At 38.3% G+C, this 72,089-nt stretch overlaps 2 protein-coding genes across 4 annotated transcripts in view; both read right to left on the bottom strand.

Annotated features, from left to right (window-relative positions):
• The window catches only part of LOC127526140 (secretory phospholipase A2 receptor-like), a 13,334-nt gene extending 11,794 nt beyond the window's left edge, over positions 1 to 1,540 (bottom strand). Inside the window, exon 1 of the mRNA XM_051920758.1 lies at positions 1,513 to 1,540. Coding sequence (XP_051776718.1) covers positions 1,513 to 1,540 — 28 coding nt within the window. The remainder of the gene's footprint in view (positions 1 to 1,512) is intronic.
• Positions 1,541 to 43,572: 42,032 nt separating this feature from the next.
• Positions 43,573 to 53,571, bottom strand: LOC114642771 (securin-like). Of its 3 annotated transcripts, none has more exons than XM_028791598.2 (6): positions 53,458 to 53,571; positions 52,642 to 52,772; positions 52,278 to 52,441; positions 51,356 to 51,431; positions 46,047 to 46,193; positions 43,573 to 43,748 (listed from the first exon to the last, which is right to left on the bottom strand). In XM_028791598.2, the coding sequence occupies exons 2-6, from the start codon at positions 52,730 to 52,732 to the stop codon at positions 43,663 to 43,665; spliced, it is 564 nt and encodes a 187-aa protein (XP_028647431.1). In that variant the 5' UTR covers positions 52,733 to 52,772; positions 53,458 to 53,571; the 3' UTR covers positions 43,573 to 43,662. The 3 variants fall into 3 exon arrangements, with proteins under 3 accessions (XP_028647431.1, XP_028647430.1, XP_028647432.1); XM_028791597.1 differs by having other exon boundaries at positions 53,463 to 53,571; XM_028791599.2 differs by having other exon boundaries at positions 53,470 to 53,529.
• Positions 53,572 to 72,089: the final 18,518 nt, after the last annotated feature.

Here is a 72,089-nt window from a genome sequence, read left to right as displayed (position 1 = left end):
TTTTAGGTACCAGGGGATCCTAAAACGTCGAGATCTGTCGAAAACCAGAGATAGAAATTTTTGACAATTCTAAAGCTTTCGCTCCTCCCCCATAGAACATTAATTATGATTGGGAAGTGCGCAAAGCAAAAAAGGGATCACATTCTCAGATAGCAGGATAAGCATGGAGTTTGGAAAGGGGTGCCATGTTCTCATCAAAAACAGGCCTTTTGAATTTGCAACCTGCCTGACTTCATTCACTATAAAACACAAGTTAAATGGTTGACTGCTTCCACGTTCATCTTATCTAAAGCAGACAAAATGAACATGAAAAAGGAGACAGCTTTCATATGAACAGGCCAGCTATGCAGGGAAATTGCAATTGGAAACTGACTGGGTGCAGATAGTAGCACAGATAAGACAAAAACAATAGCCTCTTCTCCCAACACTGACTGACTGGTTTATATTGCCTCCTTAGCATTAGACTGTAGCTTTACTCGGGCTGTGAAAACTGTGCTAAAAGTGTTATTCCTGAATGTCACTTGGGCAACTGTACAGATGCGTCTTGAGTAAGCATTCGAACCGAGAATCACTTGGGCTGTAAAAGTGCTATCAGCCAAAGTCCTGAGCATTACGTGGGCAACATTATAGGCGCATCTTGCATGAGCATTACATCCAATTATCACACGGGAAAGGTGTTGGTGCGTCTTCTTCTCTTAAATGTAAGTGTGATCAGTAACCTCCTTTATAATAATGGCACATTGTAAGAAACGTGTTTCAGAAACCCAGGTCTTACATGCTCTTGCTAGTTGTTTTGTCTTGGTAGAGAAATATATTACTCTACTTTCCCCTATTGTATTATTAATATGTAGAATTTGTCAGAATGCCTCAAATCTCATAGACTTACCACTGTTACTAAGGTATTATACTATATAACTTCTCCCCACCTTCCCTTCTACATCTATAACCTCAGGCAATTAGGTGTAGTAAAAGACAAGCAGGAGTTAAGTTACAATTTAAACAATGTATTATAATATTCATAAATAATAACAATATACAAAGTACATTTGAATATTGGCAACCATACAACCTGATAAATGGTGATGTGTAGTGTCAGGCTGCACACAGACTTGTTAGTTACTTAAAAATGTCTCTAGTTAAGGCATCATTTGTGGCCAGCTGTCTTCAGAACAGGCTGCATGCCTGTCTCAATGTGGCTTCCGAGCTGTGCTCTTCATTGTGTTGTCCTTTTCAGTTCATGGTGTGTGATGATCTTCATCAGTTTGGTGAGAGAGAGAGTGAGATAAAGCAAGCAAATTTATAGGTTTTCTGTCTAACCCCTAGAGCCAATAGGGCGTTGTGGTACTTTTGATACAACCCAGTTCCAAACAGCCATACTTCAGACCAATGGGGGAACAGAACACCTTCACACCTGCCATCCCCCAAAACCATATGTTAAAGTAAAGCTTGGCAGTTACGCAGCCTGGCTTTGTGTGGGGGTTGAGAGAGAGACTTTAGCAGAGAAACACTTACCAAACTTGTTTGAGATACTCAACCCCATACCCCCCAACCCTGTTGTAAAATTCAAAGACACTCATTCCTAAAGGGGGGGGGGGGGGGGGGGTAAACATGAATGCTTCTCACTAATGTAACACTAATATTACATTGCTTTGCCTAAGTTACAAACAAACACATACAAAATTTTTATGAAATGGTATGCTAAATTTCACATCACAACACTAGTAATATGAACAGTGATGTTGAGGAACCTCTCATCAGCACTGATGAGGAACTGAATCTGTCAGGTGGTGAAATTGAAATGGGCAGTGAGCCCAAAAGTGATTCTGATGAATCCGAAAATGACCCTAACATTTTGGTATCTGTTGACCCTGCTTCAAGTAAACCAGCATCACCTCATTTTGATTTTGTGTGGCAGCCAGGAATAACAGTGAACGAAGACAACGAAGATGAACTCATTTACTTGAAGTTATTCCTGGATGATGATGTGACCGACAGAATTGTTGTTGAGATGAACTGTTATGCTGAATGGTATTGGGCAAATAACCGTACACCTAAGCAATTTTCCCATTCAAAAAAAATGGGAACCAGTAACTGCTGATGATATCTGGGCCTTTTTAGGCTTATTGATATTGCAAGGACTTGTAGTAAAACCTGAGTGATGATGGTAACAGTCCAAGAACAAAATTTTAGGAACACCATTCTTTGGAGAAATTATGTCTGAGGGTAGGTTTTCACTGATTATGAAATACAGTATATGCACTTTACCAACAATGAAGACTTTGATGAGAATATCCATCCAGCACCCAAACTGAAGAAACTTTGGGAGATATACCAGAGTATTGTAGCAAAATTTCAGAATATTTACATTTCAGACCGTGACGTCAGCATCGATGAAAGTCTCATGAGTTATAAGGGCTGGCTGTCATGGATACAGTGCATTGCGTCAAAAAGAACAAGATTTGGCATAAAGTTTTACGTGTTTTGTAATTCTATAATGGGATACATTTGGAATTTTGTTCTGTACACAGGAAAAGAGACAAAGTTTGAGCAGAACTACAATCAGTACAGTGTTGCTATGTCGTCTGTGCTGACTTTGATAGATGCTCTGCTGGATCAAAGTTAATGTGTAACCATAGACAATTTTTATACTTCGCCAGAGCTATTTGACATCTTGCTGCAAAGAAAGACTGATGCATGCAGAACAGTGCATCCCAACTGTCATGGCATGCCTGAAGAGCTAAATTACAGCGAGATGTGCTAATAACTTGGCAAAAGGGTAAAGTGCTTGCACTGAAATGGAAAGACAAGAAATATGTTTGTTTTCTTAGCACTGTACATAATGCAGTTACAGTCACTATACATGCAAAAGGCAACAAGCAGGTTACTAAGCCCTGTGCTGTTGTCAACTACAATAGCACAACGGATGGCTTAGATTGTGCGGATCGAGAGTTGACTTGAGGCAACAAAAGCAATACTACAAAAAGATATTTTGTCATCTGGTGGAACAGTGCATTTAGAGTGCATTTGTGCAGGGTGAGCCAAAAAGAAGTACCACATTTCAAACGTTTATTCTACAAAAACACTACATGATAAAATAAATTTCATTATGACACAAGAAAAGGTATACAAAAGAGATTTTTTTTCACTGTGTTTTAAAAATGATGTCTTCGAGTTGTTGACCATTATTAGCGATACACTCTTCAAGTCAATTTCTGAACGCTCACATGACTCGTTTGGTCATTTCAAGGCAATAACGGCGATTTCAAGGCAAATAGCGTTCTTGAGGTCTTCATGGTTTTGAGATTGGTGTGTGTATACCTTCGACTTGAGATAGCCTCACAAGAAGAAATCGCACGGAGCGAGATCAGGTGACTTGAAGGCCACCCGAAATTACTGCACAGGGAGATCAGCTTCCCTGGAAACATCTCCTGCAAAACTTGCATGGATCTCCACACCATATAAACTGTTGCTCCATCCTGTTGAAACCAGGATGGAGCAACACCACATCCATTTTTTCCAGTTGGGGCTGCAAAAAGTTCTCTAGCATTTCAGTGTAACATTCTAAAGTGACGGTGACCGTTGCTCCCAAATTCTGCAATGGCACACAAAACTGCAACACACTCACTGTGGAGTGGTCTCTGATGAAGTTCACAAGGGTTTCAGCCCAATAACGAAAGTTTTGTTTATTTACGTAACCATTCACATGGAAATGGATGATGGCATCTTGATGAACGGTTTGCAGAATGTTCGCACACAACTCTCTACAGCTCTCCCAGTCTCTCTCAGTGACCTACTACACTACCATCATTTTGTATGCATGGAAATTAAGGTCCTCTTACAAAATCCTCCTCAATGAAGTGTTGGAAATGCCTAAGGCAGAAGTATGTTTGCACGCTTAACGTCTTAAAGACTGCAAAATTGATGCCCTTACAGCTTGGATGTTTTCAGGCATTCGTACAGTCCAAGGACGTTCTGGAGATCTCTGTTCAATGTTGTACCCTTCTGTCTAAATTTAGCCACCCACTGAAGAAGTGTTTTCCGATTTTTGACGTCACTGTTAGGAGGAATGTTGAAGTGTGTTTGGAAGGCATGTTGCATAGCAATGATGGATTTGTTATTTTTGAAGAATGCTACGAAAACGAAAGCATGGTGCGCACCAGACCAAGGCATGTTGCTGACTGGAAACTACAAGGGATCGCCTATCAAAGGTCCCCCACCCCAACCCACTTAGCTGCTTCTACCTCGCGCAATGACCTTGAGAATTGTGGTACTTCATTTTGGCTCACCCTGTACAAAAAAAAAAGCTGACAAAACTATATCTCATGCAAAGTTTAGATGCCAGCTTGTACAACAAATCATTGCTGCACATCCACCTCCACACTATGGCTGAAGAGATGTGGTTGACTCAGTACATTGCGGATCAATCCAGAGCGTCTTATTGGTAGACATTTTATTGAATATATACCACCAACAGAGAAGAAGCAGAATCCAACATGTACCTGTGCAGTGTGTTTTTCAAAAACTAGTCAGTCTGGAAAGAAAATCCACAAAAAAACATGCTATCATTGTCCTTACTGTGAAGTTGGATTGTATCTTTCCCCGTACTTTAAGATTTACCACACAAAAGACAAATTTTTAGATTATATACTGTTTTGGCATCATTAGTATCTATATATATAATTCACTAAGCCGCCAGCGAGAAAGACACCCATGGAGCATGCAGGACAGAGCCATGCCCACCAACTCTAAGACCATTGGATACGATGACAACTCGCAGAGTCATGCCCATCAACTCGGACGCAGCAACTCACAAAACACGGTGTCATTGGATACGATGACAACTCTCAGAGCCACGCCCACCAACTCGGACACAGCAACTCACAAAACAGGGCAACATTCGCGTTCGTCTCTGCTACACTCCACATGCACCTCTGAGCCACGTTGACTTTTCATTATTCTTTTCAGTTACGACGCACGACCGCATCCACCATCGCAAACTGTTTTACACGCCATGGTCTTAGAGTTGGCGGGCGTGTCTCCGTGAGTTGCTCTTGCGAGCGGGCACATGACCAGGCGGTGTGTATGCTTCGAGAACGAGGGTGGACACGGCAGGACCATCTAAGAAGAAGCATGTTTGTCACGGATGTGAATCGCTGTATGCAGCGTGTAAAACAGTTTGTCGCGGATGTGAATCACTGTATTCAGCGTGTAAAACAGTTTGCAAGGGGTATCCCATGGTCTAAGAGTTGGTGGGCGGGTCTCCGTGAGTTGCTCTTGCGACCGGGCACATGACCAGGCAATGTGTATGCTTTGATGTGAATCGCTGTATGCAGCGTGTAAAACAGTTTGCGAGGGGTATCCCATGGTCTTACAGTTGGTGGGTGGGTCTCTGTGAGTTGCTCTTACGAGCGGGCACATGACCAGGCAGTGTGTATGCTTCGAGTGCGAGGGTGGACGCGACAGGACCATCTAAGAAAAATCATGTTTGTCGCGGATGTGAATCGCTGAATGAGCGTGCGATGGCGGCCCTCCAATTGTCAGTCACAGACAATTGTATTTTGCCCTCTCCAGAGTTCCATCTTTTCATTCAACTACAGTCGTATCCTCAAACCCACCATTTGGACAACTGTGTCTTTCAGGAAGTGTTCACCTATGAATACATAATTATGCGGCATATGCTACGCCGTGGGTTGGCTAGTTATTATTATTACTGTTATTATTCTTTTGGTTATTATTGTTCATTTCATGAACAATTATAAGTCCGCATGCTGACACAAACTGCCCCACCTCTTCTGAACACCAGTGAGTGGAAGCACAGAGCAGCGGCCTCTCCCACATGCATGTAGCTCTTCACAAAATACCAGACTAAGTTCAACTGGCATAAAGGCGACATCCGACGAGGAGAAGTAACTGGTAGTGAGAAGTCAAAGTCAATCGCCTAGTGGGTGGTGGAAGCTTAAAGCTGATGGTCTCCTAGTCATTCAGCTGAATGCACAAAGCACCAAACCTGCTGTAGAAACAGAGAAAATGAACTCAGCGCTAAATGTAAGTTCCATCTGTTCTCTGCCCGTCAAGGACACGTTTATATGTTGTACGTCCTGCAGCATGTACAGTACAGGTTTTCCATCCAACAATGTAGACAGCTTCACCTTCCAAAAGTGTTTAGTCAATTTAGAGATGGTCAGGAAAATACACAAATTGGAGGACCGCATTAGGAACCTGATAGCAATTAGGCAAACTGAAAATTGGATAGACTCTTTGTTTAGAGAATTCGACTATTTCTTCAGTCTCTCCAGGTCCCACTGTAGTCAGTGCGCAGCAAAAATTAGCATCACCAATTCAGTCACAGGGTAAGTAGGTAAAAAAGGGGTCTAAAAAGCCAAAATTCTTAGTCCCTCAGCACTCAGGTCACCAATTCGGATCCAGAACAGATTCTCAGCACTCTGCAGTGTGCCTGTGGATCCTGAGAAAATCAAAGTACTCGTAATTGGAAATTCTATAGTGCTTTATATTAGAATTCCAAACTATGTTAAACCAGTGGTTAATGTTAAATGCCTCCCAGGGCCGAAGATTCCTGATATAGAGGCCCAATTGGATCGTATTGCTGAAGTATCTACCTTACTGCTACATGTCAGCACTAACAATATTTATTTACAACAATTTGAGGTATTAAAGGGGAACATCTCTCTATGCACCAAAGCTAAAAGAAAATGTCAGAATTTAATAGTATCTAGCTCCTTACCAAGATTATATAGATGGGATATGATTTATAGCAGATTGCGTTCACTTCACTGGCTAGAAAAATGGTGTTGAAATAAAAGCATAGCTTTTGTTGATAATTGGGGGGGATTTTTGGGAAAGGCTTGGAGTTTTCAAGAGAGATGGTCTTCATCCTGACTGGAGGTGATCTTTTGTATTATCCCAAAATATGGCAGCAAAACTGCCTGGCTGACTAATTAGAGCACCATCCAGGCCACAGTCATGTGATCTTAAATCACTGTTTATCCCACCTCTTACTATCCTTACGTACCCATACCACCTGTTGTGGGGCATCCAATAAATTTAGTCATGATGCAGACCTTAAATTAATAAGGTGGATAATTAGACAAAGAGATAAAACTGGACCCTCCACCAGGAGCACCTGTAATAGAAGTTTAGTTCAAATTAAAACAAAAAATATATCTCCTGTTGAGAAAGAAGTATGCAGTTTTAAATGCTGCATATTAAACATTCGCTCTGTTGGAAGTAAAGCTATTTTGGTAAATTATATTACATTAAGTACAAAATCTGATCTGTGTCTTCTCACTGAAACCTGGCTTAGTAAATCTGAAACTGTTCTCCTAGCTGAAGTGTCACCCGATGGATACTCATTCCTTCATAAATCTAAAGATACTGGTCGAGGAGGAGGCCTTGGAATAATTCATTGTGACAAAATGCAAATCGCTTCTAAACATTTAGGGAACTTCACATCCTTTGAGGGATTTATTTTAAATATTAAAACAGATTCCAACACAATTGTATTGCCAGTCTACAAACCACAAGGGCCATATTCATTGTTCATGACTGAATTTGGCAACCTTTTATCTGAGTTGGCTATAAATTATAATCACATAGTGTTGATGGGGGGATTTTGATGTAGACATTGATGTGGAAACTGACACATTTAGCAAAGGTTTTACTTATTTGTTAAATTCAGTAGAATGTTGTCAGATTGTCAAAGGTCCAACTTATTATCATAACCACACATTAATTATAATTTACAAAACTGAAATTCAAAATTTAAATATTACTCCATTAAATGAAGTTATTTCCGATCACTACTTAATTATGTTTGATTTGGTTCTGCCCTTACCAATACCCTCACAGATTAAAACAAAGACAGTTTGACATCTATATTTTACAAATGTATAGATCAACCTGCAATCTAGGAGTTATCTTTGAATCTAGCATGTCATTTAAAATGCACATTACAAAATTGTCCAAATCATGTTTCTTCCATCTTAAAAATGTTGGGAAATTAAGGTGTTTTCTAAATAAGTGGGATACTGAGAAATTAATTCATGCATTTATTTCTAGTAGGATTGACTATTGCAATGTGGTGTTCACTGGATGTTCAAAATGCTCTTTATACAGCTTCCAGTTAATTCAAAATGCTGCTGCAAGAAATATTACAAGAACAAGAACATATGAACACATAACTCCAGTTCTTAAATCCTTACACTGGCTCCCAGTTAAGTTTAGGGCAGATTTCAAAATCCTCCTTTTAACAAATAAAGCCTTAAATGACCAGGGTGCGGCTTACCCATCTGAACTTATCATGACTTACAAACCAGAACATACATTAAGATCTCAATATTACCGGTCTGCTTATGATACCAAGGATTAATAAAATAACAGTGGGAGGTTGAGCTTTTAGTTAAAGGACCCCTAAACTGTGGAATGGTCTGCCTGCTACTAAAAGAGATGCCCCTTCATTCTCAGCTTTCAAATCCTGGCTGAAGACTCACTAATTCAGTTTACCATACCCAGACGAGAGCTACTGATTAACTGTACACACTGCATCTCTGTCGTTAGTCATTAGAACTAAAATATAAGTAATAATTTATACTTATAATTTGTTACTAACTCTCACCTATTTTGTTTCTCTTTTCGATATTCAAATATGGCACTTGGTGCCATGGCCCTACTGCCAAGTTGTTTTGCCTGCCTAAGGAAAACGTTATCTCTGACGGAGGATCGCAGGAATCGCTGGGTAGAGGGGTCTGTTCATCGGATTGGCTGGCCTAGCGCTGTCTCAGCTGTGGAAAGGCAAATAGGGGGAGGCAACTTGATGACCAAGGTCTCCCGCACTCTAAACAAAGCCATAATCATCTACTGTTGAATTTTGCTTTGCACTTGTAATTTTACTGCTGTACTATTGTATTGTATTAAGGATTACTTGTGTTCTGTTTGTTCTGCGCATTGCATTGTATTTAACTCCCTTTTTGACACCCACTACATGACCAGTCTGCCTGGAAAGGGCTCTGTCTTTGAACTGCCTTTCCCAAGGTTTCTTCCATTTTTTTTCCCCTACAAATGTTTTTTGGGAGTTTTTCCTTGTCTTGCATGAGTCAAGACTGGGGGGGCTGTCAAAAGGCAGGCCCTGTTAAGCCCATTTCAGCACTCTTTGTGTGATTTTGGGTATATAAAAATAAATTGTATTGTATTCATAATATTATTTGTATTCATCATTAATATTATTATTTGTATCACTGTTATATTTTTGAGATTTAATAAAAATGTCATTTTTCATGCCAAAGAAAATCCAATGCTTTTTACATGTTTTTTGGGATAACATGCAACACTAAGGATACAAAGTTAAAGTCTAAAGGTAAAATTGTTGGCTCCCTTTTTTGATGGTGAGCAGGGGCCTCATTTATAATGTGGGGCTTAGAATTAACACTAAAACAGGTGTACGGACAAGAGTGGAAATGTACATATGCACAAAAAAATTCAGATGCACAAAACCATGTGTAAGCCAACTTCAATGCACTTCCACTCCATAAATCCTGGTCAGCGTGAAATGTAATGCACATGCCACCCCATCCCGACTCATCCCAGAATTTTGCATTTTTGAATAAGCAAATCAATATAAAAAGCCATTTCAGATGAGTCTTTTGTTAAAAGACAATGGCAAAAGCACATATAAAAAAAAAAGAATTTCACAAAATGCGAAGAGGTGGTCCAACTCAGTGATGTAGAGACAAAGAAAAACATACTTTTTGGTGGCTTAGGCAGTGGTATGAGCAATAGAAGGAACTTGATGGAATGACACTCAAAAGTTCAAGTTCATTAAGTCACACAGTGCCTAAAAAAAAAGAAGTGGTCAGATGTTAAAGCGGACATGAAAATGCGAGTCATGGCCCACCATCTAAGTGTCATACGGAAGTGTGTTAGGGCACAGAGAAAAGAAAAAAAAATAGGGGCACAGTGAAGAAAAAAAAGGTTAAAATGTCGACTTTAATCTCAAAATTTCCACTTTAATCTCATAGTTTATTTTGTCATTAAAGTAGTAGTAAACTTCATCTTAAAATTGATGTTTAATTTACAAGAGTTTCTCAAATCCCACCGCCACTAAAGTAGCATGGTAAATGCTTTGTGTTCTATGTATGTGAATCACTACGTGCTACAGGCTTTCTTTTTCACATCTTGCTGTAAGCTTAGAACGCTGATTCTTCAAAACTTTTATGGAACATTGAAAAATCTTCATTATACATGTTTAATTATTCCATCTATCCAGGGTCACGCCAGCTCCAGCAAGCATCAAGCGCAAGGCAAAAACAATCCCTGGAAGGGTCACCAACTCATCACTGCCACTGCGCCACCGCACCTTCACCTGTTTAATTATTAACAGTATACATTATTTAAATGAAGTTAATGATTTATCTGTAAAATGTAATATGCATACTTTAATGGACTTCATCATAAAAATGATATCAAGTATACAGTATATCCTAGTATTCTAACAGCACAGAGCTCAAAGTGGATAGCTCTTGGATAAATCTAAATTGCCTTAGAAGCCAGTCACCATCATCTGTAAATATGTGCTCTCTTCTATTGAATTGAAGTGAATTCCTTTATTATCATTGTATCGTACAATGAGATTCAATATGCAAATCCTCCATAAACTTATTTTCCTATAAAATGACAAAATAATAATAATATGATAAAAAATAATGAAAAATATATAATATTAAAGCAAAAGTACAACAAACATGTACATGCAGTGCAGATAGTGCAAATGGTTCATAAAGTGGCTCAGGTTGTACAATGTTACAGTTGCAGTGCAACTTTACAGTGAGGTAATCGTAATTCTAAGTACAAACAATTCTACCGAGAGCACTTGATGGACTGATTGAGTGCATTTATAGTTCTTGGGATGAAACTGTTTCTGAGCCTCGAGGTCCACGCAGGAAAGGCACTGAAGCATTTGCTGGATTGGAGAACTTCAAATAGACTGTAGCATGGCTGAGTGGAATCCATGCAGATGTTGGTGGCTTTCCTGAAGCAGTGAGTGCTATAAATGTCATCCAGGGCAGGAAGCTGTAGCCCGATAATCCTCTGCGCTCTCCACACAACCCACTGTAGAGCTTTCCGATCAGCTGCTGTTGCAGCTATGATACCACACACACATACAATGGATTAGAATACTCTGAGTGGTGCACTGAGAGTAACAACGCTAAAGCAGCTATGGTATTTGGAATAGTTTGTTCATTCCATGCACCATTATATTGTTACATAATGATTACAATCTAATTAATTAAATTTATAAATGATATGCAATTAATTTTGGTGAATTTGATAAATTCCATATCAATGATGCGAATCTGAGAAAGGGAGACCACACAGAAACAGTTTGCAAAACCAAGCAGAAAAGTGTGTAGGTAGGAGGCTTCCATGAGAATGTGTGTGACTTTATGTACTAAAAACTAAGTTTAGTTTTTATACATCGTGATAAGCAGGCATACACAACATTTTTGTGCATACACACCGTTTATACATGTGGCCCCAGGTCTGGAGATCTGCTGATAAGTTATAGTGTCATAGAAATAATGAATCATTAAGGTGCACATAATGCAGTCATGGGGTTGTTCTAAGTATAACGTAAAATGCTAAGGTGGTATGTATTTACTCTAAGCTTACATAATTCCTTTTCTCAAAATGCAGTTGAAGTTAGTTCGCTCAAATAAAAATTGAAACAGTAAATTAATCCATAAATGAATTTGCACAGATTGTTTCTATGTTTTAAGATAGGCAAGTTTGCATATTTGCCAGTCATTTTCAATAAGAGATTTTGAAATTTCAAATCTGTGTACAGTGCACTGTATCTGAGAAATTTTCTATGAAACCTGCAGAATTTTGACAAATTTCCTTGAAGAATAAATTTGACAAATTTACAGATAAAATCCAAATTGTTTCAGAGACAGACAGACATGACAATCACAGTGTGTGCTTTTCACATTATATGTGAGTGCACTTAAGACAATACAGTATTAGAAAATGTAATTTTGTTTTACTGGTGGAATTAAATGTTAATATAATATTTGATCTATTTGTTGTTTTGAAAGCTATTAAAATACCTGAATAAGGGTTTCTTAAAAAATAAAGCACTTTAAATAGTACAAAAATCTTTATACTGTATTTACACATTTATAAAATTGTAATATTTAATACCATTATCAGTTTTACAAATTAAAAATTTACTTATCTTGTACCTTTGTAGCACATGAAAGGCTTCAAAACATCACAGTATGAATCCATCCAGGAGCCGTCCATCTTGGCATAAGCACAAAACAAGTTCCTTTTCCAGTTGTAATAATTTGAGTTTTCTGCATTGGACCACCGCCAGATGTCTACATCATGATAACTCCCAACCCAGAAAGAATAATAATTATTATTAGGATTGTTTTTTGAAATGGTTGACAGCTGCCGATTTATCTCTTGACTTGTAACAGTTACCAGATCCGAGTCGTTACTTCTACAGAAGCTCTGAGCCGCAATCCATGACATGGGGGTTGATACAAAATAAAAATCTGTTTCACTGCAGGAAATAAGCAATATGAAGTCTGGAATAGAAAAAGTTAAACAATTGACAAAAAGCAAATAAATGTGGTGTTCAACAATAATGTGATTCATTCAGCTGTAATAATACAAAAATAAATCCATAAATTGGATAAAACCCTTATGAAAACTTTTTCCCAAAAAAGACATCAATCGTTTGCAACTAGTGCAGAATGCAGCTGCTAGAATCCTTACCAGGAAAAGAAAATCCGAACACATTTCTCCAGTTTTGATGTCACTACACTGGTTACCTGTGTCATTCAGAATTGACTTTAAAATTCTGCTTAAGGTTTATAAAGCTTTAAATAATCTCGCCAAGGCTTATATATCGGAATGTCTGACACCTTATATTCCAAATCGTAACCTCAGATCCTCAACTGAGTGTCTCCTTAGAATTCCAAGAGCAAAACTTAAAAGAAGTGGTGAGGCGGCCTTCTGCTGTTATGCACCTAAAATCTGGAATAGCCTGCCAGTAGGAATTCGCCAGGCTAATACAGTGGAGCACTTTAAAAAACTACTGAAAACACATTATTTTAACATGGCCTTCTCATAACTTCACTTTAATTTAATCCTGATACTCTGTATATCCAATTCATTATAATAACTATTCATTCAAAATCTGTACTAACCCCTACTCTCTCTTCTGTTTCCTTTTCCGGTGTCCTGTTGGTGGTGGCCACCACCATTTACCCAAAGCACCATGATGTTCCAACAATGATGGATGGATTAAAAGCCAGAAGTCTGTATGACCATCAGCATCAAGTGACTCCGTGAAAAACCCGAACTACAAAGAGGACTATTTCATTTATGTTAAGTAGAATGCCCAAAGGGGACTGGGCGGTCTCGTGGCCTGGAACCCCTACAGATTTTATTTTTTTCTCCAGCTGTCTGGATTTTTTTTTTTGTTTTTTCTGTCCACCCAGGCCATCGGACCTTACTCTTATTCTATGTTAATTAATGTTGCCTTATTTTAATTTCATACTTTGTCTTTTATTTTTCTTTTCTTCATTATGTAAAGCACTTTGAGCTACATTTTTTGTATGAAAACTTGCTATATAAATAAATGATGTTGTTGTTGTTGTTGAGCGAGCTTTAAAGAGAGCTTTTATATATTTTTTAACACTCTCTGTCCATGCAATTTGAAAGACATTTAGCTTTGTTGTTCTCCATCTGCGCTCCAGTTTTCGACACTCTAATTTAAGAGCTCGAGTTTTTTCATTAAACCAGGGAAAGTTTCTATGTGTTTTGATCACTTTTGTTTTAAGGGGAGCCACTGCATCCAGGCCATCTCTCAAAATCACTTTATAATGTGATGTTAGCTGATCTAAATTGTTTTCTCTGTCCACCCTGGCCATCGGACCTTACTCCTTTCTATGTTAATTAATGTTGTCTTATTTTAATTTCTTATTTTGTCTTTTATTTTTCTTCTCTTCATTATGTAAAGCACTTTGAGCTACTTTTTGTATGAAAATGTGCTATATAAATAAATGTTGTTGTTGTTGGACCACTTGTTCAGATCTACAACATATAGAAATGCAGAAATTAATAAAGAACTTCATTTTTACAGATCTTTTCATGTGTTATCCTGTTGCTTGAATACACTATTGGCTAGTTTTATTTAATTTACCTGTTTCCTATTTTAGTCATTATATAAATCCATCCATCCATCCATTTTCCAACCCGCTGAATCCGAACACAGGGTCACGGGGGTCTGCTGGAGCCAATCCCATCCAACACAGGGCACAAGGCAGAAACCAATCCCGGGCAGGGTGCCAACCCACCGCAGGACACACACAAACACACCAAGCACACACTAGGGCCAATTTAGAATCGCCAATCCACCTAACCTGCATGTCTTTGGACTGTGGGAGGAAACCGGAGCGCCCGGAGGAAACCCACACAAACACGGGGAGAACATGTAAACTCCACGCAGGGAGGACCCGGGAAGCGAACCCAGGTCCCCAGATCTCCCAACTGCGAGGCAGCAGCGCTACCCACTGTGCCACCGTGCCGCCCCATTATATAAATCACTTTTCTTATTCTATAAGTCTAGAAGTTACTATAGTAGATTTAAAAGTCAGACTTGAGAAAAGGCACAGATAGGAAAAAGAAACCAAAAAGGTAAATTAGTGAGGAACTGGGAGATCTTTGTAATTTTGAATGACTTCAATAGACATTTACTGAGAAAACATGCAAAGTGAATGTTGTGCCTCAATTATATAAAGCAAAGAAACTTGGGAAACACGAGGCCCAAAACCAGCATTGGCCCTTATAGTTTCTCCTGGATTGGCCAACTTTACTCCCCGGGTGGCTAGTATGTCCAATCAACTGCTAACAGCAGACAACAAAGAAAATTCATAATAGTTCAAATAGGAAAAATATCAGAAAGCAGCATGCAAATGAAAAACATTACAAATAAAGTGGTGATGTCAAAAAAGTCCTAATAAGTTTGACTTTTCTGAACAAAATCAGAAGACCTGGCAGTCTTACTTTCAACCCCAAGCTTCCTTTTATGCACTGCATAAAATGCCCCTTCAAATTTAAGATACAATATCCCTGTTGTGCAATAAAATGGAATTAAAGTAACACAATTATCTGACAGTGCGTGAAAAAATGGAATTGGTAAGATTTTCTAAAATATGATACATTTCCTTTAATCTAAAGAAAAATGATAAAGCTTAAAATAAGAATAAATTAACATAAATAGTTAAAAAGAAGAAAAGAATCTGAGCTAAAATATTGTCAAAAGGCAGAAACACCTGACAAACAGGTTAATAGATATTGCAAAGTAGTGATAAATTGAATCTCAACATCGGCAACTACAATCAAACTAAGCCAGACCAGTGTGCGAAGTGCTTGGGACTGCCATCTTTTCAGTTGCTAAAACTGCTTTTTCTGTCACGGTTGCCACAGATGGCAGCATTGAACACAAATTAGGCATGACGACTGGATAGTACTTTGTCGTTTGCCAGTATATCAATATTTTTTATTCAAGATTCTGTAAATGTAAATGCTTTGAATTACATAATTACAAGGGATGTTCAAAAAGTTTCCTCACTGTTATATTTTCATTGGAAACGGTGAAGGCGGGAGTAGTAATTGGGCATTAAAAAGTAGGTACATTGATGGGAAAATTGCATCGCAAATGAAGGTGACTATGTAGAAAGGGGTGTCATTTGTTTTTTAATTTCTTAATAAGTAGATTTAAAACAAAGCGCGGAAACTTTTTGAACGTCTCTCGTTTATTTACATGGTTACATAACTAGATATACAAAGTATAAAAACATCCAAAGTACTGGCAAAAAACCTTAAAGAACAATAATATAACAAAGATATGTCTTTGAAACAAACAGGCTAGTAATCTATGATTTTGTTTAAGGCTCATTTCAGAACACCCTACTTGAAGACCCTACGAAGGTGTTTTTGAAGTTTGTCATTTTTAACTTGACAAACTCATCTTGATTACATAGCACAGGCTATTACATATCTTTATTTTTCATTGGTTTTGCAAGCTCAGAATTAGAAAGGCAAATCAAACAGTATTTCATGTTTTAGATTTCTACCCCTAGTATAGCTCCATTAGCATCTTTCAGTCTTACATCCGTATACAGACATGCAAAGGCACTGGATCTGTGATGAATTTTAAACTTTCACTCTTGCGTCAGAATTAATGGAATGTTTATTTAAATTACAGTATTAGTTTACTTTGACTCAGCCTCAAAGAGATCCTAGATTTGTCATTACATTCTAAAGCCTGATTTTGGAGCTGGCTAAAAACACATTTTTAATTTACAAGGCTGTGAGGGTTATATTTTACAGAAAACTGCCAGTTTACCTGTAATAAGAAGTCAAGCTGTTTTTCGTTCTTTCAGCTTTATGGTTGAAACTCTGAAGTTACTACTTGAGGGCAAGCATCTGAATTGCCTCTCTTTGTTCACCTCAAGAAAGTCATCACAGCCAAGGCAATGGCCGATTTTTATGATTAATTTGTGTGTTTCATGGAGGTTTCTATTAGTGCTTGTTACTGAATGAGGCCCCAGTACATCTATTGGATTACCAAGTCAATAAAGTTAACATCTCCTCTGCCTGTTACCCTATCATTGTAAGATTACAGCATTTACCAATGCCATCAATGTTTTATGTCTGAAAGTCCATTTAATTGTTACATTTACCAAATATACATAAGTCTAGCTTTATTGGTTTTCCTAGTTTGAGTGTTAACTCTCCTGTTTTATTTGTGCTAATTAAGCAAAAGCTGAACCAAAGGAGATGCATTCAGTATATGATTTGGAATATATTTGGGCAACAATATAATATCAAATTAGATTTTCTAAATGATAGGCTGAGCAGCATTATCACAAATTACCCAGGATACAGAGCAGGCCAGTGAATGTGGCTGTCCATCTAGGACTGGTGGCTGCAGGTTGGCACGTCCCTGTATTTTATGGAGTCTTTCTTTCCATGTCTTTAAACTTAACACGTACATTTACACTCAGGACTTCAAAAAAGATGTTTCAGCATTTTTCATGTTTCACATTCACTTAGTTTTATATAACAATAAATAAAATAATTCTTTTTGACTTACCTCTTAAAATAAGAATGATCCATATCAATTTCCCCATGTCAGGAAGCTGCAAATTGGAAAAGAATGATATTCACCATACAGCATACAGTAGATAGATAGATAGATAGATAGATAGATAGATAGATAGATAGATAGATAGATAGATAGATAGATAGATAGATAGATAGATAGATAGATAGTATAAAGAAGTAGAGCAATTGAGAAAGAATAGGTGGTTTAAACTCATTTCCTAGAATTTTCCAGGGGTTTATATGAACCATCTGTAGTATTTACTATTTACTGTTTCTCAAGGGGGCGGCACGGTGGCGCAGTGGTAGCGCTGCTGCCTTGCAGTTAGGAGACCTGGGTTTGCTTCCCAGGTCCTCCCTTCATGGAGTTTCTCCCCGTGTCTGCATGGGTTTCCTCCAGGTGCTCCAGCTTCCTCCCACCGTCCAAAGACATGCAGGTTAGGTGCATTGCTGATCCTAAATTGTCCCTAGTGTGTGCTTGGGTGCACACGTGTGGGTGTGGGTGTATGTGTGCCCTGTGGTGGGCTGGCGCCCTGCTCAGGGATTTGTTCCTGCCTTGTGTCCTGTACTGGCTAGGATTGGCTCCAGCAGACCCCCGTGACCCTGTGTTAGGATACAGCGTGTTGGACAATGGATGGCTGGATGTTTCTCAAGAAAACTGGTTTACAGATCCAGGTATTCTCCCCAAGCAATAACAATTCATTCTTTAAAATAGAGTGATTACTAAAATAGCTAACAGTTACAGTACGTGTTTTCATTTTGGAACCGCTTTATAAAGGATGCATTTGTTCAGCAATCAAGCACATATTAAAATTAATATTTAAGTTTAAAGTCAAATACTTAGATTTTAAACTTTTAGTAAAATTAAACCACAACATTATTATATGTCTGCTGTTCACAACTACACACTAAATTGTGCTAGATCTAGAAGTTTTTTTTATTGATTTTAATTAGAAACAGATAACATTCCATAGAGTCAAGAAAAATTTAACAAATCAAAGCAAAATTCGACCCCCACACAAGAGAAAGAGAGAGGAGCCAGCAATTGCAGCTACTCTATAAAAGGAGCAAGAAAAGAAGGGTATCCCTTTCCCTGAGATGGAAGCTTATTTTAAAATTTCATTGATTCAATCCTGCCATATTTTAAAAATGTTTTGAAAGGTTCCTCTAAGTGAGAATTTTTTTTCAATTTCAAGTAGTGTAGGACATCGGTTACCCACTGACTTAAGAGTGGTGGGGTGGGATTCTTCCAGTTGAGTAAGATAAGTCTATGTGCTAGTAGAACAGTAGAGCAGAAATTACAGTCTGTTCTTCTCCACTATAAGACCATCTGGGAGTCCACCAAACACATCTGTTAATGGGTTCGGAGGGATTGTGACACCAAGGCTGCCTGATAGGCATGCAAAGATTTTTGTCCAAAATGTTGTTAATATGGTGCATGCCCAGAACATGTGGCCCACTGAGGCTGGAGCTAGATTGCAAAACTCTCAAGTTGAATCTTGCCCTGGAAACATTTTGGATAATTTTAAACAAGATAGATCCACTCGATAAGAGATTTTAAGTTGAATAACTGAATGCTTTGCACATATAGAGCTCGAGTGTGGCTGCCTTCCACTCCTGTTCTGAAATATTGAGTGACAAATCATTTCCCCAATGTACACTGGGATCATTGAAAGGAAGGGACTTTAAAATGTCACTCAGTCAGTCATTTTCCAACCCGCTATATCCTAGCACAGGGTCACGGGGGTCTGCTGGAGCCAATCCCAAAATGTTTTTTATAAATTACGAGCTGTATATACCCGGCGTTGCCCGGGGCAGAAGTAACCTAATCGGTCAAACACTTACATATATACCAAAGTAAACCTAATCGGTCAAACAGTTACATATATAAAAAAACCGAACCTAATCGGACAAACAGCTTCATATATACAGAAGCGAACCTAATCGGACAAACAGCTAATCTATATACATAAGCAAACCTAATTGGTCAAACAGTTACATAAATACAAAAGCAAACCTAATCGATGAAACATCTTCATATATACAGAAGCGAACCTAATTGGTCAAACAGTTATGCATGTGCAGAATAATTTTACAAAGATTATGCGTGTTAACAATCATTAAAAAGAAAAGATTGAGGAACTCTTCTTCTATATGTGATGAAGCTGGATGAAGCTGACTTGACGAAGACGTAGGTGGCATAGATTGGTTTTTCTAAAACAGAAGAAAAAAATGAGTATCTATTATTATTTTAAATTAGAATGAAAATGAGAACCTTGATTAGAGATACATTATCCATATTAAAATATGTGCATGAATAAACTTTTGCTAACTCTCTAGCAAAAGTTTATTCATACAAATTGGCATGGGATGGCTTTGTGAAAAAGTAAAAATTATATAAAAATAAATTGAGAATGCGTACTTCCATTTGACTGAGATTATGTGTAATAATGAAAAAAAAGTTTATTATGTTTTTTTTTCCATACGGGAAGGATGTAAAACCTTACATAGGCACCCTTCAGCCCGTACTGAAGGGTAGTGTCAGATTCTTACTGACTAAAAAACACCCTTTTTATTCCACAGCTACCCCAAAAACCACTATTAGGCATTACTTTGGGGTGGCAGTAGTTTAGTTATGAAACAGCTGGGTCCTGAAAAAAATCTGTCTGATTAGTGGCTTCATCACATATAGAAGAACAGTTCCTCAATCTTTTCTTTTTAATGATTGTTAACACGCATAATGTTTGTAAAATCATTCTGCACATTCATAACTGTTTGACCAATTAGGTTCGCTTCTGTATATATGAAGCTGTTTGATCGATTAGGTTTGCTTTTGTATTTATGTAACTGTTTGACCAATTAGGTTTGCTTATGTATATAGATTAGCTGTTTGTCCGATTAGGTTCGGTTTTTTTATATATGTAACTGTTTGACCGATTAGGTTTACTTTGGTATATATGTAAGTGTTTGACCGATTAGGTTACTTCTGCCCCGGGCAACGCCGGGTATATACAGCTCGTATATATATATATATATAGATATATATATATATATATATATATTATATATATAATATACACACACACATAAACATTTATATACATATACATATATATACATATCTACATATACACATGTACATATATATACACACACATACATAAACACACACATAAGACTTACTGAGTGAAACGGGCTTTCATTGACAATGATGTTACGTTATTTTTAAAATGTTTCCTTTTTTTTTCATAACCTCTTTAACACACTACTTCTCCGCTGCGAAGCGCGGGTATTTTGCTAGTATATATATATATATATATATATATATATATATATATATATATATATATACATATACACACATACATGCAGTTTTAATAACACAGAAATCAATATAAACATTAACATCATTATCATATGAGAATATGAAGTAATATATAAGAAGCACATTTCATATAAATATAAATTATTAAACAGTAAAATCTTCTTCTGTAATTTGCTACCGTGGCAATTTGTGTGTCTGTCCAGGATTTTAAATGACCTGTAGCTCGCAAACCGTTGCACCTATACACTTGAAATGTGGTACACATATAGTACGTCACGTCTACTATCCGCTTTATGGGTGATGATTGTTTTAGTCTTTTTATCTTTATTTTATTTTATTGTACAATCAAGTCCTATCTGCGCACAGCAGGGCAGCCGTGGGCGGATGTGTATGGTGTATTCAGTCGATGTTATCGTGCATTGCGCTGTCACTGGTATTTTGATAAAAGAATTTGAACAACATATAAGAAGCGTATAAATTATTAAACAGTAAAACATTAACATTTAAGAAGTAAAGTTACATTAAGTACTACTGCTGTGCCTTCGGGTATACCTCATTTTTTGTTTGCCCATTACATGCTTAAATGTATACATTTTTTGGTGCACCTACCCGAGAACACGCGACATATAACCGAGCGTGGGAGAACCATGGATTTTAAACACGCGTTGAGTTGATGTGCTGGTCTCCCTCGTGAAATAACTGGTAATGTTTGACTAAAATCTACAGCGAGTAAAACGACATTAGCTCGTATTTTTTTTTTTACGATCTCTGAGATGTTGCTTTTTTCGGTTCAAGGCTTCATAAGCTCTTTTATGTTGTATGGTGTACTTATCCCAAACCATCATCTTTGAATGTTGCAACACTTTCGCCTTGTATGTAGATCGGGGTAATTACATTCATTGCATTCCTAGTCTGAATCACAATGTGATTGTATGGGTGGTTACCTGGCACTGTAGGGTTGCCACCCGTCCTTTAAAATACGGAATCGTGCCGCGTTTGAGAATGAAATTGCGCGTCCCGTTTTGAATCAATACTGGACGGGATTTATCCCGTATTTTTTTTATCATTTTTTTTTTAAAGCAGCGTCTCATGCAAATCATCCCACACGCATTTTATGAAGATGCCTCCTTTCCTACTTTTGATTGGGTAATACTTGATGTCATCGTTAGTTTGATTGGTGTTTTTAACTGTCCAGTGAGTAGGGCGTGTCTTTCAACGGAATGAAAAAAAGGCCCACCCGACGACCCACCCATTCCATTTTTATATATATAGATTGTCAGTTCGGCCCTCCGCTTGTAATATGACCAAGCTGTGCGCTGAACTTACTCTTGAGCATGCAATGTACAGTTGGCCATGTGAAAAGCAATCTTGCCTCAAATCAATTCCAACCTTTTGTACGGTTTGTCCCTGAGACTTATTGTCATTGCGAAGCAGAGCCTTACTGGAAATTGGAGACGTTTGAATTGAAATGGGAGATCAGAGGGTATAACGGGGATGCGAGAAATAAAAACTCTCTCCCCTGAGCCACCGCCAGTAAAAATAGTTGCCTCAATTAGGTTGTTTTGCAGACACGTGACCTGAAGTCTGGTGCCGTTATCAAAGTTTCGGTGGCTGTACGCAAATCCACAATCGGCTTTTTTGAGCTAAACCTGTTGTTTCCGCTTTTTATTATTGGAATCGTACCTAGAAACAGAAGCTCAATTAACTTGTGGATATGCCTGCGAGTATTTAGCGACAGCGCCTCTATTAACTTGTGGATTTTTCTGCAAGTATTTGGCGGCAGCGTCACGAAGTTGTTTCCGTCTAGCTGCATCAGAAAATGTACCACGACGTCTGACACACCTCCTTTTTACTGTTTTCTCACAGCTTGGGTTGCTGCTGTCATAATCGGTTTGAGTTTCATAGTTTGTTTCAATTACGATAGTATTTGCAGGACTTGTTGTGTTGAAGTGACATTCGGCATCTGTCAAGCGTTGTAAGCATACAACCGGTTTCATTGATAACTTCGCATCCAGCTTTTGAGAGTTGAAACATTCATAAACATCAAAGTGTCCACTACTCAAATCATCATCTGTGAATCTAAGATGTTTAAGAGGCGTTGGCGGTTCTCCAAACGTGTAAAATAGGCTGGCAGCCAACTATATGGGAGGCGTGGGGATGGGGGACGCAATATAGGCAGGCAGCCAACTACGTGGGAGGCCGGGGGACGCAGGACGCAACACCGCCTCACATGTCGACCGAGCTGCAGGCTATGGACATATATGTGTACGTAAGTAGGATTCAGTTATGAGCGTTACCCATAGAATTTCGAAATGAAACCTGCTTAACTTTTGCAAGTAAGCTGTAAGGAATGAGCCTGCCAAATTTCAGTCTTCTACCTACACGGGAAGTTGGAGAATTAGCGATGAGTGAGGGCTTTGCCTTTTATTAGTATAGATTTAGAGACAGAGGTTAGGTGAGTTTTTATGATGAGTGACTTTGTTAGTAGTATCCATTAATGAATTTACTGAGTCTGCATATTCTAATGAAAGCCAAAACCTATCCTAGTGACACAGGGCACCAAGACAGGGTGAATTGTCAATCATATTACTTTTTAAAGTGGGGAAAAAAAAACTATAATCTTAGCTACTCTGTGTAACTTATATATAGGTCCAAGGTGAAACTTGTTCTACCACAATTGAAAATTAATTTGGTTATCTCTATTATCAAAAATATAATTGTTTAAGAAACAGATAAACATATATACAGGTTAAAACCTTATTTATATACAATATATTTGGACAATTTCGGTCATACATTTAATCTAGTTATTCTATTACAGTTCCTGATACTTGAGGCATTAAAGCAAACAATTTTAATGTATTTCTAATCTTACTTTGGTTCTTTTAACTTTTGGCAGGAAGTATTAAAGCTACCTAGTGAATTTATTTTTACACTATTATATTGAAACAGTCTGGATGAGAACAGGCCATTCAGCCCAACAAAGCTCACCAGTCCTACCCACTTAATTCTTCCAAAATAACATTGTCTATTTTTGAACTTCCCTAACGTCCTACTGTTTACCACACTATTTGGCAATTTATTTCATGTGTTTTATGGTTCGGTTTGTGAAGAAAAACATTCTAATGTTTGAGTGAAATTTACTCTTACGTTACCAACTGTGTCCCCATGTTCGTGTTGAATTCATTTTAAAGTAACAGTCTCAATCCACTGTATTAAAAACCTGCATAATATTAAACACTTCCATCATGTTTCCTCTTAATCTCCTTTTTCTTAAACTGAAATGGCTAAACCTTGCAGTCCTGGAATCAGTCAAGGAATCTTCATAAAGGACTTTTCTTGTAGCCTGGAGACCAAAATTGTAACCAGTGCATTATAAAACTTGAGGATAACCTCCTTGGACTTATACTCTACACATCTTGTTATATAATCTAACATTCCGTAATACACTGCCTGGCCAAAAAAAAAGTCGCCACCAAAAAGACAAGGTCACACACTCTAATATTTTGTTGGACTGCCTTTAGCTTTGATTACGGCACGCATTCGCTGTGGCATTGTTTCGATAAGCTTCTGCAATGTCACAAGATTTAGTTCCGTCCAGTGTTGCATTAATTTTTCACCAAGATCTTGCATGATGGGTGCATCACTTCATCTGCCTCTCTTCTTACCCTGATGCGCCCATCACTCTGGAACAGGGTAAATCTGGACTCCTCACACCACATGACCTTCTTCCATTGCTCCAGAGTCCAATCTTTTTGCTCCCTAGCAAATTGAAGCCTTTTTTCCCCGTTTGCCTCACTGATTAGTGGTTTTCTTACTACTACACAGCTGTTCAGTCCCAATCCCTTGAGTTCCCTTTGCATTGTACGTGTGGAAATGCGCTTACTTTCACTATTAAACATAGACCTGAGTTCTACTGTTGTTTTTCTTCGATTTGATTTCACCAAACGTTTAAGTGATCGTCGATCATGATCATTCAGGATTTTTTTCCGGCCACATTTCTTCCTCGAAGACGATGGCTTCCCACTATCCTTCCAGTTTTTAATAATGCGTTGGACAGTTCTTAACCCAATTTTAGTAGTTTCTGCAATCTCCTTAGATGTTTTCTCTGCTTGAGGCATGCCAATGATTTGACCCTTCTCAAACAGACTAACATCTTTTCCACGACCACGAGATGTGTCTTTCGACATGGTTGTTTAAGAAATGAGAAGCAACTCATTGCACCAGTTGGGGTTAAATAACTTGTTGCCAGCTGAAAGATAATCGCCCATGCAGTAATTATCCAATAGGAGGCTCGTACCTCTTTGCTTAGTTAAATCCAGGTGGCGACTTTTTTTTTGGCCAGGCAGTGTACTTCTTAATGACTTCTGAGCAGTGTCTGAAAGTTGATAGTGTAAAGTCCACTGTGACTCCTAAATCCTTCTCATAAGGTGTTCTTTCAATTTTCATACCTCCCATTGTGTATTCATACCTAACATTTTTACTTTCTGCATGCAATACATTACATTTAATCAGATTAAATTTCATCTGCCACAGATCTACTCAAGCCTTTATGCTGTATAAGTCCACCTGTAATGATTCAACAGATTCTAGATTTTCTGCCAATCTTCCTAGCTTGGTATCCTCTGCAGACTTTACCGGCTTGTTATTTATAGTCCTCTCCAAATCATTTATATATATATATATATACACAAAAAACTGTAGTGGTCATAGCACTGACCACTGAGGGACACTTCTCAAATTCACCAGATTATGAAGTTCCTCACACTATAAACATTTGCTTCCTGTGTCTGAGCTAATTCTGCACTCATCAACACACTGTACCCTGAACTCTCACTTGTTTTAGTTTGATGCCTAACCTCTCAAGTGGCACCTTATCAAATACTTTCTGAAAGTCAGGATAAATAATGTTGTATGCACCACTCGGATTGTATTCTTTTGTTGCTTCCTCATGGAATTCCAGCATGTTAATTAAAACACGACCTCCCTTGACTGAAACCATGCTGACTGTTTAGTAAAACTCATTTTTTTACCATGTGTTGCTCAATCTTACCCTCTTTAATAAAATCCCTGTGTGCATCCATGTGTCCGTGTGTGTGTGTCTTCTGGTGAAGTGCGCATGCGCGGGGCACGGTGCGATGCTTCAAAGGCCGCCTGACGCGTCACATAAGACAGAGAGGGCGGGACCTATAAAATATCACGCGGCCGATCCAATCGGATTTCGGTAAATGAGGTAAGACCTAAAACATAACGCATGAAAAATCCAGTCGGGTACTGAGACGCGGAGACCAGCTTCCCCAAAGAGGTGGGATTAGTGTTTGTTGTTGTGAAAGTGTTCAGTCTGAGGATGTCAGATTTGCGATTAACAAACTTGGCCCGGTAAAGTGTAAAGTGTTTTCCTAAATATACGAATTTTCATGATATTACAATAGGATGACTTTTAAAAGTAGATTTATTTTCGCACACATAAAATCCATTGCTGGGGAGACGCCATACATACAATAATCAGCTGCACGCCAGCACAGATTAAAATACTTGCTGGAGAGACGTATTACTGTGAGAGAAAATTAAAGGCACACAATACAGTGACACATATTACAGCCACATACAAGCCAGTATTACTGTAACAGAAAATAGACGGTCCTTTGCCATTTAATATAGACTGTTCCTACTAATGTTTATGCACTACTATTCTAGCGCCAGTTATTGTAACGGGCTTTATGTCTAGTCTTTAATAATTACTTTCATTAATTTACCTGTGATGCATGTTAAGTTACTGGCCTATAGTTGCATGGATCTGCCCAGTCACTCTTTTTATAATATTACTAGGGGGTTCGCCCCCCTGCTCGTTTCGCTCACCAACCCCCCCAGGCGTCTCTGCCGCTTGTGTTATGAAGAGGGGGGGCTGAACACGCCCTAAGGAGACGCAGTCACATCTCTGAAACCCCCTTTTAAACGGTGATACAATGGGAAACAAATACAGTTTTTTTTTTTTTTTTTTACCTCCTCTTTGCTCGATCAGCTGCTGGCTTGCTGCTGCTACCATGCCACGTGATCTGCATCTCACACAGTGCTTTGAACATTTAAAAGCAGCTGTTCTACTCTTTGTCTTTTATTTCCGGCCCTGGCTGTGGTTAAATCTCTTGGCAGATAATTTAAAAATGGAATAAGAATCTGAAAATCTAACAAAATCATATTAAAGTTCAATAAATTCTGAAAAGAATGAAACCAAACATATATATGTAGGTTTTAAAATAAGCCCGATTTAAAGAGTGACAAAAAATAAATCTTTGCACTTTTAGGCTTAGGATTTTATTTATATAGAGTAAATAATGGAATAATATTTTCAAGTTCTTCAGAATTTCCTCAGTGCTCAGTGACTTCCTAAAAAATATTAGTAAAGGGTTTATATATGTACTCGTTAACCTGCTTAAGTACTCAAGGATAAACATTATTTGTTGCTAATGATTTGTTTGAGTTCAGCCTATCTAATCTGAGCAGTACTTCTCCTTCTAAAATTTCCAAAACACTCACTACCTCCTAAGTAGTCCTTGCTGCTGCTGGGAGGTTAATCACATCCTCACACGTGAAGACTTCAGAAAAACACAAGTTTAGAGCATTTACTATTTCACTGTCAATAGTTTTTAATTCCCCTTTACTTTTCCTCATGCTATACACTTCACCTCCTCCTTAACTCTTCTTTTACTACTAAAATACTGAAGGAATGTCTTTGGGTTGTATTTTGCCTTATGTAAAATATTTAATTTATATTTATTTGCCTTTTAGCCTCCATAATATCCTTCTTAATGGTTGCCCCATATTCTCATACATTTTACGATTCACATTTGATTTATTCGTTTTACATGCCTTATAAAGCTGTTTTTCCTTTGCAACTTCTTTTTTGACTCCTTATTTACCAAAGGCAGAGTTTTTTTCTAAAGATCCTACTAATTCCAATTTTTCAGATGTTATCATTGCTGTAAAATATTTTTAATGCTATTTTACTTCTCCTTGACTATCTCTTTGGCCTACCAAAGTTAAACTTAAAGGTTTTGGTCTTCATTTACACTCTTCCAAAACAATGAGAATTGTATTAAATTTTGGTCACCATAGTGTTATAATCACTTCTACACCCTGAATTTTATTGTGATTATTACAAAGTACTAAATCTAGACAGGCATCCCCCCACGTTGGCATCCAGCATGCTGTGTTGCAAAAGAGTCACTGATTATGTCCAAAAACCTCTGCTTCTATACTCCTTTATTTGCAAAGATAGCCCAGGTAATATTCTGGTAGTTAAAATTCCCAATGACTATAATATCCCCCTGCAAACTTAGCATTTTACTATTACTAAAAAGATGCACATTAAAATTACTATCTGCATTAGGGAGTCTACAGTGCACACCTAAAATAAGGCCTCTTTCCCTGATGCTTTCCAGACAATTCAAATGTTCTTTCTAACATGTTGCTCATCATCCAATTGAAGAGGGCATGCATTTAAGTTCTGCTTGACATAATTTGCAACCTCTTCTCCCTTAACTGTTCTGTCTATCCTTCCTAAAAAATGTGTAAACATCTACTATATACTGTACTAATCGCCATCTTTGTTATTTAGCCAGGTTTCCATTATTGCTATAATATCATAATTATGCTCAGCTACATACAACTCCAACTCTCTTTTTTATTTTTGATACTTCTAGCATCAAGGCAAGCTATTTTTAATGTGTTACTTATTTTACTTTTACACTTAAATTTGATATTAGAATTTACATTACTATGTATATTTATTTTTATACTATTGTTCATTCCTTCATGTACAGTTCTAAACCTGGCCTGTCCTAAACTCCCTGCCCCTCATTCCCTAGTTTAAACTATGCTCAGCTAACCTACACAGATAGATAGATAGATAGATAGATAGATAGATAGATAGATAGATAGATAGATAGATAGATAGATAGATAGATAGATAGATAGATAGATAGATAGATAGATAGATAACTTCCTTCTATGGAAACTAGATAGATAGATAGATAGATAGATAGATAGATAGATAGATAGATAGATAGATAGATAGATAGATAGATAGATAGATAGATACTTCATTAATCCCAAGGGAAAATTCACATACTCCAGCAGGTATAACAGACAGACAATAACTTTGTATAATTTTAACGTTTAACCCCCCGGGTGGAATTGAAGAGTCGCATAGTCAGTCTGTCAGTGGAGCAGGACATTGACAGCAGTCTGTTGCTGAAGTTGCTCCTCTGTCTTGAGATGACACTGTTCAGTGGATATGCCTCCCCAACACAATGGTGCTTCTCCAATTCAAATGTAACCTGTCATGGTGGAACAGGTTCCATTTGTTCCAAAAAAATGTCCAATGTCCTATAAACCTATACCCTTCTTTTCTGCACCGGGACTGGAGCAACACATTAAGCCTTCTGTGTGTAGCACATGTAGGACTTAAGTGAAGACAACCTGGTCAGTTCTGGTCTTCAGCCTATCAGCTAACCCTTTAAAGTTGGTTTACAGAAATGACATCCTGCCCTTATGTATGCCATTTGTTCCTACATAGACAATGACAGCTGGAACCTCCCCCGTTTTGGCCAAGAGCCAATCAATCCTTCCAGGAAGGACTCCCACCTGTGCACCTAGAAGGCAACACACCGTGCGAGACTCTCTGTCTCTGAAGTAAACCTGCCTTTCAAATCCTTTAATGACTGAGTCACGCCCACCTTTATCACGACTTCTCTCTTTCTCGAGACTGGTTTTGAGGTGACCGTTTAAGGACCAGAAAATGGTTTGACACTTCCAATTCTGGGGTTGATGCTCCCTGAGAGTGTGCACCCTTTGCCTTGTGCCTTATAATCGTAATCCACCTATCTATATTTTTCTGGTCTGGAATCTCCTCCTGCGGTATCTTAGGGGTCCACCAATTTTCTACTACAATGCATATCAGCCAAATCCTCCTCAAGTTCAGCAACCTTCAGCTCAAGGTGCTGAATCAGCTGGCATCTCCTTCAGATATAGAAGACTGGATCCTTCAAGCCATTCTCTAAAAATTACAACATCCAACAAGACATGCATTGCACTGGCCTCATTATTAAAATTTAGCTTTGGATAACTAAAACTGCTGAACCTGTTTTATTCAACCTAAATAATTTATCTTAATAAACTATAAAAATTAACAGATTAAAGAAATAAACAGTTATTTTACACTGTTGTAATACTCTCACTCTTGAATACCTGCTGTTTGTCTTTCTTTAAAATTAATTTTACCTTTTCCTGCATGCTTTCCGAACTTCTGCTCTTCTTATAACTTCCTTACTTTGGAGTAAGTTTCTTATAAATGAACCCTTACACTGTTGCCCTCTTATTTTCTTTACTTTCCTGAATGCTAAGAACTATTCTATCCAGTAAAACATACTATTTCTTACTAAGAAAACTCTTTCTCTGTTACAAGTTAGCGGTTGCATTTCTAAGTTTAACACTGTTGTGTAGGCACTTGTCTCCTTTAAGTGTCTCGTAAAATTAGCATTGATGTACAAATACAGGTGCTGGTCATAAAATTAGAATATCATGACAAAGTTGATTTATTTGAGTAATTCCATTCAAAAAGTGAAACTTGTATATTAGATTCATTCATTACACACAGACTGATGTATTTCAAATGTTTATTTCTTTTAATGTTGATGATTATAACTGACAACTAATGAAAGTCCCAAATTCAGTATCTCGGAAAATCAGAATATTGTGAAAAGGTTCAATATTGAAGACACCTGGTGCCACACTCTAATCAGCTAATTAACTCAAAACACCTGCAAAAGCCTTTAAATGGTCTCTCAGTCTAGTTCTGTAGGCTACACAATCATGGGGAAGATTGCTGACTTGACAGTTGTCCAAAAGACGACCATTGACACCTTGCACAAGGAGGGCAAGACATAAAAGGTCATTGCTAAAGAGGCTGGCTGTTCACAGAGCTCTGTGTCCAAGTACATTAATAGAGAGGCGAAGGGAAGGACAAGATGTGGTAGAAAAAAGTGTACAAGCAATAGGGATAACCGCACCCTGGAGAGGATTGTGAAACAAAACCCATTCAAAAATGTGGAGGAGATTCACAAAGAGTGGACTGCAGCTGGAGTCAGTGCTTCAAGAACCACCACGCACAGACGTATGCAAGACATGGGTTTCAGCTGTCGCATTCCTTGTGTCAAGCCACTCTTGAACAAGAGACAGCGTGAGAAGCATCTCGCCTGGGCTAAAGACAAAAAGGACTGGACTGCTGCTTTCTGATGAAAGTAAATTTTGCATTTCCTTTGGAAATCAAGGTCCCAGAGTCTGGAGGAAGAGAGGAGAGGCACAGAATCCACGTTGCGTGAGGTCCAGTGTAAAGTTTCCACAGTCAGTGATGGTTTGGGGTGCCATGTCATCTGCTGGTGTTGGTCCATTGTGTTTTCTGAGGTCCAAGGTCAACGCAGCCGTCTACCAGGAAGTTTTAGAGCACTTCATGCTTCCTGCTACTGACGAACTTTATGGAGATGCAGATTTCATTTTCCAACAGGACCTGGCACCTGCACACAGTACCAAAGCTACCAGTACCTGGTTTAAGGACCATGGTATCCCTGTTGTTGATTGGCCAGCAAACTCGCCTGACCTTAACCCCATAGAAAATCTATGGGGTATTGTGAAGAGGAAGATGCAATACACCAGACCCAACAATTCAGAAGAGCTGAAGGCCACTATCAGAGCAATATGGGCTCTCATAACACCTGAGCAGTGCCAAAGACTGATCGACTCCATGCCACGCCGCATGGCTGCTGTAATCCAGGCCAAAGGAACCCCAACTAAATATTGAGTGCTGTACATGCTCATACTTTTCATGTTCATACCTTTCAGTTGGCCAACATTTCTAAAAATCCTTTTTTTGCATTGGTCTTAATTGATATTCTAATTTTCCAAGATACTGAATTTGGGACTTTCATTAGTTGTCAGTTATAATCATCAACATTTAAAGAAATAAACATTTGAAATACATCAGTCTGTGTGTAATGAATGAATCTAATATACAAGTTTCACTTTTTGAATGGAATTACTGAAATAAATCAACTTTGTCATGATATTCTAATTTTATGACCAGCACCTGTACATCCATCCATCCATTTTCCAACCCGCTGAATTCAAACACAGGGTCATCTTTGTGTTTACATTTTGCAGTTTGGGGCCACCGTAGAAAAGCCAGTCACCAATTCGGTTATATAGTGAAAGGTCAAAGATAACATTTCAATCTGATGACCTTTCCTCAATGTAACACTCATTTCATCTGATGTTTTTTTTGTAAAACAAAAGGAGTTGTTTGTTGAAATGTTACTCTGCATTTTCATTCATTCAAATTGGCATTAATCAGCACAGGCTGAACATCATAAAATTGAAGAAGATGAAACAAATCTCCATCCAAAGGGCAACTCTACAACAACCTAAAGCAGAAGAGGGCATGGCACTACCTAACTTTGCTAAACAGACCCCGTCCAATTTTTCTCACCTCCCGCCTTGTTCTATTCCAGAACAATTATTGATCAGCCTTGAAGACTCAGATAGCATCTCTATCTATATATATAAAAATGGAATGGGTGGGTCGTCGGGTGGGCCTTTTTTTCATTCCGTTGAAAGACACGCCCTACTCACTGGACAGTTAAAAACACCAATCAAACTAACGATGACATCAAGTATTACCCAATCAAAAGTAGGAAAGGAGGCATCTTCATAAAATGCGTGTGGGATGATTTGCATGAGACGCTGCTTTAAAAAAAAAATGATAAAAAAAATACGGGATAAATCCCGTCCAGTATTGATTCAAAACGGGACGCGCAATTTCATTCTCAAACGCGGCACTATTCCGTATTTTAAAGGACGGGTGGCAACCCTACAGTGCCAGGTAACCACCCATACAATCACATTGTGATTCAGACTAGGAATGCAATGAATGTAATTACCCCGATCTACATACAAGGCGAAAGTGTTGCAACATTCAAAGATGATGGTTTGGGATAAGTACACCATACAACATAAAAGAGCTTATGAAGCCTTGAACCGAAAAAAGCAACATCTCAGAGATCGTAAAAAAAAAAAATACGAGCTAATGTCGTTTTACTCGCTGTAGATTTTAGTCAAACATTACCAGTTATTTCACGAGGGAGACCAGCACATCAACTCAACGCGTGTTTAAAATCCATGGTTCTCCCACGCTCGGTTATATGTCGCGTGTTCTCGGGTAGGTGCACCAAAAAATGTATACATTTAAGCATGTAATGGGCAAACAAAAAATGAGGTATACCCGAAGGCACAGCAGTAGTACTTAATGTAACTTTACTTCTTAAATGTTAATGTTTTACTGTTTAATAATTTATACGCTTCTTATATGTTGTTCAAATTCTTTTATCAAAATACCAGTGACAGCGCAATGCACGATAACATCGACTGAATACACCATACACATCCGCCCACGGCTGCCCTGCTGTGCGCAGATAGGACTTGATTGTACAATAAAATAAAATAAAGATAAAAAGACTAAAACAATCATCACCCATAAAGCGGATAGTAGACGTGACGTACTATATGTGTACCACATTTCAAGTGTATAGGTGCAACGGTTTGCGAGCTACAGGTCATTTAAAATCCTGGACAGACACACAAATTGCCACGGTAGCAAATTACAGAAGAAGATTTTACTGTTTAATAATTTATATTTATATGAAATGTGCTTCTTATATATTACTTCATATTCTCATATGATAATGATGTTAATGTTTATATTGATTTCTGTGTTATTAAAACTGCATGTATGTGTGTATATGTATATATATATATATATATATATATATACTAGCAAAATACCCGCGCTTCGCAGCGGAGAAGTAGTGTGTTAAAGAGGTTATGAAAAAAAAAAGGAAACATTTTAAAAATAACGTAACATCATTGTCAATGAAAGCCCGTTTCACTCAGTAAGTCTTATGTGTGTGTTTATGTATGTGTGTGTATATATATGTACATGTGTATATGTAGATATGTATATATATGTATATAAATGTTTATGTGTGTGTGTATATTATATATATAATATATATATATATATATATCTATATATATATATATATATATATATATATATACGAGCTGTATATACCCGGCGTTGCCCGGGGCAGAAGTAACCTAATCGGTCAAACACTTACATATATACCAAAGTAAACCTAATCGGTCAAACAGTTACATATATAAAAAAACCGAACCTAATCGGACAAACAGCTAATCTATATACATAAGCAAACCTAATTGGTCAAACAGTTACATAAATACAAAAGCAAACCTAATCGATCAAACAGCTTCATATATACAGAAGCGAACCTAATTGGTCAAACAGTTATGAATGTGCAGAATGATTTTACAAACATTATGCGTGTTAACAATCATTAAAAAGAAAAGATTGAGGAACTGTTCTTCTATATGTGATGAAGCCACTAATCAGACAGATTTTTTTCAGGACCCAGCTGTTTCATAACTAAACTACTGCCACCCCCAAAGTAATGCCTAATAGTGGTTTTTGGGGTAGCTGTGGAATAAAAAGGGTGTTTTTTAGTCAGTAAGAATCTGACACTACCCTTCAGTACGGGCTGAAGGGTGCCTATGTAAGGTTTTACATCCTTCCCGTATGGAAAAAAAAACATAATAAACTTTTTTTTCATCATTACACATAATCTCAGTCAAATGGAAGTACGCATTCTCAATTTATTTTTATATAATTTTTACTTTTTCACAAAGCCATCCCATGCCAATTTGTATGAATAAACTTTTGCTAGAGAGTTAGCAAAAGTTTATTCATGCACATATTTTAATATGGATAATGTATCTCTAATCAAGGTTCTCATTTTCATTCTAATTTAAAATAATAATAGATACTCATTTTTTTCTTCTGTTTTAGAAAAACCAATCTATGCCACCTACGTCTTCGTCAAGTCAGCTTCATCCAGCTTCATCACATATAGAAGAAGAGTTCCTCAATCTTTTCTTTTAATGATTGTTAACACGCATAATCTTTGTAAAATTATTCTGCACATGCATAACTGTTTGACCAATTAGGTTCGCTTCTGTATATATGAAGATGTTTCATCGATTAGGTTTGCTTTTGTATTTATGTAACTGTTTGACCAATTAGGTTTGCTTATGTATATAGATTAGCTGTTTGTCCGATTAGGTTCGCTTCTGTATATATGAAGCTGTTTGTCCGATTAGGTTCGGTTTTTTTATATATGTAACTGTTTGACCGATTAGGTTTACTTTGGTATATATGTAAGTGTTTGACCGATTAGGTTACTTCTGCCCCGGGCAACGCCGGGTATATACAGCTCGTGTGGTATACAAAGAGATCCTTAACAAATAATTATTTGTATATTTTCCCTCAGTTTAAAAATGTTTACTTTTCTTCATAATAACAATTTTAAGGCAGTACTTCGCCGCTGCGAAGCGCAGGTATTTTGCTACTGTAATATAAATGAACCAGCATGGATCCATTTCTATGTATGTGTGAACCATATTATCATTGTCATCATCAATACTATTATTAATAATAATAATAAAGTCTTGACATAAGGTCTTCAAAATCCCAACTCTACTACTCTGTGGTGTTGACCGGGCAATGTTCACGTCAATATATTGCTGATACCGTGGGTGACCATCATGCTTGGGGGACAGATATTAGTAAATCAAGACTTTTGAGCCAGATTAGCAAACAATGAGTACATAAAGTAAAAGATTAGATTAACAGCGTCAATGGAATTGTTCTAATTAGAGAAAACAATGTCGCACTTGGCATGGGAATTGATGAGGTATCTCAGGTCGTTATCCCGCAAAATCCTCATCAACCAGCTAAACAATGAAATGCTTGGAATAAGTCAGATAGTTCCCAAACTCAGAGTCTGTCTCAAAGTGGCCTAGCTGATCAAACATCATCATTGTCCGGACCTACAGAAAAGAAATCAAGACAACAACAGAGCAACATAAAGAATTAGTGTGGTGCTTTTACCATGCTGATATAATGAAGATCAAAGGTGGCATTGTTAAAGGTATATATATATATATATATATATATATATATATATATACTGTTTAGAGAAAAAGAAACCCAGATATCTTCATGAACTTGAACTGAACACATTAGCCACTCAATGGCGTTTCATAGTCAACAAAAAGATCAACGACATTGCTTTTAAAGGTGAACTAAAAGCACCTCTATCACAAAGTTTGAATTCTCTTGTGATTTGGTATTTGTATTTGGAATCAATATGCTTGTATTTCTCAGAAGTTGCTGTTTCTGACATAGGTTATCCAGCGTGATGGACAAACACTTTTTCATTTCCTACAACTTCTTAGATATTTCTCTCTTCAAGACATTCAGTCTCCCAGACATTTTGTGAGCCAGTGATTCATTCATCTTTACATTTTGAGTTAAGCAATTGTGCCACACTGTATTTTTTGTCATCAACTTTGTTTCAGTCAGTCCTCCAAATTTATAAGAAAAAGACAGTTTATAAAATAATGCTGTTTTGCTCTTACCTCTTGAATGGTTCGCAGTCTTCAAGATTTGATGACTTTGAAGCTCTACTCTACTCAGATTGCTCTGTGCAGTAGATATCAATTTTATGAAAGATAAATTTGAATTTCCTTTGCATAAACAACTTTATTAAACTTCATCATGGCTTGAATAAGTCAACTATTAACCTATTGTAATGATGTAGACAATACTTTCTTTTTCACAAGGCCCCTAAACTTTAGGTTCTTTTCAATATGGGACCATAGACTCCAAACTGTAGTATTATATAATGCCTACACTTCCGTAGGACTGGTGGTCATAGTGTGCCCACTACGCAGCTGGGGCTTCAGACTCTGTGGTACACCCTTCCTCATATGGGGCTGTTTCACTGTAGACTACATTATGAATAGACATTGAGGACGTCTCATTTTAAACTCTATTGACCTGAAATTACTTAATCTGTTCTTAATTTCCAGTAGAGAAACCACAAGCAGATTAGTTCTGAAGGAAAACAGTTAATTTACTCAATATAACATACATATCTGAAACCATAAACAGAATCCTACACAGAAGTACTATAAAATATACAACCCAGACTCTTGTAGCTGCAGCAGTTTTAAAATGATTTTTATTCTAGGTGGTGCATTTCTTAGTTTCAGCAGAGGCTGAAGACCCTTACTAGGTTGTTTGTTTTTGAATATCTATTAAGCATGCCCATCCTAAGAGAAGGGGTTCATAGTTATGCACTCTTCTCATCCTTCTTCTTAATATGACTTGAAAAACACTCAGTAAAAAATTCATATACTAATACACTATTCAAAAAATTAGGTTATTGTGTCATAAAGAAAATCTATTCATTCATAAACTTTAATCAAATCAAACAAGAGTGCAAAAGCAAAGACAAATTGTTAAATCTTAAACAAGTTAAGCAATTCCAGCAATTTTGGTTCCGAATTTCAGTAGCAAAGTCCATGTAATCTCACTTGTGAGCGCGGCTTCATTGTCAGAATAGTACAGAGGAAGTTTAAACAAAACTCTGACATACAGTTCATTTTGACAAATGTTAATTGCATGTATATTACATATATTGCATTACTTTACCTACTGTAGTTTCCTATCAGAAGTCTCATAATGATTCCAAATTTACTATTCCAATATTTATCACGTTCATTAATGGATTTCTTTTACATTTTTCAACCAGAGCATGCATTCCAAAATTTACAGATATTGCACACAATTTTCGTCATTTTAAAGACAGAAAAACTAGAAAAGCTAATTAATGTGCATCTTCTCAAATGTTTCACTTAGGCCTGGACACGTTATTTAGCAAGCAAATTGTCAGATACAAAGTAAAAAAAAAAAAAAAAAAAAAGAGAGACTTCTCTTTGACTATTAGATTACACTCTCTGTCATAACAAAGGTATTCTAAAAATACACTAATAAATCAAGCATTTAGGTATAGCCATAAATTAGTTTTGTGAACCCCAATCAATAAGTCCAGATGGCAATATGATATTGCAGGCAGGAGAACTTTCAGGATGGGGCATAGCAGGAGAAAGTCCAAATGAAAAGATCCAAAAAAGAAGGAGACTGGCACTGGCAGAGACAAAACTAACTCAAAGTTGTAGAATGCACGGGTCAGTAGGTACTGTTAGATGCATAGGCAGGGCATTAAAGAGATATCACCGTGTGCAGAAGGTGTTGGTTACGTAAGTAGGACAGCCATTCACAAATCTTTTGTCCCATGCCTGACAATCAACAGGACAGACAATGAATATGTGAGCAAAAGATTGGTGGTAATGGAAATATAAAAGAAGAGGAGGCAGGGGAAGCTGAAGTAGAGATGGCTGGACAGAGTAAAGGAAGACTAAAGGAAAAGGGTTTGACTGGGGAGCAGGTGCATTAAACTGAGCTGTATGGAGGGGTTTGGTCAGACTCATTGACCCCACACAGAAGTCGGAAAAAATGGACAAACAAGGAGATTAAGTATAATATTTGTACTTGATCTGAAATTGTCCTTAATAATTTTGATGTCATGCTATTACCACATAACTCATTGACCTGAACAATGAAGACATTCAGTTGTTTTCAGTTCTGTCTAAATTTAGCAGATTTTAATCTGCCATGGGTAAGGAATTCAAAGTATGAAACACAAAGTGGGAAAGCAGTCACCTTCAATAATTAAGCATATAAATCATGTAAATTGATAATGTAGAAAATCACCTTCATATTCATGCTTTTGCACTTTCTTTCCCAATAAGTGCTTGCTCTTTGCTTTATGTTTATCTTTTTGAGCAAACCATTCCAATCGATTAGATTTACCACTGAAATATGGATGACATGTAATCTATTGATTTTTTGTTTGTTTTTTTGCTTAAGATAAGCGTCTCATTCATCTTGACACCTTTTACAATCATTTATAGATGAAAATATACCAAACCAGTGACAATGGGACAAAGTAAGAGCACTGATCAAAATTTGAGAGATCTCTAATATTCATGTAACAGACTTAATTCTTGCTACCAGTTATTCATATTTCTTCAATCATGACATTTATAGTAAAACATGTGCAATTGGTGGTGCTTGGAGACAGAACTGGTTGCAGCTGCCTGCTGTATTTAGCTGACATTGTGTATAGAAGTACAAAGAGTAATTGCAAATAAACTGAAGTTTTGCATGGTCTCCTGTTACTTTGCAGTACAGCCTTCACTATACTAGATGGTAAATAATGGCACTTTTCATTTTCTTTGCATGTAAATACCTGTAAATAGATAAGGGAATAGCTATTAAATTCATATACAACTAAACACCCCTATTTGAAAATCATCACTTTGCATAACAAATACAACATTTGGAAAATTCTGAACAATAGATCCTTTTCTCTATTCATTCGCCTCAATCTGCACTTTTTCTTGACAGTTTCACCTAACAACATGGTGGCATATTAATGTATTAGTTAAATGACAATAAATGTGGCTAACTGCAGCTTACTGGCTGTTACTATGGCTAATACCAAAGAACATGAAAACACTGTATAGTATTATTTTGTGTGTTTTGTTGAATTGCTAACTCAGTTTATGGTTTTGTAACTATAGACTGTGAACTTTTGTGTTAATAAGAACCAGAAGACGACTCATATCCACTTAAACCATTTTATTTAGTGGTTTAGTTTGCGGACTATAGTCATCATTATGTCTAATGTTAACAACAAAACCTACTTTACGACACAGGGTAATTTAACAAAAACTCCATTGTAGAGGATAAAAAGTAACTTTATGAAGCATACTTCACATAAAGTACAAGTTACTTTTTCATCGGCTTACCAAAACCCCTCTTAATCCACCTTTTTATGAGTAAATATAAAAGTACTGCTTAACACTAACATCTGAAGTCTCCTACAAAAAGGCACCATAAGTCAACTAAAAAAACAGTTGACAGACAATACTTTTATTATATGTTGTCCTTTATCCTCCAGTGGGATGAAATTGATTTCACATTTTTCACAACTCCAACAGGACAGAGCATACAAATTGTATAAAACCAGTCTAAAATGACACCTATTTTTTCTAATACAAGCAAAAAACAGACACATGCCATGAAAGAAAATTTTACTTTTCTAAAGAAGTTTGTCAGTTTTTGATGACAACATGGGAGTCATTTATTAAGGCACATGGTGCCCTTATTAAAAGTTGGGGGGTGAGATATTGTGATGTGGACGCTGTCATTTCCTCAACCTCACTTTACTCCCTTTTCAAACACAGCAGGTCAGTTGCACTGTGCCCGAGATAGAAGCTGTGGATCAAGACCAGACTATGTAGTGAGGCACTACAAGGAGGCAGTCCTCAGGTCGGAGTGCTGTTGCAGTGAATAGCCAAACAAGATCAATACCAAGTTTAACTCATTTGTAGCTTGTCTTGTTCCTCCCCAGTTTGCTCAGCTAGCTGTCAGATTGCCTGTTTTAACAGTTGCAGGCCACCAATTAACGTCTCATCCTCTTTCAAGTAATGACATGTCACTTCACATTTCCCTCTATTTAAAGGGACATAGCACAGGGAAAACTGCTTTATAAATAAAATGTATAATTATTACATCCTCAAAGCATATTAAAAAAAATTGTTATTAAGCTATACTAGATCAAAATGAGTGTCACCATCATTGTAAATGTTATTCACTTTGAACATCTGAAAAGACTAAAATCTACAGAAAGTACAAAGTAATATCGATGAAAAGAAAACCGTAGTAGGTTCATATCTGAAGCATAATGGGTCTTTCAGTAACTCATAAGTGGATCTACCATCAGGGTGACCTGGGTGCATGCCCTGGGGCCTTGTCATTTGAGAGAAAGGAAAAAAAAAATGCAGTTGCATCAAATTCATCCCTCACTTCCCCCTTTTGAATCAGGGGGTTAATTTGGGAAGAGGTGAATTCGGTAGAACAGTGGCAGTTTTGTTTTAGCAGTACTTTAAACTTTTCCATGCAACATTTGTATGTGATTCCTCATATTGCCACCCCTAGATCTGATGTATGACAAGTGACTGCACACTTAAATCTCCGAAGGAGAATACCTAGTCAAAGGATGGACAATATTCATAAAGAATGTTGCCTTTATGTGCAAACTTCACAATAGAGTACAGGCACTACATATGATGACAGATCTCATATTGGATCTGATGAACACTCAAAGATACCCCCCAAAACACTCAGCATAACATGTTCTCCCAGTGTCTGTGGGGATTCCCTCCTGCAGTTCAAAGACATGCAGGTTAGGTGAATTGGTTCTTGTGTGTGTTCGACCTGCAAAGGTCCTGAACAGGGTTAGCATAGGGTGCTGGCCTAAGCAGGTTTGAAAATGACTGACATAACAAAGGACCCATAGGAGTCATATTTTGTGACCCAATTTAATTTATACTTGCATTTCATGTTACTATTTCTATGCCTCTTCTCAGGATTAAGTGGGTTGAGTCATAGGGGAGTTGTTTTCTGCTTCCTGGGATAGGTTCCCACTCATGGAAGGCTGAATTTAAAGCTGTGCTTTAGAACTGCATAATCCACCTCTATACATAACCTTTTAAAAAGGTACCACTTCCCAATGATGCTCGGGTTTATTTACATACAAGTTTAAATACGCAAATGGCTGCATATATAAAATTCAAGCTCAGACTTCAAATGGAAAAAACTGTAAATGCTAATTTAGCATTAGCCACACTGACATTTTTAGCAACATTACCACAAAAGTATATAAAAAAAAATACACATAGCAAGTTAATACTTGGTTCCAATTGCCTTCCCATCCATTTTAAAATTTACAGTTTAATAATCCTTTAAGTTAGAAAAATCTCTTAACCATAAAACAGCACAGTCAGGGCAGAATGCAGATTTCAATCCATTACAAATGCTCATAATGCAAGTGAGATCAACATCCTGACCTCTCTCCTCAACCACGATGCTAGTCACAGAAGCCTTCAGAAAAGGTTTCTAACATAAGAGGGAAAGTAAAGGCATAACTTAGTAACATTATGCATCTTTCTGGACTTCAAGTATAAAAGTCCATTTCCCCCCCAAAGCACCTGCATCTTTGTTCTCTCATAGAACCTGGCCTCTGACTCCACTGAGGCTTTGCCCAATACCTAAATTTAAACTAACAAGCGTACATTAACTTGGTATATGATTAAACTGGAACTCCATCACAAGACTCAGCAAGGAGGAAGCTCTCACAATATACAGCTTTTAGCTGACACTGGTACATCTGACAGAATGTTAACCTTTTGAACCCTAAACTTTCCAAAATGAAGATTCAGAAACAAGATACCCAAGAGTTCAATCAGTGTAAGGTCATAAACCTCCAAGTTTAACACTTCTGTTCTATACACAATAGAGGGTAGTAGCTTAAGTGGCTTTCCTGCTCATGGAGACACCCAGGGAATCCTGGAATAAAGTGTTAGACAGACTTTCATCTTCAGTCGACTTAAATCTTCAGGATAGTGGCAGATCGGATTAACGAAATGTCTACCAGTTATAAGCAGGTTTAATTTTCTCCAGAGATGCTGGGGCTTTTGCCTCTCCAATGTCAACAATTTAAACCACTTCACTTCTATTAATCATTTTCAAACCACTGTCATCTCACTACATAAAGACTATTTAAAATAACTTCACATCACTATGCTCCCGCCCTACATGAACAGCACTTTAAACCCCCTTATGCAACCATGTTTTGCCCCCCCCCCCCCCCCCCCCCCCCGAGAATTCTGCCAGGCTTCCAAAGCACTACCCAATTCTACAGTCTGCTAGACAGGCTGATGAGCTTTAACATATGGTAGGCATCCTTGAAATGGTGGAAGGTTTAGTTCAAGATATTACTATGCCCATTTCACATTATAGTAATCCCTCGCTGTATCACGCTTCGCCTTTCGTGGCTTCACTCTATTGCAAATTTTATATGCAAGCATATTTAAATATATATCGCAGATTTTTTTTCTAGTTTGCGGATTTCTGCAGACAATGGGTCTTTTAATTTCTTGTACATGCTTCCTCAGTTGGTTTGCCCAGTTGATTTCATACAAGGGACGCTATTGGCAGATGACTGAAGCTACCCAACTTCTCCCTCTCTCGCCGACTTTCTCTGATCCTGACGTAGGGGGATTGAGCAGGGGGGCTGTTCGCACACCTAGACGATACAGAAGCTCGTCTAAAAAATGCTGAAAGATCATCTTCACATTGCTACCTTCTGTGCAGCTGCTTCGTGATGCGACACGCTGCACGGTGCTTCGCATACTTAAAAGCACAAAGGGCACGTATTGATTGATTGTTTCTCTCTCTGCTCGACGGAGGGGGTGCAAGCTGCCGCCTTCAACAGCTTTGTGCCGCGGTGCTTCGCATACTTAAAAGCCAAACAGCCCTATTGATTTGTTTGCTTTTCTCTGTCTGACATTCTGCTCCTGACGCACACTCCTTTGAAGAGGAAGATATGTTTGCATTCTTTTAATTGTGAGACTGAACTGTCATCTCTGTCTTGTCATGGAGCACAGTTTAAACTTTTGAAAAAGAGACAAATGTTTGTTTGCAGTGTTTGAATAATGTTCCTGTCTCTCTACAACCTCCTGTGTTTCTGTGCAAATCTGTGACCCAAGCATGACAATATAAAAACCATATAAAACATATGGTTTCTACTTCGTGGATTTTCTTATTTCGCAGGTGGCTCTGGAACGCAACCCCTGCGATGGAGGAGGGATTACTGTATTCGGACTGGCTGCTGGGGTTAAAGATTAGCTTTGCTTGACTCTAGTGGACAGTATTCATGCTGTGTTGGGTTACATAATTCATTTGTAGAGATAATTGCCAAATTGATTTTCCAGAGATATTTACCATCCATATTACCGTTGCATAGTGGTCTTGAAGGGTTTGAAAGTTACTCTGGGTCTGAAGATCACTCCAGTTTAAAAATCTAACATTTCTTATAAAACCTAGGACAAAACACTGACATTTAAGAAACAACTTTAATATAAAATTTAAAATTAAACACACACCCACACCCCTCCTTCAATTTAAAGGCAGCAACATTAAAAATTCAGTAGTCCATTAGTGATGGTAGTGGAATGTCCGTTAGCTCAGCAATAGTTTGCAGAAAAGAATCCGCATCTGTGCAAGAAGTTTCTAAAGAGAAAAAAAAAAAAAGCTTTTAAAAACCCTTAGATTTGTCAAGATTACACAAATATTAAGATACTGCTTTCCATCCACTCCCAGTTAGCAAACAGAAGTGAACTCAAAAGGATATTCCAAATCCTAAAAAATTAGGACCATTTATACACAAATGACATCTCTCCAATTTGATCTGCAGGTTTGACCAGTATATAAACCACACTTAAAGCATGAGACACTGAAAATGCTGTGGGGTAATTAGTTTTGCTCTTGCTGTGTGAAAACCAAAATAAGATGTAAAGAGAAAAAGAAAAATATGCAAGCTTAAGTACTGACGGGACCAAACTAGCCTTATGAATTTCATTTGACAAACTACGTAGAAACTGGCCAAAAATAAAATAATAACCCCCCCCCCCCCCCCCACTTATGGCTTTCAACATAAGGAAGTACCTAACTGGCTGAAGTACACAAGCCCCAATTTTTTGTACGAGAGGGAAATTAAACCCTGTGTGGTCAGGATAGGTTACAACTATCCAACTAAGCAGCAACAAAAGGCCATCCACTGCAAGAATCAAATTCATTTGACTAAATTCACTAACCTGGGGATTAGTCATTAACTTAAAAATCAAGTTTAGGCAATGAAACTAAGTAACTGGTTGAACAAGTTCTACGTTGAGGACTTTACTGCATTATGCAACATGAAGTTAACTTATCCTTTAAGGGTAGTAATATGCATTATACATGCAAAACCTGAAGTTGCACGTGTTACGTTTGAAGAAACCTCTAAACGCACCCTGTCATACATCTACCTAGATTGTGTTCTGAGCCCCATTCACTTCAACGCTTCAAGAACCTCATTTAAGAATATGTGCCTTCTACATTCAAGGCATGCTTGTGACTATACAAAGCAGACCAAAAGTAACATTCTTAGTTCCAATCAAGTGAACAGGAAACCCATTCTTCACGACAGCTATTATGGACAGACATTCTATACAGGAGCATCACAACCCCAAAGCTGTGTATTTTACTTTTGTCTATCCAGTTCTGTTTCATGCACTATTATGTTCTGCCACTATCTGCAATAATGCAGTGTACAAAGTTTAACACAAAAGCAGAGTTGTATCTCAAGGACTCCCAATTTGGATACTCTGTTAAACTATAACTGTTAAGGATTCAATACATGTGCCAGTCCAGGTGCATAGAATGATTTAATAGGAAATGCACTCAAATCAATGTATTCCACACTGGCAGCTCATAACCATGTTCTGTAGTGACAGTCTATAGCCTTAGTGTCAGTTTTCATTGTTGAATCTGGTAGAAGTAGTTGGGTGCATATCAGAATCAAGCAATGGATTTATAAAAAAAAAAAAAAAAAAAAAAAAAAAAAAAAAAGCAGGAGTGTGCAGCCTCCCATCATTGTAATCAAAAACCACCAGACACTAATGTACCTCAGTTTCTTCCAGTCATGATACTCATTTCACCACAGTACATTCAAACATTAAGGCTACCAATATTAAAATCTGAATTAGTCAAGCACTGACTACTCCATAATTGAATTTCCTACAATTCATTAAAATATAATTTATAGTGATGCATTTTTATGTCCCAATATTCCAAAAAGACTAAAGGTCTCATTCTTTGCCCTCCTCCACCACCAGTCAACAGTACAAAATGGTTTCCAGGCCCATAAAGTGTAATACTGGACCTCAGTGACTTTGCAATCCAAACCCTCCAGCTGACCCAATACAACAAATGCATAACCACTTAAACCTAGCTTGATTTCTATCCTGCTTGGCATTTTAGATGAAGAGCAAACCATGTGCCAACTTAGTAACTTATTTAAAGCAAGACAGAATCCACATGGTTCAAAGCTAGCTATTATTCAATAGGTTTTTCTATTCGATAGTTTTTAATACCATACCACTTCTGATGCACAGGAGCAGAAGCATGTAACTGGTGAATGTCTGGTTAGTCAGAAGTTGAACCATTTTACTCTGCTGCCTTCTGACATCTTGCAGTAATCCAAATACTAAGATATCCCCCAATATAAGAGGCAAAACCTTATTTATGCAAGTGTAAATTGGCACAGTTGCAAAGAGTTGGTATGCACTAAACAAAGGAAGAAACATGGTAACATCCAAGACAATGACCACCTAAAGAAGAAAGGTTCCAAATGGCGGTTTATTATAAGCAAAGCTTGTGTAGGAGTACACCAATCTAAATGCTAAACACTAGTTCAAATCATTTATGGCATTAGCCATTTAGTTCCTTAAATATATTGGGGGGGGAAGAAAAAAAAAAAAAAAAGGTTACCTTTCAATAGTTTCAATGGAGACAATTTCATTGGACATTCTACATCAAGAGGATCATCCATTTCTTCAAACACTGGCATTGCAAGGCGGGCAAAACATAAATGACTGATCTTCTGCTCTTCTGGCAGGCTATAGCAATCCTCAAAATCTAAGATTTGGTAGATAGAAGTGAAAAAAGTGAAACCGTGCTCTGAAAGGGAAGGTTATACCTTAATCCACGTTAACTGTTGGCCATTCAAGTGTTAACCCCTTTTGTTTCAATTTGAATTATTGCCATTTTTATATCAGTCATTAAAAGTGGCCTCAATCCAAAGGATTTTAAACTTTACTTAGAAAGATTCTGAAGCTTGCTTCCTCCCACCCTAGAGTGGCACCCAAAACCTGTGCTAAAACAGTCAAACTAATCACAAAGGAAGCTCTTAAAGCCTACTGTAAAGAGCAATATGGCATCTCACTCAACCACTGGCTTGATGCCTAAGCAATGGTTGATCAAATAGGTCAACTTTAAGCCAATATGCTGTTTTTTTTTTTTTTTTAATTTAGATCACTGTGCAAGATCATACAGATTATCCTGTTAAACTTCGTATCAGGATAACCTAGACAAGATACATAGAGGTCAGTTTAATTATACTGGAAGCTTAGTTACAGAAGGTTAACGTTCATAGCAAAACGGTACAAAGTATTCAACAGTGCAGCATTGTCAACTACATTGGTACCTCTGATTTAGATTCCCAAAACAGACTCAAGAACTGGGTTCTCAATTCACCAGCTCCATATTAAAGGCCTTTTTTACATGCCAGTTTTAAGATATGGACTGGTGCTGTTAAACATTTGCCAACAAAAATAAAATGGCAATAAGTCTCAAACTTTACTGAACACAGTTCCTCCATTGTTTTCACACGCACTGGGAGGAGTTTTCTTTAAAGCTTTACTCTAAACAGATTTTCTAAATGTAATTTACCTCATGTACTTAAGTAGTTGTAGGATGGGGATCAATCCGTGACCAATGCTAGTGGCCGATATTGTGGAAAACATCCATGTAAAAACAGCAAAGTCATTATACATTTCATAATCCACATGTCTTACATTTACTAGATCAGAACTTCCCGAAGTGAAGGTTTTGCCAAAATGTTGTAGTTACTTCCCAAATTATCAACCTGTATATAAAACAGTAAACCTAAAGACACATGGACATAGTCCCAGTTCTCCACATCATTTGATCAAGGGCTAGTCTTGAAGTCCCTCCTGTGAGTCACTTTGACACTTGGCTTGTATATCAGGAAACCACCATTTCAGTAAAAGTGAATGAGCTTGGCACATTGAGCTAGCAACTACGGATTTAACAATACAGAACATTTAGGGTTTGGTACAAGATATTTTGGGGGTAGACCCAAACCATGCCATCCCCCAACCCTGAGGTAGGTCTAGTTGATGCCTACAGTATATTAAGCAGTAAGTGCATAAAACATTGTTTACATATGGCAAAACAACCAAAGTTACCAGATGGCAAAATGCTTTTAAGAACTAATGTTTTAAATATGCAATGTAAACAGAACATATTTGAAGAACTGGATTTTTCATTTTCTAGTCCGAGCTAATAAACTGGGTAGTTAGAGGCTTTCGTTAGTATGAGATCCAACCATCAGTTAACTCTACAGCAGGTGCAGTGGACAACTTGTGTTGGATCATTGCTTGTGCCCATTGGGCAAGTGCAGAGACCATTGATTGGTCTATGTGCACCACTTATGAACCCTTGGTCTGCACATAGCCGCATAGCTGATGCAATGTAAAATGTCAATTGCTTCTGTAATTTTTGGGCCTTTATGCAGTCGCATCTAGAAGCAGCTTAAAAACAGGAATCAGTTGTACTTTTGCCTAGCTCCAATGATTGGAACATCTTGGGGATGCTATTGATTATGTGTCCGATCTGTCCATGTCCGATCTACAGCTCATTTTCCACTGCAGTTTTAATTCACTGGGAACCCAAAGTGTTCCCACACAGATTTAAAAAACAGGTGGGTCTTCAAGCTGACCTGTGTTTATACTCTGCAGAGTGTAATTTTGGGAGATGTCAGCTTGTGGTTAACCCTTTAACCGCCAACTCCCTAAATATTCCCCACACCAGGCGAAATCTGAACAATTTTCGTTTTTTTACTTTACATTTATTTAAGCAGTATTGACCACTAAATGTTGTGCAAGTTCTAGAAATGGGCAAACACATACAACTGGAGTACCAGTTATCCATCCAAATGGTGTACCCATTGTTCCATAGTGGTAGGGCAAGGTACACAACAATTTTCTCTGAAAGTCCAAAGTCCTTACATTCATCTGGCAACACTGCTGAAATACTACTCCTTAGGATCCTCTTTGCCAGTGTATACACGAAATCTATAAATGTAACCTGAATTCTCAGCTAAGCAAAACATCTTGATACCAAACCGTGCCCTTTTCATTGGTAGATACTGTTGAAACTGTAAGCGGCCCTTCCACAACAATAAAAACTTTCATCAACTGCAACTGACGGTCCTGGCATGTAGGGCAACTGAAATGTTTCAAATGGTCAATCAAAGGACGTAGCTTGAACAAGTGGTCGCGGTTTGGATCTCTCTTATCTGGCTCATTTCTGTTGTCATTCAAATGTAAGAATTTCAGCAGCAAAGAGAATCTGTTACGTTTCATGATAGCTGCAAAAATGTGTTGCATACATAGGATCTGTAGATCAGTACATCTCAATATCTGGTTTTCTGATTATTCCCATCAACATCAAAATCCCAATGAATTTTCTCATTTCGTTTTCATCAGTGTCTACCCAAGCACGAACACGGGAATGTGGAGGTAAATTGGGATTTTTCTAAAACTGTGCTGCATACAGATTTGTCTGATGAACAAAATGTCTGATCAAATCAGGTGACAGCTCATAAAACTGCTCAGCAGTGTAATTGTTTACATCAACAGTAAAGCCACACATTGCCTCAAACGGATGCAGAAAAGGTAGTTCACCATGGGCAGCAGTCCAGTTGAGATGCTGGGGATACACCCACTCATCACCGTCATCCGATGCGTCTTCATTCACAGTATCATGCAGCACACGTTGCTGCTCATCATTGTCGCTAAAATCTTCAGAACTGCTACAATCATGATCAGAATTGTCCAAAATCGCCTGCAAAGCCTCAGTTGGTCAGTTTACGTTTCGCCATATTCACAGCTGTCACTTCCGAATCACGTCACATAACCGGCCAAAACCACAGAGTTGTCGAAATACAATGTAGTAATACTACCCACGCCAAACAGTCAGTTATACTACGCGCCAGGCATTCATATAACCAGGCAAATGTGCCGGATAATTCCGGCAGTATGGCGTTAGCAATAAAACAACGATGCCGGATATATCCAGCAGAGGGCGGTTAAGGGGTTAAACTTGCTAAAGACTTACAGTTTAAGGTTTCCATGAGGAACTTGTAATGCAAACCCAAATTTACACGCACGTTTCTTTGCACATTCACAGCATGTATGAAACCACGTGAATAAATGAACTGTTGCAGCTCTACCAGCAACTGTATGAAAATGACAGACAAGTAAAGAGTTTTTACATGAACTTTTTCCACTACATTTTCATTTGCCACTGTCTGGCACTGATGACTTATTCCTGGTTAAATGCTTGGATAAACAGTGCAAGGTTCTCAGCCACCACTACAAAATACATGAGTTAACATTTCAGGGTTGAGCAGTCCTTTAATACTTCAAGAAACCAAAATTTTACTATAACTAGACCACAATCACAATTTTAATTACTCCCAAATTTAATTGGGAGTACTTTACCCATCATGTTGTGGGGAACACCCTAGCAGCAAAAGGGAGACCATTTTTGGGGGGGAGGGAATAATCCTAGTTTAGTTCTATTTGGACAAACTATATAAAACTCATGGCGTTTGGTCTCCTGGAATTCAAAATAAGCACACCCAAAGCCATTTATAAAGATGGACACTGCATCATGTGGGACTGTTCACATTGCTTCTTGCTAAAGTCACTGAGGAGGTATATAAAAAAAAATGCATCAATTTCATGATACAAGGTCATAATTCATATTGGGAGTACTGTGTCATACTACGACATCACAAGTGAAATAAAGGCAAAACATTGTCAACTGGAAACTAGACTGAAAAGGTAGATCCATTGTAGAACATGCCAAACTGACTTTATACAGAAGGCAGTTTTTGCTAATGTGAAGATGGTGTTTACAAGTTCACTATGTGAAAGTGGGCTGAGACCACTGGTTAGTGTACATTCTAGATTAACACTCATGTGGATTCTTTAATTGCCTGGGGGGTATTTTTCGTATGTTGCTTAAATCATCCGAGATCAGGTGCCTCATCTTGGATAAGTTAATGCCGGCGACACTCATCCGGGATGGCTGCATTTGAAAAACCGACCTGTGTATTAGATTAGTCTAGCTGGATCTAATCATGCGAGATGAATGTGCGCGCCTGCGCCGAGTGAAAAGCCCATATATACCGAGTCTAGAAAACATGATCAGCGACTGATAGGCTGTAACAAAAGAACTGGTGCTGCTTGTAAAAAACCTCAAAGCAACGCATACTGTGTGTGCGTGTGAGAGCCCGACTTCACCTAGTTTGACTTCGAATATAAGGTGCTAATAAATCTTTGAGGTACAATATTCCCCCTCGGCTAAAAGCGGTATCTTTCGAAAAGAATTTCCTCCAGGAGCAATAAAGGGTCTTGCCGATCGTGCAAAACCCTCTATGAAATTTCCTTCGTATAATTTGCGCACCAATATCAATTGGTCGCTCATTCATGAACGGCAAAGCCATGACTGGATGACTTCCACGCAGTCACCGATTACGTGTGTAAACTAATCCTTGTTTACGTAGAACAAACCTGCGCCGAGCAGGTTTGAGGATTAGGATGTACTGCTATGACAATACTTCCAGCAAGAGTTTCAAAAAACCGACAAATCCAGGATCATGCCAACTCGTCAACAATTACATCTGGCTAAATGACTAATCCACATACGAAAAATACCCCCCTGGTTACTCAACTTTAACAAAACTCATTGAGATTCTTAGCACACATTTGTTACTGCTCATGAAGCCTAGCACCCTTTGTACCAGACAGAAAATGAGAATTACCAATACATGCTTAAACCCCAACAACCCAGTGGCATACATGAGAACCCATGGGCTACATCTACCCCAAACTAGAAATGCCACTGTGCAGCAATTTCAGCATTCATTTGATAGGCTTTATGGCCAGTCTGAGGAAAGTTAGCCCACACACCCAGGAGACACTTACCTGCTGGATTATATGGATGAAACTTTTCAATTTCTGGATAGGTTTTGGGATTAGCAATTTGAGCACATACTTTAGGCTAGAGGAGAGGAATGGAACAAGAAATTACACACAAACGTTAAACATGCACAAAAACCATAGGATACGAGTTAGATTCTTTAAAATAATCCTCCAAGTTAGACCACACTTGACAAGCTTGCCCTTTGTTTAATTTCTTCAAAACATCAAGCCGAGATCTAGTGACCTTTTATATCCTACTCTGCACTACACTTGGTATGTTCACATATCTGTCTCCATGAAAGATTTTGGAAATCTCCCATTTATATTGCCAACTGTGTTGGAGTTTTGATGTCACAAGATATTCCATAATCCACCACTCAAATGGTTTAAAAGTTAAAAGTTGATTAGTGATCACCATATTTAGCAGAGTACAACAGACTAGAGTATCAATGTGCATCTTACAGTATACTTGCAATGTGCTTCATATTCATGGCCCAGGCATGCTTTCATCATGACCATACAACTTTGTGAAAAGCCAGAACAAGGTCCAAAACACCATGCGACAGCATGCATGTTAGTGATTTTTACTTTGTGTGGCTGTTAGTCTTGTAGGGCAGAGTAATGCTCTACCCTTTAAAGATTTGAAGGTGCAGTGCTACATTTTGCTATTAATCATGGTTCAGAGGTTTTCTAGATACTGTAATTGGTGATCAATGTTGACATGTCCACATTTAATAAAACTAACCACCCCCCATGAGGTGTACTATTAAACAATTCTCACATGCAAACTAGAATTTTAAACATATCATACATTTTAGCATTGTAAATTAATAGCTAAAGCACCAATAGCGGTTCCCCACTTTACATCTAAAAAAACAGTCAAAGCAGCTTACATACTTATATTGTGCAATAAATTTATACATACTTTTGACATAGAAATGGTTTTCTGTTCAATCACAGGTTTTGATGACTCCGCTTTGTTCACTGCTCCCAGAGCCTTGCGAATCAACTGAGGGGGTTTCCCATTCATCTTTCCAGGGTGAGGAGTAGGACATGTTTTTGCTACCATCTTGCTGCCTTTAGCACTGACTGTTTCCAAATACATGCAAAATAGAGGGGATGAGTACTTGTTAAACTCAAACATACACTTTTACTTCGGGACAATGAGAAAAATCGTTTAAGAGTACCTTTAAATCAATAAATTATATATAGTTTAACATAAGAAATCGGAGACTGAGCACTACACAAGATTAACTGGACTTAAATTTTAGCCACAATAGTAAACTTACCAGGTGCAGACTGCAGCCGTGGTCGTATTTTTGCAGAAGCGGTACTTCCCAGGTCTCCATTTTCCTTATCAATAAAAACGCTTGATGCCATCTTGCAAGAAGATCAGAGTCAGCTTTTCTTCGGATGTCACCTGATCAGCACAGCAAGTAACATACACGTTTAAGTAATCAGCTAAAACTAGACCAAATATGGCAGAGTTGGTGGAAAACTTGAGACTGGCGGCCAAACGTTTAAAAAGTACTAGCACGGGGAGGACAAATTGATTACAGACTGAATGCCGGGTTGGAAAAGTCAAAACACATTCAATACAGCAGCATTCAAGCGTTACTAAGCTGTGTAACACCACACCACCATCATGTCATAACTATGCATGTAAAAGTTACTTTTACAAACCAATGTCACTCAGCTGCAAAATATTACATAAGAAATAGTTACTTACTGAAGAACTTAAATCTTCAATAACTTGGTTAATAAAGATGCACAAACGTACATCCAGATAAAGAAAATTTAAGTTGAAGGTTTAAAGAAAATCATGTTTACAAACGAGCACGTCTACGGATTAGTTGTAAGTCTTTAAAACAACCTACAGCCTCAAGAACGAGTCTTTAATAACAGTGTAAACGGCATGAAAACACCCCTCCATTATAGATGGCCAAAACAAACTACGATATATACTCTTACTTCAATCGAGAATTATGAACTAAGTAGTTAAGAGTAACCCTGAACAACTAAACGCCTTCGATAACCATTTTAAAACTATCTACTCTTACAATTTACAACTATGTACCAAAAAAACACTCGGAAAAAGAAACAACCTTACTCGTCACCTTCAGCAACTCTTTCCTCTCACACACAAAAAAACAAACTTCGCAAAGCAAATAAATAACTAAACAGACGCCCTTATGAGACGCTTTTAAACAAGTCGCTGACTTCTTATTGGTTGCTGTTCCACTTCCTTTCGCAGACTCGCCCAATAAAGTCTCGATCTCCGGAGCGCATGCTCTGCTTCGTTGACTAATCAATCACATCGCGCCCATTCCAATAAAGGTCCTCGTCCTTTGCATTATACGTCAATGACCTTCTTTTCTGACGTTGACTTAAGGCGGATATTGAGAAGGGTATTGCTGCAGACCGGAGACATTATGGGCAGATCTGAAGGCGGGATAACTGTAAATGGAAGTGGATAGTATTGGCTAATTCAGAATTTCAACGAATGAGATTGTTGTTAAAGTATGACGATCAAAAACTCACTCAATGTTTGAAGTTGTCTATCAAGTGTAACTTCCACCAATCTTTTCACAGTTAGTGATCCCTACCGCTTTGAGGTTCCGCCTCATAGAGTTTCTTTTGAAATAGCAGCCGCGAAGAAACTCTATTAGACCAAAGAAGAAGCGACGAAACGAATTGTTTGTTATTTCTGACAATGGAAGTAAGTTTGCTTCTAAATTAAAACGTATGAAATTTGCAATTGCTAAGTTTTCTTCGTGTTTTTCAAATAACTTTTTGTTTCTTTGTTGTGATTGTACGTTTGTATAAATATTAATATATATTGTATTCACGTTTGTATTAATAATCATTTTCGCTGTAGTAATTGATGCATATTCAGTGCTTGAAGTGGTCTGGCACTCAGCGGTGCTGGCAAATCTTCAAACGCCGCAAAGCAAGTTTCACGAGCAACATCCACCCATACCCACCCCCTCTCCGGTGCTCAGTGGAATGCTAGTAGATCACCGCCAGTAGTTTGGTTCCCTATTAACTCTGTGCATATTTATATTTGTGAGATGTTCAATTAAAACGCTGTAATGTTATTTTACATTTTTTTAAACAGGATCATATCACAATCAAAAATACCACAGACATTCCGTCCGTACTTTAATCTTCAGATGTGTTTTTGTGCCCTTTCTGTCATCCGCGACTGTATTCTTCACGCTCGTATATACGAGCAAATCAACACTTGCGAGATCACCGCAGAACAGCAGTTTCCTACGGAGGTACGTGTATCCCACTTTTCCCATTAACTCAGGCTGAGTATGGGTGGTAAATATTCAGTGTTTCCTTTTTGTTTTGTCAACAATTTATCCCATAATTTTATGTGGCCATCTCCAATGGTCTGGTTTAGTGGGTGCCAAATGACCTGTGCCTTGTTAGAATAGTTTACAGATATTGGTACTTGGTCTGAGTGTACCATTGCTGAGTGCCGGTGCGGGTACCCTGCTTTTGGAGACGTTCCTTTTTGGGATGCTTGGACAATCAAAGGTGACACCTCACATCCAACCAGGGGAAAATAGTTTAAATAAGCTTGGAATTTTACATTTTTTAATGTCTAAATAAGTTCATATAGTGTTAGTTTAAATACACCAGTGTATGTTTTGGTGTATACAGGTAAACTTTTACTGGCACTCTTTTTTTTCTGTTAAATGAATAACATCAATATTTTAATGTCTAAAAGTCAGGATCAAGAAGATCATGGCAGCAGTGAACTCGTTGAGGAATATACTGATACAGCCACACCAAGGTATTAATATAGAACTTAGTCTACCACTGTGGTTTGATACTTGGTTCAACTTGAGTAAAAACCTTAAAATTGAACATGGTATGAAGGATTGTCATAAGCCTTTTGACCCGTTGTCACATGGGGAGTGTTAGATTGGTTATTTTGATGGTTAGAATAAAAATATCTTCAAAGCTTTTCTGTGTCTTGCATATTACTTTAGCCAGTGTCCGGACTGGTGCAATCATAATACTCTGAAGTATGTATTCAGAAAAGCTATTGAGATCACATCCAACAGGAGTTTTTGTAGTGATCCACTGAGTACTCCTCACTGTTTCAACTGTCTTCCAATGTGTCCACTTTTCCGAGAAAACACAACTGTTCAGACCAAAACCAGACAGCTTGCATAAGACAAATACTACATGTGACAGTCTGATGCATTTATTTGTGTGTGTCCACAGTGTAGGAGAGCAGGTTGGCTGTGTGGCTGCAGTAGGGCACATGACTGAAGAACAAGTGGCCAACAGATCAGCAGGGCCTACAGGAGGACTCAACATGAAAAACTGTTAGAGTTCATAATAAAGGACCATGGAGCAGATGATCACTTGCTGGTAACTTAGTTCAGATGACAAGTAAAACTTTGGTATTGTAATCTATCTGGCAGCAAAGAGCTATGATGACTTTATAGTGCCAAACACTTGTATTTTCTTGTCCAACAGGCTGTTGTATCTCATAAGGTATCGTCCAAATGGTTAAAAAATTATGAAAATCCTAAAGGTCACCGGGTAATGACTTATATAGAAGATGAGGAGCTGATAGATGGCTTCTACAACTTCTTGGATGAAGAGCTGTAGGCACTTTTGAGAGGATTGACAGAGTTCGCATCATTCTGGATGTGCTGATGCCAGAGGTTAATTAGCCTTCAGTAAATCTCTAATGAGTACCGAAAGTGTGTCTATGAGTAACATCCTCTCTTTTCTGTGTTTTGATAGGCTCTTATTAAAGCTATACAAACAGTTGAGAGGACTTCTCTGCCAGAGGCAGAAAATCTGTTCATGGATGGACCAGTATACAGTGAGTGGTACGTCATGTGGAAAATAAACAGTCCTTTCTTTTTCTTTTCAGCGCCATTATTCTGTTAAACGGAATACCCTATAGTTGTTGTGAATTTAGACAAGAATATAAACTAAATATATATAAATGTGAATATATATGTTTAAAGTGACATTTAAACTATACATTAGTACATTTTTAGTATTGGTAAAATTACATTTAGAAGTATGCTATATGTAGCATTTATTCTAAACTGTACAAGGTCAAGAATTGTGGTTTCAAATGACAAATGCAGAAGTGTTTCTGGTTGGTATGATTAGAATTTGTTCATTTGTGTGGTTGTTTTTGTTTTGTTTTTTAGTGAGAGGGAAGAGTTTGACTTACTTGTTTTGCAACAGTTGGACGCACAAGGAAAGCACCACTGTGGCATTTAAACTCAGGATTACATCTCAACTCTACTCAGATAAATGTGTCTCTTTCTTTACTTCTCTTTTGCCTTTTTATTTCTGTGTGTTAAAATGACTGTGAAAAATAGAGTTGTATATATTTAATGTAACTATTGATGTAAATAATAAAGGACACTTTCTGTTATTGTTAGATTGTTGATTAAGTTCTGTATATTTGAAATTGCGTGTCTGTTTTTAGACAATTGATGTCATCTGGATTTTTTCTTTAATTGTTATAACTGCTTTGTACAGTTGTTATGCATTTTACATTGTTGTTTTATTTATATATAATATATAGAAGCGGGCATGCTGTTGTTTTAATACTTCAGTATATTCCTTGATCAGTCTGTTTGTTAAATTTAATCTTTGTGCATTCTTTCTTTCAATTCAATTGACCAATCATTATTGATAATTGTAAATATTTCTTGAAATTGTTGCACAATTTATATTGAATATTTATTAATAAAATCTTGTTTTTGGTAATGATAATACTGAGTGTTCTGTTTAAGAGGTGCTGGTCCAATCACCTTGTGTATTAACACTGATAGATATGACCAGAGCCTCCACTTGTATCCACATGGTTACAAATGGTGTGCACTTTGCTAGTAATCCCACAAGATAAAAAGAGCTTGGAAACTGAGCATCCTGATCAAGGCTTTGCTGTTCACTTACAAACATACTCCAGAATAATATGGTTCTTACTTATCTTTTATTAGGAGTCACATTTTGAATAACACTTGCATTTTTAACTTAAAATACAGGTTTTACATATGGGAACAAAATTAAAAGAAAAGGATTGTATATGCCTGATAAATAGTCAAAACTTTTGAAGCTCAGTATTCTAAAACCATGACTCACAGCTAGGACCTTGTTGTTCTAAGGTCTTGACATTATATATATACAGTGGTGTGAAAAACTATTTGCCCCCTTCCTGATTTCTTATTCTTTTGCATGTTTGTCACACAAAATGGTTCTGATCATCAAACACATTTAACCATTAGTCAAATATAACACAAGTAAACACAAAATGCAGTTTTTAAATGATGGTTTTTATTATTTAGGGAGAAAAAAAATCCAAACCTACATGGCCCTGTGTGAAAAAGTAATTGCCCCCTTGTTAAAAAATAACCTAACTGGTGTATCACACCTGAGTTCAATTTCCGTAGCCACCCCCAGGCCTGATTACTGCCACACCTGTTTCAATCAAGAAATCACTTAAATAGGAGCTGCCTGACACAGAGAAGTAGACCAAAAGCACCTCAAAAGCTAGACATCATGCCAAGATCCAAAGAAATTCAGGAACAAATGAGAACAGAAGTAATTGAGATCTATCAGTCTGGTAAAGGTTATAAAGCCATTTCTAAAGCTTTGGGGACTCCAGCGAACCACAGTGAGAGCCATTATCCACAAATGGCAAAAACATGGAACAGTGGTGAACCTTCCCAGGAGTGGCCGGCCGACCAAAATTACCCCAAGAGCGCAGAGACGACTCATCCGAGAGGTCACAAAAGACCCCAGGACAACGTCTAAAGAACTGCAGGCCTCACTTGCCTCAATTAAGGTCAGTGTTCACGACTCCACCATAAGAAAGAGACTGGGCAAAAACGGCCTGCACGGCAGATTTCCAAGACGCAAACCACTGTTAAACAAAAAGAACATTAGGGCTCGTCTCAATTTTGCTAAGAAACATCTCAATGATTGCCAAGACTTTTGGGAAAATACCTTGTGGACTGATGAGTCAAAAGTTGAACTTTTTGGAAGGCAAATGTCCCGTTACATCTGGCGTAAAAGGAACACAGCATTTCAGAAAAAGAACATCATACCAACAGTAAAATATGGTGGTGGTAGTGTGATGGTCTGGGGTTGTTTTGCTGCTTCAGGGCCTGGAAGGCTTGCTGTGATAGATGGAACCATGAATTCTACTGTCTACCAAAAAATCCTGAAGGAGAATGTCCGGCCATCTGTTCGTCAACTCAAGCTGAAGCGATCTTGGGTGCTGCAACAGGACAATGACCCAAAACACACCAGCAAATCCACCTCTGAATGGCTGAAGAAAAACAAAATGAAGACTTTGGAGTGGCCTAGTCAAAGTCCTGACCTGAATCCAATTGAGATGCTATGGCATGACCTTAAAAAGGCGGTTCATGCTAGAAAACCCTCAAATAAAGCTGAATTACAACAATTTTGCAAAGATGAGTGGGCCAAAATTCCTCCAGAGCGCTGTAAAAGACTCATTGCAAGTTATCGCAAACGCTTGATTGCAGTTATTGCTGCTAAGGGTGGCCCAACCAGTTATTAGGTTCAGGGGGCAATTACTTTTTCACACAGGGCCATGTAGGTTTGGATTTTTTTTTTCTCCCTAAATAATAAAAACCACCATTTACAAACTACATTTTGTGTTTACTTGTGTTATATTTGACTAATGGTTAAATGTGTTTAATGATCAGAAACATTTTGTGTGACAAACATGCAAAAGAATAAGAAATCAGGAAGGGGGCAAATAGTTTTTCACACCACTGTAGATATATATAGATATATAGATATACAGTATATATATAGATAGATATATCTTCTCAAAAAATGAAAGGAACCCTTTTTAATGAGAGTACAGCATCAAGTCAGTGACACTTGTGGGCTATTGATCTGGTCAGTTAAGTAGCAGTGGGGCTTGTTCATCAGTTTCAGCTGCTTTGGGGCACTGGGGGGGGGGGGGGCAACAATGAGACGACCCCCAAAACAGGAATGAATGGTTTAACAGGTGGAGGGAGGCCACTGACATTTTTCCCTACTCATCTGTTTTGTCACTCATTTTGCATTTGGCTGCGGTCAGTGTCGCTACTGGTGGCATGAGGCCATACCTGGACCCTACAGAGCTGGCACAGGTAGTCCAACTTCTCTGGGATGGCACATCAACACGTGCCATTGCCAGAAGGTTTGCCGTGTCTCCCAGCACAGTCTCAAGGGCATGGAGGAGATTCCAGGAGGCAGGCAAGCAGTTACTTCAGGAGAGCTGGACAGGGCCCCTCGTAGAAGGTTTCTTAACCCAGCAGCAGGACTCACCAGTTTCTGCTTCTTTGGCCAAGGAGGAACAGGATGAGCACTGCCAGAGCCTATAAAATGACCACCAGCAGGCAGGCCACTGGTGTGAATGTCTCTGACCAAACAATCACAAACAGACTTGAGGAGGGTGGCCTGAAGATGGCCCGACGTCCTCTAGTGAGCACCAGGGAGCTCGATTGGCATTTGCCATAGAATACCAGAATTGGCAGGTCTACCACTGGTGGGCACCCTGTGCGTTTCACAGATGAGAGCAGGTTCACCTTGAGCACATGTGACAGATGTGAAAGGGTCTGGAGAAGCCATGGAGAACGTTATTCTGCCTGTGGCGTAGTTCAGCATAACCGGTTTTGGTGGTGGGTCAGTGATGGTCTATGGAGGCATATCCATAGAGGGACACACAGACCTCTACAGACTAGACAACAGTGGGCACCTTGACTGCCATTAGGTATCTGGATGAAATCCTTGGACCCATTGGCAGACCCTATGCTGGTGCAGTGGCTCCTGGATTCCTCCTGGTGCACCACAATGGCCGGCCTCATGTGGTCAGAGAATGAAGGAATTGATCCCATTGACTGCCCCAAGAACACCTCTGGGTGGGACATTATGTTTCAGTCCATCCGATGCCACCAGGTTGCACCTCAGACTTTATCTTGACCGTCCACCTTTAGAAATTACACCCACCTTTCTTTTTACGTATCCAAAAGGCAATTGGCTAAAGTGGCCGATGAATGACAAATAACACCGATTGGCGATTTGTTGAATAAAACGGTGATTGACCTTGATGTTTAAATTTGCGATTGGCTGATCAGTGACTGATGTGAGCAAATTTAATATATGATTGGCTGAAGTCGAAAATGATATTAACGCCCATTTTACTCCGGTCTGCAGCAATATCTACTTGGGGATATTAACAATTTAAGCACTAGGAGTAGACAAACGTAATGAATCGAGTGATGTGGAGCTATGCTTGTAGAGAATAGCTGTATGATATAAACAAACTGCTTAATCTTAGTTGTGCTTGCTCGTGTTATATTATAGTTAGCGGCACAGAAGCCTTTTAGATTCTATGTTGTTGCTTACAATCCTGTGGATTTTTTCCGGATACTACGTTTTTCCTCCCATATCCCAAAGATGGGTTTGTTAGGTTGATTGGTGTTAGGTCCGTGTATGAATATACAGTACCTCAGTGCCCGCTGTAATGGACTTAATTTCAAGTAGGCAGGAAGCAACCGCTAACTATTTTACACAGCTGGAGAATGTAATGTTGTTAGATAAAATATTGTTGCAGAATATTGTCATTTGCGTACCATTAACAATGTATGATTGATGAGTGAAACACATGTAGTTGTATTTGATGCTGCGTAAAATTTTACGGGAAAACATAAAAACTCCTTTATATAAATATTTTTCTATTCTAAAAATGTTAGTTTTACTTCTTTAATCTCTTCTTGCTTGATAATATACCAGTCATAAAAGGGTTCAAATGGTAGGTATAGTGTTGATCAAACTGAAGGAATAAGTCGGCCACTCCAATCATATTTATTGATCATGCTTTGGAAATCTTGCTCCATCCCCCTTATTGTTAACTCCCTAAATCCAGTTCAGTGCTGGTATTTTATCAAGCGTCTCACAGTTGAAAACAGTCCTAATTGGCTTAGAAATCTCAAAGAGTGAAGGAGATTTGATCTTCCTCTTTAGAGTACAAGTAACAGTCATTTTCTTAGTCCTGAACAAGGTTGCAGGGGTGCTGGAACTTATTCCAGCTAGCATAGGGCGCAAGGCCATAGCAGGGTGAACACACGCACCACAACCACACTCAAGGGCCAGTTTAGTTTTGCCAATCCATCTAACCTGCATGTATTTGGACTGTGGGATGAAACTAGAGTAATAGCATTTTATTTATTTTCAATTTAGGAAACTACTACTAGTTTCACCAGGATTTGCAAGAGCTTGTGAATACTCCTAACTCACTAGGAACTGCCAGAAGAGAGCATTCAGGCAGAGATCAATGCACACATCCTGGGAAAGGTGGAATGTTTTGGAACTGCTGGACAATAGTGATGTAAGAGATAATTGATCGATCTAACAGGGATGGAATAATATTCATAACAAATCTGGTACATTATGTGATCACCCAACCTGTATCAAGAAACCATGTGCTGTCAGCCGAAATGAAACTCTTTGTAATGCTACATTTTTTGGCCACTGGGAGAATGCAGCTTTGCAATAGCGATGATTTGGGTATGTTGCAGCCAACCATTTCTTGACGTTTGCACAAACTTTGAATGCCTTTACAACATGTGAGGTAATACATCCATCCATCCATCCATCCATTTTCCAACCCGCTGAATCCGAACACAGGGTCACGGGGGTCTGCTGGAGCCAATCCCAGCCAACACAGGGCACAAGGCAGGAACCAATCCTGGGCAGGGTGCCAACCCACCGCAGGACACACACAAACACACCCACACACCATGCATACACTAGGGCCAATTTAGAATCGCCAATCCACCTAACCAGCATGTCTTTGGACTGTGGGAGGAAACCGGAGCGCCTGGAGGAAACCCATGCAGACACGGGGAGAACATGCAAACTCCACGCAGAGAGGACCCGGGAAGCGAACCCGCGTCCCCAGGTCTCCCAACTGCGAGGCAGCAGCGCTACCCACTGCGCCACCGTGCCGCCGTGAGGTAATACAGATTTATACATTTCCTCAACACTCTTATGTGAGGTGACGCTAAAGCAAACTGCATTCAACACACAGGTGGCCATGGAGGCAAACTGTATTATTCTTGATGTTGTTGTGAAGTAGCAACAATTACGTGCAGCTTAATGCAATATCCTGCCATATGTTTTGCTATTTCTCCTACTACATTAATTATTATTATCTTTGTGATGAAGCCTTAGCTTTTGAAGAAAATTACAAATTATGATTTCCAAGGAAACTACTAAATTCCTTCACAAGTGGCATTTTGTGGCTCAGCGTCCTGTAAAATCATGACATCATTCATTCTCAGAGATAAACTACAAGTTATTGCTGGGAGTGGGCATAGGACACATAATAAGTTCTTCTAATGTTCTACTGTATGAGTAGGACAAGTTCTTATCCCAGGCAGACGTTTAGTGCAGTTCCTATAAGTAATTCTGAAATGTTTGATAAATACGTGCATAGCTTCCTGGTAGAATCATGTGCAAGGTAGGAGCCCACCAAAATATACTGTATATTGCTATGACAAACATGTTCTGAGATTTTTTCAGATAAGGAATACATAAGCTTCAAGGCAAGGTAATTATACTCTCTGGTGACAGTGAATAGCAATGTGTTGCATATTGATTAGAATATACAGAAAGAATTTCACAGTACTCTGTACACATGAGAATGTTGACCCTATATAAACATAGACAGGACACACTGATGCACACACCCAACCCAGGAATGTACAATGCAGTACGATACAACTTTATTTTTGTATGGCGCTCTTCACTCATTGCAGGTATAGAGAGTACTGTGAACAATTGTCAGTTAAAATACAAGTATAGATTATACTAATTACTAAATACAGAACTGGTGCACAGTGGATATGGAAAGAAGACTAGAGAATCATGGGGTACATGTACAACTGTGAAGAAGACATGCTATTTTTTTTCTTTTAATCTACTCTAATAACTTTGAATTTAAGTTGCATTCTGTCACATTCATCACATTCTGAAAAGTGGAAATTTGAGCGCAAATACTGATGCCACACAAAACATGTAAAGCCACATGTAGTGAAGCTGCATCAGATATGAACATAGTAAAGTGTTTAGGGTGGAGTGGTGGCTCTGAGGCTAAGGATCTGCGCTGGTATCCCGAAGGTTGCCGGATCGAGTCACTGCCAAAAGAGATCCTACTCTGCTGGGCCCTTGAGCAAGACCCTTAACCTGTAATTGCTCCAGGGGCGCTGTACAATGGCTGACCCCAAGGGGTATGCGAAAACTAACAAATTCCTAATACAAGAAATTGTTTAAGGCGAAATAAAGAACAAAAAAAAAGTGCAGGATTTTCATTCTTTACAGTGCATTAATTATGCAGATATTACACAGCAACAGTGCAAATTTATTAGAGAGCTACAACTTCAGAAAGATGCAGTGAAGCTCAATACATCTGACTTTAATTCATATTTTCTACAGCACAATCCCATGGCATGTCTTGCATACCTTCTAAAACATCTGTCAGCCAGCTAAACAGAAACAAGGCTTGAGCACCTCACTGTGGAAAGAAAACAGGAGGACAAAAGTCCCTTTCTCCTACCATTTCACTATTTATGTATTTGACATAAAGATCACTTTCTTAGTAAAGCCGCATTTGGGTTATTAATACAACTCTGTGTTAAATATTTAGTTTACATATAATTAAATCACATAGTTCATAATTTTTATGACTTATGGAAGTGGCAAACCTTTTTTTTTTTTAATTATTTCAATATTAATGATTGTACCATACCATTTTCTAAGCCCACTTATACTTGAGCAGAATCATGGCAGGCTGGAGTCTACCAAGCAAGCATTGGGGCACAAGGCAGGAACAATCACTGGACGCCAGTACATGCAGGGTGATGTGGTTGAAATTTAACATCTTATTAAAGAAAGAAATGTCCTTTAACAGGACAATTCAGTAATCAGGCAGGAGAAACGCTGTTCATTGTATCTTTTAATTACTCCTCATCAAAATGCCTTGGAGGGAGCATTCTTCAAAAGCAGTCTGTTACAGCATGGTCAGAATGATCAGAGAAACGAAGAATAGAGGTTCATTTTATAAACTACTGAATTTACATACAGTGTCAATCAATGTAAACATTTACGCTGGTTGGTTTGTTGGTTTACACCTAAATGATTTATATAAAATAAAAGTCTATTATATTATATTCTGGTTCTTCTTATACCTTTTGAGAGAAGCCACCACCCTTGACATTTCTGTGCATATAACAACTGTCTATTCTGCTTGTTTATAGGACATCTGCTGATTTCTTAGTCATCTCTTAGTCATCCTTCAGTACATTTTGTATATTACATCAACCTTTCTTCTGGTGCATTCTTTATTTACTTGACCATCTCAGTATTTTTCCTAAACCAATACTTATATTTCAGTGTACATTTTGTTGTTCACTTGACCTTTATCTCGTTTCCAACATTTAATACCCCTTTATGCTGTTTCTTAAAGATGAATGCTATGTTACCCTAAAATTATTCTTCCACAGTGAACACACACACACACATACACACACTCATTGGGCCAATTTAGTGTCATCAGTCCACCTAGCCTCCATACAGTATATATAGACTGTGGGAGGAAAATTTCAGGAAATCCACACACACACAGTGAGAACATGCAAACTACATACAGGAGGGACCTGGAAGGTGAACCCTGGTCTCCCTTTTGCAAGGCAGCAGTGCTACCACTGCATTACAGTGCCACCCTTTCCTGAATGTAACAATCCTAAATTCTGCTATTTTTAATATTAAAAGTTTTTTTCATGATTGGTGCCATTTGGCAGCTTGTACCTGGCTCCCAAGGCATGCCTTATCCAGATTTGGTAACATCTTAGTATCTGGCACCTATTCTGACTACAGTCAATGAGTGGGGAGTGTATTGGTTACATCAAAGTAATTTGACAAAGCCTTGCAGTATGCCAATCTTCTGTCAGCAGAGAATAAATATTGCTTGCTAACTGGTTAGTAACCTGCTTGCAAATTTCTCGAGTTAATTATGAATTTTTTTTTGTTGACCAAAACCTTTGCTACATTTGTGTTAATTGTTATAACCAAGATGGATTTAGGCTAATGTAAAATGTGTGCCTTTTCCATGTTTCTATCCACCTCCTACCAAGTATGGTCGCCAGTGATGCCATATCCACAATGCTACTCGCCACACACACAAACTATACAGCTTCTATTAGCATCACATACACACTATTGTGACCAATGTGTTGCAACTAGATGCATTCCATGACTTAAGGACATTCATACTTTAACAGACTCCGAGAATGAAACCAGTTTAGTCTGGGGCAGAGGAGAATACATGTGGACCTAATCCAGGTCTTCAAAATCCTCAAAGGCATTGATAAAGTAGATCCAGCAGAATTCTTTCAACTTCTCAATGACTTGTGCAGTTGATGACACCAGTGGAAAATAAGGAGAAGTACATTCAGGACTGAAGCCAGTAAGCACTTCTTTACTAAATGAGATGCGGAACAAACTACCAAAACATGTAGTTGAAGCAGAAACCTTGACAACCTTTGAGAAGTATCCGAATAAGATATTGGAACAGATTAACTACTTGTTAAACAAATGAGCTTGATGGACTGAATGGTCTTCTTTCTTTTGTCAAATTTCTTTTGCTCTTTCTTATAACACTGTCTTCTATTCAGTTATATGCTGCTTTACTTGTCTCCTTTACCTATTTAAATCTATTAAAAATATAGGAAGTATTCCAACATGTAAACAACTGCACAAGGAACACCAGTAACCAAAGAATAGCAAATTGTGGTTTCAACCTCAAGCCCTGCATTTTTTCTTATGTCTTGATCTATTACAGGTACAGTAACCTGACCAGAGGATGTGCCCCCTGTGAAGGACTGGGGGAGAGAATATTTCCAGGACAGTTTCTCCCCTGGGCCGACAGAGGGCAGCCCCCTTGGTTTCCAGTGGGCCAAAGGTCATGAGCATGGGATCTCAACCCTGTTGGGGCCTATGGCCACTGCCAGTGGGTGCATGGACATTTGTGTGGCCAGAAGAAGCTTGTTGGGCACCTGCAGGTGCCCTATAAAGGGAGCCAGTCAGCTCCACTCAATTGCCAGAGTCGGGAGGAGGAGGACAAAGCCTGAGAAGGAGCGGAGGCGGATGGACTGGTGGCAAGAAGGAATTGTATGGTACTGTGTGGTGATTTGTGCACTGTCTGTAAATAAATCGTGTGCTGGGCTCAAAATCACATCTCTCTGCCTGTCTGTATTGGGGTTAGGGCGGCTGTAAGCGCCCGGGCTTCACACCCCTAATACTAAATTTAGGCTTAATCAAGAAGGCCTCATGCTCAGTTTCTTCGGTCTGTATATTCTATTTTTGTAAAACTTCTAGGCACTGTGCAGGCTCTGTTTGCTTCTTTTTGTTTCTGAACTTGATTTGTTACTAGTACTGATTAAGACTAGATATGATCTGGCTTCTAGCTTGTCACTTATATTAGCCACTAAAAATTGAATAAATGGATTTCAAATTTACTAGCTCCAGTCACCACAAACCGTTGCGGCTGCAAATCTCAACTGCCTGTCAGACAAGCTGAAAATCACAGAGAGAGTGAAGAGGCCCAGAAGGTTACTTTACATCTGCAACACCTGGAAACATAATAGACTCAGAAATAACTAAAGTGTTGTGTATTAAATACTTCCGTAATTTGCTACTACCACTGATGGATCCTAAACAGCTCCATTTCACCCTACCGCAAGAGTTGCTTGTCCAAAGAGGAGGAAGGCAAAGAACTGGAGCAAAAGAATAAAAGCAAGGCAGAACGGTTTCAAAACTGGTCTGCCATCCATTGTAATGGGCAATGGTCAACCTTTCTCAAATAAGATAAATGAACTGTCTGCTCTCATAGCAGGTCACGGCATGTTGAGTTACTGTGTCACTGTACATTACAAACAGACAGACACAGACAGACAGATAGATATAGTGTAGGTCTTCATTTATCCACTCACTGGCCACTTTATATGGTACACCTTGCTAGTACCGGCTTGGACCCCATTTTGCCTTAATTCTTCGTGGCATAGATTCAACAAGGTGCTGGAAACATTCCTCAGGGATTTGGGTCCATATTGACATTATAGCATCACGCAGTTGCTGCAGGTTTGTTGGCTGCACATCCATGATGCAAATCTCCCTTTCCACCACATTACCAAAGGTGCTCAATTGGGTTGAGATTTGGTGACTGTGGAGGCCAGTGAACTCATTGTCATATTCAAGAAACCAGTTTGAGGTGATCTGGGCTTTGTGACATGGCACGTTATCTTGCTGGAAGTAGCCATCAGAAGATGGGTAAACTGTAATCATAAAGGGATGGACATGGTCAACAACAATGCTCAGGTGGGATGTGGGATTTAAACAATGCTCATTTGCTAATAAAGAGCTCAAACTTTGCCAAGAAGACATCCCCCACACCATTACACCACCACCACCAGCCTGAGCAGTTGATACAAGACAGGATGGATCCATTCTTTCATGTTGTTAGCACCAAATTTTGACACTGTAGTAATTGTAGCCTCAGTTGCATGTTCTTAGCTGACAGGAGTGGCACCCGGTGTGGTCTCCTGCCGCTGTAGCCCATTTGCTTCAAGGTTCAACATATGTGTCAGAGATGCCCTTCTGCATACCTTGGTTGTAATGAGTGCTTATATGAGTTTCTGTTGCCTTCCTATCAACTTGAACCAGCCTGGCCATTCTCCTCTGACTTCAGCAAGGTATTTTATGCCCATAGAAATGCCTCTCACTGGATAGTTTCCCTTTTTCAGACCATTCTCTGTAAACCCTAGAGATGGTTGTTTATGAAAATCCCAGTAGACCAGCAGTTTCTGAAATACTCAGACCTGCCCATTTGGCACTTAATAACCATGCCACGTTCCAAGTCACTTACATCATGTTTCTTCCCCATACTGATGCTGTATTTGAATTTCAGCAGGTCATATTGACAATATCTACATGCTTAAATGCTGCTGTGTGATTGGCTGATTAGATGTTTTTGTTAAAAAAACAGTTGAACAAGTGTTCCTAATAAAGTGGCTGGTGTTTGTATATATATATATATATATATATATATATATATATATATATATATATATATATATATATATATACACACAATGTATAAAATGAATGACTAAAAAGAAATAAAACTTCTGACTTGGCAATTATAGTCACATTGAGGTGTTATGGTATAAAGAAGTCCCCATAGCGTTTGATACACTTCTGCCGAATAATTTGTTGCTTGAAAGTCCACAGTGTTAGTGTGTCAAAAAGGATATACAGCATGGTCACAATGGGCCTTAGTTTTGCTTTCATTCTCTCCTTTGCTACTACCTCCAAAGGGTAGCTTCTTATTGAAACAGGATAGACTCACTGCAATGTGGAATAAAGACAGGAGGGGTTCTGGTCATCTATGTGAATATGGAATGATGTAAAAGGCAGCATCTTAAAACAAACTAAAATGTGTAATTTAGACATTGAAATTATGGCTGTTGGAATTTGTCCACATTATTTGCCTAGGGATATAAGTTACATCATCATTATTAATGTTTATATTTCTCCCTCTGCAAATGAGGACTCCACAACAGAAATGATTCACTTTGTTATCAATGCTCTAATGATGAATCATTTGGACCCTGCAGCTATAAGTGGTGACTTCATTCCTTCCAAAGTCACATGGTTCATAACAAACTTCCTGCAGTCTGTGTCATATTTCACCCGAGGAAACAAGCTGATGCCACTGTATTTAAATGTTAAAGATGAATTTAATTGTAAACCTGTGGCAGCTTTGGTCTGACCACAATCTGATCCACATTATTGCCACTTACAAGCCTGTTTCTAGACAGACCTGTTACCACCTGGACAGTAAAGAAGTGGAGTGTGGCAGTTGAAATGGCTTTTTGCTAGTCACACAGGGATGATTTTGAGAGACTCAGCCACTGCATCATTGACATTATACTATATTACCTTCTGTGTTGAAACAATTGTACCCTCAATAATAAAATCAGGGGTATATCAGTGGATTAGCTTTGGTGGTCTGTATAATTAATTAGCAGTCAGACAGAACACAGCTTGTGAGGCTCAAGGATTTTGTATCTTTTATATGGATGTGAACAATACTGGAGCACTACAAGGAACAGTTTTGTCTTTTCTGTTCACTCTCTAAATTTCGGACTAGAACATCAGGTCATGTAAGTTGCAGAAATTCTGACGTTTCTGCAGTAAATGGGCACATTGACAAGAAGAATGAGAGAGATTATAGGACTCAAGTGAGGAACTTTGTTAGATGGTGCAACTTTACATCAACAAAACCAAGTAACTGCTTATTGATTTTCACCATACCAAAGTGACTCTATGTTTGGTTGCTATTTGGGGAGAAGATGTAGAGGAGGTACAGTGTTACAAGTACTTGGAGTTGGACTGGTCTCCAACGACAAAGGACTATATAAGAAAGGGCAGAGCAGGCTCTTTTTTCCTTAAGAGACTGTGTTCCTTTAATGTGGGAAATGGCATCCTTTACATGTTCTGTGATAGACGGTGTGATTTTCTACCCTGTGGTGTGCTGGGTCGGTAACATCACTTCAGGAGAGGGTCATTAAATTAACAAGCTAATTAAAAAGGCAGGCTCAGTTATGGGATGCACTTTTGGCCTGTTATAAGTTAGTTGTGAAAGAGAGAATGAAAACAAAACGGAGCGTCATTATGAAGAAAGATGTACTTCCCTTCCCTGACACACTAACATTGAGGGTTTTCATTCAGCCAATGAATTTTATGTTTAGGCAAACCAGACATTTTCTTTCCTTTTAGGCACGCTGGTGTGTATTTGGGAGAGGGGGGTGTTTTTTGTTATATTTATTTATTAAGCTTCTGTAAAAAAAAAAAAAAAAAAATCCTCCCGTAGACAATTAGAGCGCTATTTATACTGGTAAATACTGAAAAATTTGGAAAGGAGTATAGCTTTGTTTAAAAAAAAAAAAATAAAAAATAAGTAGGCGCACTTGCAGAAATACATTTATTTCTCAACTACAGACAATGTGCATTGCACTTTTACTTCGTATAAATCCATGCATGTGCACCTAAGGAACCCTTTCTTGGCTCTGCTGAGGTAAGTGGTACACACTAACCACCACTCCTTTTTCACTTGCAGCTTTGAGAAGCCACCTGGTGAGGGCAACTAACCCAGCGACAGCATCCAGAGCTGACCCTGCTCTTTCCAGTCATGGCTCTATAAAACCAGATGGTCCCCAGCGGATGTCATCCAACTAGTTATCTGCGCTTCCCCTAACAAGGGAAAACTTACTTGTCAAAGAAAAACAGCCCGATAAAGCATGGGTCATTGAACTTTCAGTCACAAGTGATTATTTCATACTCCAAATGGAAAAACAAAAAGTAATATCAAGAAATGCAATCAGAGATGAGCCAGATGTGGAGTAAAACTACTGTAATTGTGCCAATGGTGTTGGGATCAACAGGCCCTATAAAAAAATTCCACAGCCATCTGGAAGCCTTACCAATTTACCATCACTCCATATGAATTACACAGAAGGAACTGCTATTAGGAACAAAACAAGTACTACATCAAGCCCTGGAAGCAAACCCAAAAGAGCAGCAGTAGAAGTTTGAAAATCTCTCCAGAAAAACAAGCACACTTCAGGACTTAAAGATAGAGGTTCACTACTGCCCAGAAAATAAGAAAACTAAAACATTTTTGAGAAATTCTTCAAGGGAAAAAATGTTTGTTTGTTGGGCTAGTATGCTGTCACTTTTAGTTTGTACTACCGTGCAAAGTTTTTGTTTATTCTGTTTACTAAACAGGGACACCCAGCTGGTGCCCCAACATTCAAAGAGGCTTTTGATATTCTGTCCACCAGCCACAACAAAAGGACATACAAACACTGAATGTAAGCAAACATCAATCAATCCAGAGTTAATGGACAGTAGTGCTAGGCATTAGCTCACCATGCGTACGTACACATACATTCTCAGACCTGCTTAATTCAATTCAGGGAAGCTAAATTTTACAAAATCCTACACTCAACTGTTATAAACATCCAGAATAACGGTATTCAAATTAAATGGACGGCACGGTGGGCAGTGGTAGCACTGCTGCCTCACAGTAAGGAGACCTAGGTTCGCTTCCCGGGTCCTCCCTGCGTGGAGTTTGCATGTTCTCCCCGTGTCTGCGTGGGTTTCCTCCGGGTGCTCTGGTTTCCTCCCACAGTCCAAAGATATGCAGGTTAGGTGCATTGTCAATCCTAAATTGTCCCTAGTGTGTGTCCATTGGTGGGCTGGCTCCCTGCCCAGGATTTGTTCCTACCTTGCGCCCTGTTTTAGCTGGGATTGGCTCCAGCAGACCCCACATGACCCTGTGTTAGGATATAGCGGGTTGGATAATGAATGGATGGATGGAAATTTAATGGAAAAAAAAACTTTATTAAAAAAAAAAAAAGAAGATACTGAAGTTGAAATATATGAACACAACAAAAATATTACAACATAAATAAACAAAGTTCAGATATCTGGTGGTAGAAAAACTGTTAGTTCACCGAGAGTTTCCAGAAAAGATTCATCTTCTGTGCTAACAGTTTCTGAAAGAAAACACAAGCATGGTAAATTTAAGACATTTGATATG

This window comes from Erpetoichthys calabaricus, chromosome 1 (assembly GCF_900747795.2).
Source record: "Erpetoichthys calabaricus chromosome 1, fErpCal1.3, whole genome shotgun sequence".
Lineage (NCBI taxonomy): Eukaryota > Metazoa > Chordata > Cladistia > Polypteriformes > Polypteridae > Erpetoichthys > Erpetoichthys calabaricus.
The sequence above is the reverse complement of the archived record's forward strand: the minus strand, read 5'-3'. Positions and strand labels throughout refer to the sequence as shown.

Coding starts and splice junctions, on each gene's coding strand:
- LOC114642771 (XM_028791598.2), bottom strand. CDS start 52,732: ATGGCATCAAGCGTTTTTATTGATAAGGAAAATGGAGACCTGGGAAGT. Junction 46,194..51,355: donor TCATCCATATAATCCAGCAG/GTAAGTGTCTCC, acceptor ACCAAATCTTAG/ATTTTGAGGATTGCTATAGC. Junction 43,749..46,046: donor TCCATTGAAACTATTGAAAG/GTAACCTTTTTT, acceptor TTTTCTCTTTAG/AAACTTCTTGCACAGATGCG.